The 72,089-nt window shown below is 44.2% G+C and overlaps 1 protein-coding gene across 1 annotated transcript; it reads left to right on the plus strand.

Annotated features, from left to right (window-relative positions):
• Positions 1-11,258: 11,258 nt before the first annotated feature.
• Positions 11,259-48,154, plus strand: lancl1 (LanC antibiotic synthetase component C-like 1 (bacterial)). Its single transcript, XM_080198495.1, has 9 exons — positions 11,259-11,433; positions 17,744-17,861; positions 21,137-21,344; positions 24,053-24,200; positions 29,544-29,687; positions 31,086-31,268; positions 35,441-35,617; positions 38,020-38,092; positions 46,932-48,154. The coding sequence occupies exons 1-9, from the start codon at positions 11,353-11,355 to the stop codon at positions 47,006-47,008; spliced, it is 1,209 nt and encodes a 402-aa protein (XP_080054621.1). The 5' UTR covers positions 11,259-11,352; the 3' UTR covers positions 47,009-48,154.
• Positions 48,155-72,089: the final 23,935 nt, after the last annotated feature.

Raw genomic sequence — 72,089 nt, forward strand, 5'->3', positions numbered from 1 at the left:
GGTATCCTGATTTAATATGGGATATAAAACTCCTGGAACACAGTCTTGGGCATGAACAGATACCCCAAAACAGGCCAGAGATTGAAGCTGGGCGTGAATGAATTAGATCGCAAACCAACCCAGCAGTGAATCTTTCTAAGAAATATTTACAAGGCAAATCCAATTTCCACCTATTTATAGAGGGATCCTCCTGACTCACGATAAAAACATTTGCTTGCCTTCTATTAATAGTTGTAACCTAATAAAGCTTTTTACATTTTGAGGTGTTATGACACCAGACCAGAATCCTGATGAAGTTACCTCTGGGCCTCATTCCAATCAGTTTTCCAATAATTAAATTCGGGAACATTCCCAATAAAATGCACCTTCCCCCCACTTCACATCTCCAACATGTGCATGAGGTTCAGAGTGTAACCCAGGCTGACACTCCAAAGCAGAGTGAAGGTCTTTCTTGTCAGCTCATTAAAGCACTTTGTCACTATTTCTCGGAAGACCTGGGAGTCCTCTAAACATCCTGAACAATATTTAGCCCTCAGTGAACATCACTAGCAACAAATTGTCCGCTTATTTTACTCATAGCTATTGGTGAGATCTTGTTGTGGGTAAATTGGGCACCATGGTCCCTACAACAAGGGTCATATCTCAAACATACTAGCCAGACAGAGGCATCAGTGCCACAATCATAGAATCCCCACAGTGCAGAAGGAGGCCATTAGGCCCATTGAGCCTGCACCAACAACAATCCCACCCGGGCATTATCTCCACAGCCCAAGTATTTGCTAATCCTCCTGACACTAAGTCAATTCAGCATAGCCAATCAACCTAACTTTTGGGACGTCCCTCAATAAAGGTCACCACAACACAGAAACACTGCGGTACTGACAGGAAAATAACAACTTGCATTTAACGCAAGAAAACATCCTCAGGTGCTTGAAGGAGTTTTATTTTTGCCCACCCCTAATTGCCATTAGGGGCAGTTAGGTATTAACCACATTGCTGACAATCATGTAGGCCAGACCAGGTAAGGGTGGCAGATTTCCTTCCCCGAAGGGAGGTTAGTGAACTAGATGGGTTTTTACAACAACCGATAATGGCTTCATGATCATTAGTAGATTTCTTAATTTCAGATTTTATTGAATTCAAATTTCACCATCTGCCATGGTGGGATTCGAATCCAGGTCCCTTGAACATTACCCTGGGTCTCTGGATTACTAGTCCAGTGACAATACTGCTATGCAACCACCTCCCCTCATAAGACTGGGTTTAACACTGAGACACATCATGGGATAATATCAGAGTTTGGTCAAGGGGTTAAGCTTTACGGATCATTTTGAATCAGTTCAATTTTCTGGAAGGTTTAGACTGAGAAGACAACAGACATTCGAATAATCGAATATGGAGATGAGAAAATTACGTCTCAGCAACGGGGGAGCTGAGGCAGGGTAAGAAGTGGAGGCAGAATCCAGTGAGTCACACTGGGGGACAGGCAATGGGGCCAAAAGGTCAGATCAGAGTCTAACCATCTGCTTCAGCCTCATAGTGACCAGGGTGAAGGACGGAGTTGGCCTCGAGGGAACAAAGGGGTCAGGGCCAGAGACGCCTCAGCACTCCCACACCAAGCGTAAAATTCAGGCCCATGTGTTTGGTCTGAATGTCAGCAAGCTATTGCACCGAGGACACGTCAGAGGCAAGAGTGAGCCTGTCCTCATCCCATGCATCCACTTCCCACCAGGATTCCCTGGATAGCCATCAGATGTGGGAGCCCTGGCTGACAGTTTGCCTCCCTAACCAAGCCCGAGCCTAATCTGGGGCCTAGCTGTTGGATTGTATTCCTCCGTCCAGTTCACCAGCGAAACCGCTGAGGATCTAACTATTTGCTTTCCTTCTATCACTTACGTATGTAGAGATAAAACCGGCAAGAGGTTATCTGATGCTGATAGCTGTTATTGGTTTGCTAGCTTTGGGCTGAATCCGAGGACAGGCCTGATGTTGAAACTGTGTGCGTAAAACGTAATGGGGAGAATTGGGAAACCTTCCAGGTTGGACAGGGAATGTTGGCTGTGAGAGACCCGAAACTCCAGGTTCACAGAGAACGGAATTGTGCAGAATTATAATAACTTCTAACTGCAATCAGGTTAAATTGAATACAATCTTTAGATTCATACAGGAGCTTAAACATATCAAAGTGTTTCACATCATGAGCTATTGTGGTTATACAGAGGCCAGTATGACGGGGGTTTTTCCAGTCTACATTTCTGATGTGACCCTTGCACACTGTCAATTATCCATTGGAGGGAGTGCAGAGGAGGCTTACTAGGCTGATTCCGGAGTTGAGGGGGTTGAGCTATGAGGAGAGGCTGAATAAACTAGGCTTGTACTCGTTAGAGTTTAGAAGAATGAGGGGAGATCTCATTGAGACATATAAGATGATGAATGGGATGGATAGGATAGAGGTGGAGAGACTCTTCCCGCTCAGAAAGGATAGCAGGACTAGGGGGCACAGCCTCAAGATAAAGGGGGGGGGGCGGTTTAGAATGGAGTTGAGGAGGAACTTCTTCACTCAAAGGGTGGTGAATCTCTGGAATTCTCTGCGCGTTGAAGTAGTGGAGGCTGCCTCGCTAAATATATTTAAGAAGCGGGTTGATGGGTTTTTGATAAGCGAGGGGATTAAGGGTTATGGGGAGAGGACGGGAATGTGGAACTGAGCCACGACAGATCAGCCATGATCTTATTGAATGGCAGGGCAGGCTCAAAGGGCTAGATGGCCTACTCCTGCTCCTATTTCTTATGTTCTTACTCCCCGAGCCAGTTTGTTCTGTCACAGATTACTGCAATGAGGGTGTTTGAGGTGCTTTTCCACCTCCACTCTTAAACTAGACAGTCATGAGACCGGGACAAGCATGAGCCACGTTCTCTGTCGGGGCAGCCACCACAACAATGGCCAAGAGGGCCATCAGAGCATGGCTGGCAGCCGGCATCCCGGCACCCACCGGAGCTTCTCAAACTTAAACATCCCACTGCGGAAATCTCCATCACCATCGGGCAATTGAGCCAAGAACTTTGTGTGGCATTCCCGAGCCTCCTGTACGGACTGGGGGTGACCGATACCACCAGACACACTGGGGAAACTTAGTGAGTGGGTGACGCAGTGGTTAGCACAGCTGTCTCACAGCGTCAGGGACTCGGATTCGATTCCTGGCTTGGGTCACTGTCTGTGTGGAGATTGCACCTTCTCCCCGTGTCTGCATGGGTTTCCTCCGGGCGCTCCAGTTTCCTCCCACTCTCCAAAGATGTGCCGGGTAGATGGATTGGCCATGCCAAATTGTCCCTTAGTGTCAGGGGATTAGCAAGGAAATGTGAGGGATTGAAAGAATGGGGCCTGGGTCAGATTGCAGTCAGTACAGACACAATGGGCTGAATGGCCTTCTTACGTACAGGAGGTGCTCTATGATTCAATGAGAATGTGTAAAGGGATCCTGTTGTATCGATGCAGGGTTCCCCGAGTATACCAGGATTTGCCTGTAGGTACCAGGATGTAGCAGTAATTGTGGCTGGTTCTCAGATATGAAGCAATATGTGCCACTGTCCCCAGGGAGTGTGGTAATATACAGGGTTACGGGGATAGGGCCTGGGTGGGATTGGTGTCAGTGCAGGCTCAATGGGCCAAATGGCCTCCTCCTGCACTGTAGGGGGTCTATCAATATTCCTGGGCAGTTCCTGGGGGAGTATCATTATTCATGGTGCTCCCGGGGAGAGTGTCGATATTCCCAAGCAGTTCCTGGGAGTGTCGTTATTCCGGGTTTCCCTGGGAGTGTGTCAATATTCCCAGGCACTTCCTGGGGGAATGATGTTACTCCAGGTTTCCCCAGGAGTATGTCTATATTCCAAGGCAGTTCCTGGGGGAGTATCATTATTCATGGTGTTCCCGGGGAGAGTGTCGATATTCCCAAGCAGTTCCCGGGAGTGTCGTTGTTCCCCGGGAATGTACCAATCATCACAAGGCCTCCTAAAGAAAATAATGGAAAGGGATTCTGAGTGACAAAACTCACAGACGATTTCTCTGAACAAATGTTCACAAGGATTTCCTTGGACTGTGTGAATATTAGAGGCAAGTGTACCATTGTGGGAGTGTGCGAATATTCACAGGGTTCCATGAACGTCTGCCAATCGGTACATGGGAGTGCGTCACTCTTCACAGCCTGTGGGAGTCACATCTGGTCTGTCTCTGACAGCTTGTGGGTACTCATGGGAACATTCGTGTTAACCATAGCTGAGGGTCCCTGGGAATGTGTGTTAAGAATCCCATAGCTTCCCTGGGAATGTATGATTATTCATAGCAGCATATGTATCAATTGTCGCAGGGATCTAAGTGTCTCAGTATTTTAAGAGGGTCCAACACATATAATACTTTCAAAACCAGAGCTGTGGAATCGGGGGATAGGAAACTTAGCGTCTGGCAGTGTGGCTAAAATAGGTTTCTTTTAAAAAGTTTTGAAAACATTGTAAATGACTTAGGAGCCCAGGAAATGTTCTCTCACTCCCTTTTCAGTTGGATTGCACAAAAGGACAGGACTGAGCTCAGCTGTGACGGCCTACAAAGTCAAATAGTCCGCTTGTGCTATGACACTTGTCCCTATATTGTGAGGAACAGCCAGTGGTGATACACTGCAGCTGCCTGTGTCACCACAGGTCAACAAGAGTCATGTCTTCAGCAGCAAGGCCAAAGGGAAGGCAGGGATAAAGGGAAACAAATCTCAGGAAATGTAATAAATGTTACAGGAGTTACCAGTAAATGTCTAGATAGATATCCTTTGAACATTTGGTATCGTGAAAAATATAAAGATGAAGTTGTTTCTTTCAATCTAAAAAGAATATCAAAGCGAACAGATTAATATGTTCATATGAAATTCATGCTATTTTACCAGTGCCATTAACCTGTGTAACCTGTTAAAAGTAAACTGGATAATCTGTTAAAATAATAACGTTAAAGCTTATTTATTAGTGTCACAAGTAGACTTACATTAACACTGCAAATCCCCTAGTCACCACACTCCAGTGCCTGCTCGGGTACACTGAGGGAGAATTTATCATGGCAAATGCACCTAACCAGCACGTCTTTCAGATTGTGGGAGGAAATCAGAGCACCCGGAGGAAACCCACACAGACATGGGGAGAACATGCAGACTCCGCACAGACAATGAGCTGAGCCAGGAATTGAACACGGGTCCCTGGCGCGGAGGCAGCAGTACCAACCACTGTGCCACCTGTGGGCACAAGATTATGATATGATGATGATAACATTTATTTTTATTACATTGCAACTTTTATTACTAATGGGATGCGGGCATCATTAGCTGGGCCAAATTTATTGCCCATCCCTAACTGCCCTCCACTTCATATGACATTGCTGTGGGTCTGGAGTCACATGTAGGCCAGACCAGGTAAGGACAGCAGATTTCCTTCCCTAAAGGACAGTAGGGAACGAGATAGGTTTTTACAACAATTGATACTGTCCGTCATTTATTTCAGATTTTTATTGAGTTCAAATTTCACCATCGGCTGTGGTGGGATTCAAACCCAGGTCCCCAGTGTATTACCCTGAGTCTCTGGATTATTAATCCAGTGATAATACCACGATGGCACCGCCTCCCTATTTGTTTTGCATGACGCTCCTTGTGTTCCTGCATTCTCCCTCTTGGTCGATGCAGAGTTCTCTCAACCACCGCTCCTTCCTTGGTGTTTCAAATACCCTTCTGGCCTTTATGTCCCTGGAGTCACCCTTGCCACCTCCTCCATGTGGCAACAGGGAAGGCAAGGTTGGCAACACTAGCCATTGTTGTAGCAATCTATTCCACACACATGCCATTTTCCTCTGACCAGCTGAACTCCCTGCAAAAGGCAGAGGAATAGGGGAGGATTTTTCAAAACGGCTTCACAACAAATATTGACAAATTGTGTTAGTTTACCATGAAAGAGATTATGTATTGTTGATTTGTTCTATAGTGTATACACGCTGTTAGATATTACAAACACGCTCAAGTTAAACTTTATTCATCTCAAAGCTCTGGAATTTAATGGATATTTGTTGACAGTCACAAAATGAAATGAATACATTCAGTTTTGTTCAGTATGTTATCAGAGCCACAGCAAGACATTGGAACCTCCAATATCTGCGCTGCGATCATTATCCTTCCAATTATCTGTCAGATTTTCATCGAACAAAGTCTGACACAAAACATCTTCAACAACAATCTCCAATCTGAAACCAACCTCAGAGTGTAAGAGAAATCAAATTCTATCCAGAATATTGGTGCAGTTCTCATAGTTATTCCCAATCTTTGGGTACATTGGTGTACTGTGTAAGACCAAGATTTGGGAAACATTTTTTAATCCATGGGTGGCACGGTGGCACAATGGTTAGCACTACTACCTCACAACGTGAGGAACCTGGGTTCAATTCCAGCCTCGGGTGTCTGCCTGTATGGAGTTTCTACGTTCTTCTTCTTCTTCTTGTATGTTCTTCCCGTGTCTGCGTGAGTTTCCTCCCACAGTCCACAGATGGTTCGGTGGATTAGCCATACTAAATTAGTGTCCCAAGATGTGTAGGTTAGATGAATTAGCTATGGTAAATGTGTGGGGTTATGGGGATAAGGTGGGGGAGAGGGCTTAAGTAAGTTACTCTGCCAGCGAGTTGGTGCAGACTTGATGGGCTGAATGGCCTTTTCTGCACTGTATGGATTCTATAATTCTATTATTCCCCCAGGATTCCCTTCATCATTACAATTATTAGAATTACTAACATTGGCATCTTTAACAGGTAAATGTAACCAGAAATACCTATTAAAGTAGTAAATCAACAAATTGAAGAATTTCTATTTATAATATAAAAATATAAATTTATTTTGTCTAATATTTTATTGGCATTAACTTTGTTTGGAATAATGCTTTTGTTAAAATAGCAAACACTAGTTTCAGGCACACACATGTTAAGCATTTGCTTATTGATGCTCCATGGTTTCAGCACAGAGGAGGCCATTGAGCCTAACATGCTCATACTATCCCTGTAAAAGAGCAGCCATACTATGTTCCACATTATTGTCCTTTATTCATAGCCTTAATTTATGCTCAAGTAACTATCCAAATTATCTTCTAGTTTATTCACAAAGTTAAAAATTACAAATGTATAATCTCAAACTCTTACAACCTAATGATCAGAGTCAACTAGGGAAAGCAACGGTGTAGTAGCATTATCACTGGACTAGTAATCCAAACACTCAGGGTAATGCTCTGGGGGCCTGGGTTCAAATCTCACCATGGCAGATGATGACATTTGAATTCAATAGAAAATCTGGAATTAAAAGTCTAATGATGACCATGAAATCATTGTCAATTGTTGTAAAAACCCATCTGGTTCAATAATGTCCTTTGGGGAAGGATATCTGCCGTCCTTACCTGGTCTGGACTACATGTGAGTCCAGATTCACATCAATGTGGTCGACTCTTAAATGCCCCCAGGGATGGGCAATAAATGCTGGCCCTGCCAGCGATGCCTACATCCCATAAACGAATATAAAAAAATCAGGCTGTCTTTATATGTGTTCAAGTCGCTATCAAATGAATGCCCCTATATCTATAAATGTTAATTTAAACAATTAACAGATTTGTATTTTTTCTTTTTAAGTAACACTTTGCAAATAATATTCACAAACAACATTTCAAAACAAATCAAGGAAAACAAATTATTTGCCATATTATCTATAAAACATTATATGACAAGATACCCCTCTTCTAGGACTCACCTAGGCTTTTAGCGTAAACACTTTAGAGAAACAATCAGATAATTTTTGACTTGCATCAACCCATCTGATCTTAGAGATTTACTTTTCTTTCTAACATTTGTTTCGTACTAGCAAGGTCAATCCTTAATCTGTTTACATACACTTTTTCTAGAATGTATGTTATCCCAAAAGGAATGATTAACTATTTAACATTCAATAGGAAAGCTGTTTTCAATACAGCCCATATATAAAATTTCCCCTAACCCATTCGGTAAATGGAATCCCATATCTACTGCTCCCACAGGAGCCAGTGTTTCCGCAGCTAAAGTACTTTCATTTTATCATCTGCCTGGACAAGGGAGTAACTTACCTGAGATTCACCCCCCCAAAAATATAATGCAAGCAGCCGTACTCGAGAACCCAAGGGAAGATAAGCACCATTAAAAATAACTAATTTCAAGTTCTTTGATTAGCCCAGGGATGGGAACTTGAGCACACATTTATCCACCTTTAATATTTTTAGTGTTTCATTCGCATTGAAAATATCCTTGACTTGGGTGGCACAGTAGCACAGTGGTTAGCACTGCTGCTTCACAGCTCTAGGGTCCTGCGTTCGATTCCCGGCTCGGGTCACTGTCTGTGTGGAGTTTGCACATCCTCCTCGTGTCTGCGTGGGTTTCCTCCGGGTGCTCCAGTCTCCTGCCACAGTCCAAAGGAACACTGCTGCGGAGGGGCACAACTGGCAGATCTGTCAGGCTGAATTATATTATGGCCACCTAGGAGTGTCCAAAATGTTTGGCGGTCCAGAATGAGCACAGACGTAGTGGGTCAGCTTCCCTACACCCGTGGGAGTGATAGGGTAAACCATGGACTTGGCTGCACGTGGATTATGCAGGTCCATTCATGGGCTGGTTATTCTTGGTCATGGTGGATGCCCATTTAAAGTAGGGTGAACGTGACGATAACTGGAGAGAAGCTTTGCACCTCATTTGCGACACAGGACATCCAAGAGGTGCTAGTCTCTGACAATGGTCTGAGTTTCACCAGCTAGGAGTTTACCCGGCTCATGAAGTTGAATAGGGTTCAACATGTCAGGATGGCACTGTACCATCAGGCATTGTACGGGCTCATGGCAAGAGCAGTCCAGACTTTAAAGGCTGGATTAAAAAAAAACAGCCAGCAGCATCAAAACTCACCAAACGTCTACAGGACAACCCTATATGCCACTACGGGAATAGCACACCCTCAGAGTTATTCATAGGCAAGAGGATCCACAGAGGCAATTGGAGACTGCATGATAAAGTAGAATTAGTCTCATGGTACCAGGAATAGTAGTGCCCAGGACATGTGAAAAAGCACCTAGATCTGGTGTGGGCCTTGAAATCAATCTAAGTGGGCCGAGAATCTGAGTCCTCCCAGACCCAGTAAAAAGTCTGACAACACCAGGCTTTAGTCCAACCTATTTATTTGATAATATGTGAGTATATTATCAAATAAATAGGTTGGACTAAAACCTGGTGTTGTCAGACTTTTTACTGTGTTTACGCCAGTCCAACGCCGGCATACCCACATCCTCCCAGACCAGCCAGCTCTGCCTCTCTTGCTGCACGCAGTTAAAACTTCAGAGTATGAAATGGATATTGCTGACGAAGCTATTCCTCTGCCGCCCAAGGCAGCGGGCAAACTAGAACTCCGGCGCTTATTATGAAAGAGATAGTCTATCAGGTACACCCTTTCAATATCGGGTGCTGAGCTGGAAGACTTGGGCCTAGCACTGAAACATCAGAAGAGACCCAGGAGGCATGTGAACCGCCAAGGTTCCTCGTATCTATGGGGGGAGGAGTATAATGTCTTCAGTGATACCATTGAGGTTGGCCTCTTGGAATGTGAACTCCCCGATTGAGCTCATTACTGCGCGCTCAATCAGGGAGTCTTTGTTGTATAACTGGAAGTGTCAGGTCTCCTGGCTCTGCGGATGCCAACACAGAACCTGTAGAGCACCCTATGAACTATAACAAAGAGTAAATAAAAGGGAATTTGGTGAAGAGATTCTGGCTTTTGCTGACTTATTTCAAGGAGCAGATCTTTTGGCGATTGATGGTTTTATGTGGGGGGTGGGGGAGAGCTGGGGGTGGGTCTATCTGACAATGGGGGCGGGTCTATCTGACAATGGGGGCGGGTCTATCTGAAAATGGGGGCGGGTCTATCTGACAATGGGGCGGGTCTATCTGACAATGGGGGCGGGTCTATCTGAAAATGGGGGCGGGTCTATCTGACAATGGGGGCGGGTCTATCTGACAATGGGGGCGGGTCTATCTGACAATGGGGCGGGTCTATCTGACAATGGGGCGGGTCTATCTGATAATGGGGGCGGGTCTATCTGACAATGGGGGAGGGTCTATCTGACAATGGGGGCGGGTCTATCTGACAATGGGGTGGGTCTATCTGACAATGGGGGCAGGTCTATCTGACAATGGGGGTGGGTCTATCTGACAATGGGGGCGGGTCTATCTGACAATGGGGGCGGGTCTATCTGATAATGGGGGCGGGTCAATCTGACAATGGGGCGGGTCTATCTGACAATGGGGGCGGGTCTATCTGACAATGGGGTGGGTCTATCTGACAATGGGGGCGGGTCTATCTGACAATGGGGGTGGGTCTATTTGACAATGGGGGTGGGTCTATCTGACAATGGGGCGGGTCTATCTGACAATGGGGGCGGGTCTATCTGACAATGGGGGCGGGTCTATCTGACAATGGGGTGGGTCTATCTGACAATGGGGGCGGGTTTACCTGACAATGGGGGCGGGTCTATCTGACAATGTGGGGGTGGGTCAATCTGACTGTGGGGGCGGGTCTATATGACAACGGGGGTGGGTCTATCTGGCAATGTGTAGGCGGGTCTATCTGACAATGTGGGGGTGGATGATCTGACAATAGGGGTGGGTCTATCTGAAAATGGGGGGGTAGGTCAGTCTGACAATGATAGCTGTTCTCCCTGACAATGGGGGTGGGTCTATCTGACAATGGGGCGGGTTTATTTGACAATGTGGGGGCGGGTCTATCTAACAATGGGGGAGGATGCATTGGACAATGGGGGGTTGGGTCTATCTGAAAATGGAGGCAGTTCTCCCTGACAATGGGGGCGGGTCTATCTGACAATGGGGGCGGGTCTATCTGAATGTGGGGGCGGGTCTATCTGACAATGGGGGCGGGTCTATCTGAATGTGGGGGCGGGGCTATCTGACAATGGGGGCGGGTCTATCTGAAAATGGAGGCAGTTCTCCCTGACAATGGGGGCGGGTCTATCTGAAAATGGAGGCAGTTCTCCCTGACAATGGGGGCGGGTCTATCTGACAATGGGGGCGGGTCTATCTGACAATGGGGGCGGGACTATCTGAATGTGGGGGCGGGTCTATCTGACAATGGGGCGTGTCTATCTGGGATAGACAATGGGGCGGGGCTCGCTGTGACTGACAGCTCGGCTGACGGTTGCCCCGGTGACCGCGCTTTGAGGCCTAGCTGCGGCGGCGATCGCGGGTTGTTGTGAAGACAGCGAGCTGCTGGTGGGAGGATGGAGGCCCGAGCCTTCAAAAACACTTACCCCGATTTCGATGCAGCCTCCGCGGAGCGACTGTTTGATTCAAGCGGGCTTGTGAGTGCGGGAACGCGGGGGGGGGGCACACTAACCTGCCCGGAGGAAAGAGGTGTAAGGGGCGTGGAGAGGGTGGGGGGAGCGTAGGTGGATGGGGGGGGGGACGTAGGTGGGTGGGGCGTAGGTGGGTAGGGGGGGCAGGTAGGTGGGTGGGGGGCGTAGGTAGGTGGGTGGGGGGGCGTAGGTGGGTGGGCTGAGGGAGGGGGTAGTCGCAGTGGGTAGGGGGGACTGAGGGAGGGGGTAGTGGAGGTGGGTGGGTGGAACCGGGGGAGTGGTGGGGGAAGAGGGTGGCAGAGGGGCAGGGGAGGAGAAAGGGTGGGGGATATGAGAAGTGGTGGGGAGGGAGGAAGCGAGGGAGGAGTGGCGGAAGGAAGGAGAGGGGGCTCGGGTGAGTGTCAGGGACACGATAGGGGAAGGGGTTCGGAGGAGAGGAGAGGGTGTGTTGGGGAGGGGGTGGGGAGGGAATGTGGTGCCTCGGGAAAGGAGAGTGAGGGAAAGCGCGAGGGGTGAGGGAGGGGCAGGGCAGTGAGGAGGAGGGGAGGGGGAGGGGAGGGGGAGGGGTGGGGGAATGGTGAGGGGGAGTGGTGAGGAGTGTCGGGGGGCTGTGGGGGGAGGGAAGGCTGAGTGTCGGGGCGGGGGGTGTCGGAAGAGGAGGAGGAGTGGAGGTGGGGCTGGAATTGAGGCGGGGGAGTGGAGGTGGTAGGAATGGCACGGGGGCATGGGCAGATGGGGCGGGGGTGTGGTGGGGGATGGGAGGGCGAGCGTCGGGGAGGGGGAAGAAGTGTGGTGGCGGAGGGGAGGGTGAGTGTCAGGGAGGAAGGGAGTGACGGAGTGGAGATGAGAGGCAAGTGGGGGTGGAAGGGGGAGTGGAGGCGGAGGGGGCTAGAGGAGGGAGCGGTGGAGTATTGTGGGGAGGGGCACCCGGGTAGGGGCGGATGGAGCGGTGGTGGAGTGTCGGGGGGCTGTGGGGGGAGGGGAGGGGTGGGGTGTCGGGGGGCTGACAGAGGGTGTTTCGGGGTGGAGTGTCGGGGGGGCTGACTGAGGGTGTTTCGGGGAGGGGTGGAGTGTCGGGGGGGCTGACTGAGGGTGTTTCGGGGTGGAGTGTCAGAGGGGCTGTGGGAGGAGGGCTGGAGTGTCGGGGGGGCTGACTGAGGGTGTTTCGGGGAGGGGTGGAGTGTCGGGGGGGCTGACTGAGGGTGTTTCGGGGAGGGGTGGAGTGTCGGGGGGGCTGACTGAGGGTGTTTCGGGGAGGGGTGGAGTGTCGGGGGGGCTGACTGAGGGTGTTTCGGGGAGGGGTGGAGTGTCGGGGGGGCTGACTGAGGGTGTTTCGGGGAGGGGTGGAGTGTCGGGGGGGCTGACTGAGGGTGTTTCGGGGTGGGGTGTCAGGGGGCTGTGGGAGGAGGGGTGGAGTGTCGGGGAGCTGACAGAGGGTGTGTCGGGGGGCTGACAGAGGGTGTTTTGGGGAGGGCTGGAGTGTCGGGGGGCTGTGGGGGGAGGGGTGGGGTGTCGGGGGGCTGACAGAGGGTGTTTCGGGGTGGGGTGTCGGGGGGGCTGTTGGGGGAGGGGTGGAGTGTCGGGGGGCTGACAGAGGGTGTTTCAGGAAGGGGTGGAGTGTCGGGGGGGCTGACTGAGGGTGTTTCGGGGTGGAGTGTCGGGGGTGCTGACAGAGGGTGTTTCGGGAAGGGGTGGAGTGTCGGGGGTGCTGACAGAGGGTGTTTCGGGGAGGGGTGGAGTGTCGGGGGGGCTGACTGAGGGTGTTTCGGGGAGGGGTGGAGTGTCGGGGGGGCTGACTGAGGGTGTTTCGGGGAGGGGTGGAGTGTCGGGGGGGCTGACTGAGGGTGTTTCGGGAAGGGGTGGAGTGTCGGGGGGCTGACTGAGGGTGTTTCGGGAAGGGGTGGGGTGTCGGGGTGCTGACAGAGGGTGTTTCGGGGTGGAGTGTCGGGGGGGCTGACAGAGGGTGTTTCGGGAAGGGGTGGGGTGTCGGGGTGCTGACAGAGGGTGTTTCGGGGTGGAGTGTCGGGGGGGCTGACAGAGGGTGTTTCGGGAAGGGGTGGGGTGTCGGGGTGCTGACAGAGGGTGTTTCGGGGTGGAGTGTCGGGGGGGCTGACAGAGGGTGTTTCGGGAAGGGGTGGAGTGTCGGGGGGCTGACTGAGGGTGTTTCGGGGTGGAGTGTCGGGGGGGCTGACAGAGGGTGTTTCGGGAAGGGGTGGAGTGTCGGGGGGCTGACTGAGGGTGTTTCGGGGTGGAGTGTCGGGGGGCTGACTGAGGGTGTTTCGGGGTGGAGTGTCGGGGGGCTGACAGAGGGTGTTTCGGGAAGGGGTGGAGTGTCGGGGGGGCTGACTGAGGGTGTTTCGGGAAGGGGTGGAGTGTCGGGGGTGCTGACAGAGGGTGTTTCGGGGAGGGGTTCTGTCGGTGGAGGGCGGGGAGAAGTGTGTGTCGGGGCTAGGGTGTGGGAGTGTTGTGGGAGTGGAGGTGGAGGGAGCAAGAGGAGGGAGCGGGAGAGTAGTGTGGGAGGAAGGGCACGCGGGTAGGGGTGGATGGAACGGGGTTGGAGTGGCGGGGGGGGCTATTTCTATTGTTTTCTATTTCCCTCCCTGTTACTCTTGCTGCTCTGTAACTCCTGTAGTTTCTTTATTTCTACCATCAGCCTCTTCTAATTTTTGAGTGGCAAACAATAGACAACAACGCCAATGCCTTTACCTTATCACTTTTGAACAGAGCAAAAGGTAATTCCCTGGCAGATGAAGGGGCTGTCCTTGAAACAGCTGAAGATAGTTAGGGGACTCTGCAACATTGTCCGTGGCTGAGGTGATTGACTTTAAACAACAACTTTTCCTTTGTGTCAGATAGATAAACGTAGAATCTAAAGCAGGAGTAGGCCACTTGACCCTTCAAGCCTGTTCTGCCATTCATTTTGAAAATTCTTAATAATCAAATATCCTGTCCCCCCCCCTTCCTCCCTCCCCAGCCCCCCCCTTCCTCCCTCCCCTGATCCCTTTATCCCCTATATGAGTCCAGGGACTGGACTTTCCCTCTGATCTCCAACTTTACTCAGCCTTTTTGGTGTCACATTGAATTGAATGCTGCCTTAGATGTCAAGGACAGTGGATCCCAATTCTGGAATTCAGCTCTTGTGAACATGTTTGAACCGAGGCTGTCAGATCTGAAACTGAATGGACCAGGCAGAACTCAAACTGAGCTGGTTTGGTCTGGTCGACAGAGCGTACCCAGACAGTTTCCATATCAGTGGGTAATATGGGTGCAGCTTAATTAGTAGCGATCGTTCTGGAATACTCAGATATTGTCTGGGCTATTAGCCTTTGCATTCAATCAATTCTTGTTACCATTTGGAATGGATCTGATATTGCTGAATGCTAACATCTTTGATGGTTATGACCTTGGAAAGAAGCCAAGGAGGGATCAATTACTTGGCCCTTCAGGCTGAAGATTGTTGCAGATTTGTCTGCCATTTCTTTGTACTCTCCTGCAGTGGCCTCCGCCATTGTTGATATCAGGGCTGTTGATGGCACCCGCTTTCCTCTCTTTAGTTGCCTAACTGTCCTCCACAGTGCACAACTGGATCAGGCAAGCCTGCAGATCTTCAATCCAATCCATTGGTTATGGAACAATTTAACTCTGTCTATAATTTACTCTTCTTCTGTTTAGCATGCCACTTGTAGTTTCACCAAGTTGCTATCCCATTCCTGGTGAATGGGCCAGGAACTGGCAAATGGAATTTAATGTTGGCAAGTGCGAGGTGGTCCACTTTGGTAGGAATAATGGTAGGAAGGATTATTACTTACGTGGAGAAAAACTGCAGCAGGCAACGGTGCAGAGGGACCTCGGGGTCCTTGTGCATGAGTCGCAAAAACCCAGCTTGCAGGTGCAGCAGGTGGTCAGGAAGGCGAATGGGATGCTGGCCTTCATAGCGAGGGGGATTGAATATAAAAGTAGGGAGGTCTTGCTGCAGCTGTACAGGGCATTGGTGAGGCCGCAGCTGGAGTACTGTGTGCAGTTTTGGGCGCCGTACTTACGCAAGGATATTTTGGCCTTGGAGGGAGTGCAGAGGAGGTTTACTAGGCTGATGCCGGAGTTGAGGGAGTTGAGCTATGAGAGGCTGAATAAACTAGGCTTGTACTCGTTAGAGTTTAGAAGAATGAGGGGAGATCTCATTGAGACGTGTAAGATGATGAATGGGATGGATAGGATAGAGGTGGAGAGACTCTTCCCGCTCAGAAAGGACAGTAGGACTAGGGGGCACAGCCTCAAGATAAAGGGGGGGCGGTTTAGAACGGAGTTGAGGAGGAACTTCTTCACTCAAAGGGTGGTGAATCTCTGGAATTCTCTGTCCGTTGAAGTGGTGGAGGCTGCCTCGCTAAATATTTTTAAGATGCGGGTTGATGGGCTTTTGATAAGCGAGGGGATTAAGGGTTATGGGGAGAGGGCGGGAATGTGGAACTGAGCCACGACAGATCAGCCATGATCTTATTGAATGGCGGGGCAGGCTCGAAGGGCTAGATGGCCTACTCCTGCTCCCATTTCTTATGTTCTTATCTCGTTTACAAGTGTGCCTGGTGCTGCTTCAGACATGTTTTTTGCACTTATTGAAGCAGGTTTGTGGTGAGGGATTGACAAAGCCTGTGATGGAATACAGTTCTCCAGCAGCTGATGGCCTACAGTGCATCCCATTCCCAATCAGCATGGCAATAGTGCTGCATAACACAGTGGAGCTTGTCCTTGGTGTGAAGATAATACTCAATTTCCAGCATGGTGGAATGGTGGTTAGCACTGTTGCCTCACAATGCCAGGAACCCAGGTTCAATTCCAGCCTTAGGTCACTGTCTGTGTGGAGTTTGCACACTCTCCCAGTGTCTGTGTGGGTTTCCTCCGGGTGCTCCGGTTTCCTCCCACAGTCCAAAGATATGCCAGTTAGGTTGCTTGGCCATGCTAAATTGCCCCTTAGTGTCAGGGGAATTAGTAGGGTAAATATGTGGGGTTAAGGGGATAAGGCCTGAGTGGGATTGTTGCTGGTGAAGACTTGATGGGCCGAATGACCTTTTGTTAGAATTCTGATTCTATGATTCTATTACACACTTCCAGTACTATAATGAACAAACTGATCTGTGGTAGGTAAATATGAGGGATATTCCCTGATATTGCTTCTCTCTCCACCTGCTGCAAACCAGTCACTTCCACGATGGTTTTGGCCAGCCTGACGAAGAGGGAAACCTCGAAAGCTTGTGCGTTTACTATCAAATAAATCGGTTGGACTAAAATCTGGTGTTGTCAGACTTTTTACTGTGTTGGCCAGCCAGCCAGCCTTGGTTTTGGAGGTTGAAGATCCAGAGTACATTCTTTTCCTTTGCTACTCTTGGTGCTGATTCACGAGCTGAGGGAGAATTGTAGTTGGTAATTGGGAGCAATTAAGTACCCTTACCCGGGTTTCATTTGAAGCCAGAAGTCTTCATTGTGTCTGGAGTAAATGTTGAGGGCTCCTAGGGAGAGGAATTAACTGCTCCCTGATTTTCAGAAAGTTAAAAGTGTGTAGTACTTAAAGCTGCCTTTAAAATGATGGGACTGGTTTGAGACTGTTCTAGCAGATCTTTCTGTTTCTGTTTTAGCAGATGAGCTTCACCCCCATGCAGCTTGATACTTCTAAAGTGCCAAAGACATAGATAACACTCTCGAGTGTATATGACACTCCAGAGGTCATTATCCAATCACCCGTTTTACAACAACTTAAATAAACTTACGTTGTTCAGCCAACAGCCTTCATGTGCTGCAGATATTAGTTAACTGAATTGGCCTTTGAAAAGCTTTGTTATAAGCGAGTTTGTTCTTGTTCTTCTACAAAGTTGATGGTGCAGGAATTGGAAGGGCTAGAAATGTGTTCATGAAAGTTGAAGTTAGCTTGCAATTATTTCTCCACAAATTCTGAACTTAACTTTTTTTAAGGGTATGCAATCTTAAGTTATCAGTAACGTCCATGAAAACTTCTTCAATAAGCCGGCAAAAATGTCAAGTAATGTCATCAGCAAAGTATGGAGCACTGGCATGCGATCAAGTGAATGTTGCGTTCTTTCTGAGCAATTTGTTCAATTATTCAGGGCTGTCTTAGCATTAAAGCTTTGTACTTTCATTGCAAATATTCACGTAAGTTGTGAACTTGTTATAAACACAGGAGGAGGTGAAAATAGTCTGAAGAGGTTCAACATGTAGGCCTAGACTAGGGGCCTAGAATGGACTTTCTTCATTTCTAATGATCTTAGCCATGGAAGCAGAAAAATCTTACTTTCTTAATCCTTTACAGTTAACCAGTGAGTTCATTCATCAGCTGCAGAGCAAGATCAAAGAATTACTGAAACAACTGAAAAATGGATTACTGAAAGCTAATGAAACAGATTGCACCAGTTACACTGGATGGGCAGGTACTATTAATGCTGCAAAAGTTTCTGGACGTACCTAGAAACAACGTCATGATTGAAGTTTGTACACTTAAATTCTGAAAATTGTTTGTTAGGTCATTACTTCATGATTTAAATATGACAAAAGTTGCACGTGTTCTGATTGAAAAGAAAACTTTAAGGTGACCTACTTGAACTTTCTCAATGGTCAAAACTAGTCGAAATAAGTTATTCATACATTCAGAGGATTCACAAATTGGGGTGAAAAACAATTAGGAATTCAGGCAAAACCACAATGCACAACATGCAGCTGGTTTACATGCTCTTCCACCTCTGTTGAAGACTTACTGTCATGTCATTTGGAAGGTGGTGCAGTCTGGTCTGATGTTGATAACTATTTAGCATTTTTATTTACAAAAAGTTTCAGATAACCACAAAACTTGTAAAAACCTTTCACTCCTTCTCCACCTGAAGTTAACTGAATGACCGGGCACACTACATGTAGGGCAGATGACATGAAATGCAAATATAGTTATCAGTGGAGGGGATAGTATCACATCAGGACATAGACTGGTGAAATAGGCAGAGAAACTGCAGATTAAATTTCATGTAGAGAAATGTGATACATTTTGGAAGAAAGAGAGGCAATCTAAACTAAATAGGGCATTTCCCAAGAGAGTAGAGGAACAAATCAATAAAACTGTCAAAAAAGAATATGGGATCCTTGGCTTTACATATTTATATCTATAGGAATTAGAGGACAAAATCAAGGAAGTTTTCATAAAATTCCTACAGTGCAGAAGGTGCCCATTCGGCCCATTGAGCCTGCACCGACGACAATCCCACCCAGGCCCTATCCCCATAGTCTGTGAGTTCCCTTGACACTAAGGGGCAATTTAGAATGACCAAGCAGCCTAACCCTTACGTTGCAATGTGGAAGGAAGCCACTGGAGCACCTGGAGGACACCCATGCAGAATGGGGAGAACATGCAAACTCTACACAGACAATCAGCCAAGGCTAGAATTGAACCTGGATCCCTGGCATTGTGAGCCAGCTGTGCTAACCACTGTGCCCACATTATGATAACCTCAATAAGTAAAATCTCAGCTGGAATATAATATCCAATTGTGGACATCACGCTTTTGATAGGATGGCAAGGCCTACAAGAGGATGCAGTAAAGAATGGTAGCAAGGATGAGGGACTGAGGTTATCAAGCACAGAGAGCTAAAACCCAAATAAACACACTTAGAAGCTGAAATGAAGAATTGTGCCACAAAATAATCTGCTTTTATAAATGCTTTTTCTTTATAGTTTGAGTTATTGTATGAAAATATGTTCTGTGAAATCATAGGTTGTAAGTGAAGGAAACACCAGCTAACCTAATTGCTTCAGTATTTCTGCTTATTCATTGAAACCAAACAGTTCTGCTGATAAACAATTAATTTAGAATACTGGAATTAAATTGGTACTATAAATTACTTCAACAATCTGTATACTCAAAGTCATCTCTTGAAGGTGATAAATCGAGTGCATAACCAGTTTAGTCAATGGCTACTGATTAAGATCACAAACCAATTCCAAGGTTATCAGAAATGCAGACTATGCAATAAGGACAGATCAACTGTCATTCTGCCACAAGCATTGAGGATAGCCAAAACCTATTTAAATAAAAATGACAAAACCACTTATAAACACCAGACCAAACTGCATTTCCTTCTAACGTGTTTCCTCAAGTCTAATCAAATCTCGGTGCTGTCCTCCCCAGTATCATTGCCCCTACTGGTATTTTTCCATAAAAACATAACCAATAAATCTCAAAACCAGCAACTCCTGTGAAACATCCACACAAACAGCAACTAACTCAAACAAATTATTGTGTTCCTAAATGAACACATTGCACCTGAAAATCAATGCTGGAAGGTTTCCAGTATCAAGTTGAACTCTGCACAACATGCTGGCGGCGTGCATTGACATCTGTTTGCTGTGCACTCTATCCAAGTAGTTAGTCAGTCAGCAACTAACCTTCATTTTCTTTCCTTTTTGTTGGGGTAGAATTGCATTGTATAACCATTCACTCTGAGAATTGACAGACTTCATGGTGGAGGCCATGAGTATTTAATGTTGGGTGACCTATTGGCACAGTGGTTAACAGCGCCAGGGATCTGGGTTCCATTCTGGCCTTGGGTCACTGAGTGGAATTTGCATGTTTTCCCTGTGTATGTGTGTGGGTTTCCTCTAGTTGCTCTGGTATCTTCTCACAGTCCAAAGATGTGCAAGTTGGGTGGATTGGCCATGCTAAATTGACGCTTAGTGTCCAAAGATGTGTAGGTTATGGGGATTAGCAAGGCAAGGAGGTTTACTAGGCTGATACCGGAGTTGAGGGGATTGAGCTATGAGGAGAGGCTGAATAAACTAGGCTTATACTCGTTAGAGTTTAGAAGAATGAGGGGAGATCTCATTGAGACGTATAAGATGATGAATGGGATGGATAGGATAGAGGTGGAGAGACTCTTCCCGCTCAAAAAAGACAGTAGGACTAGGGGGCACAGCCTCAAGATAAAGGGGAGGCGGTTTAGAACGGAGTTGAGGAGGAACTTCTTCACTCAAAGGGTGGTGAATCTCTGGAATTCTCTGCCCGTTGAAGTGGTGGAGGCTGCCTCGCTAAATATTTTTAAGAAGCGGGTTGATGGGTTCTTGATAAGAGAGGGGATTAAGGGTTATGGGGAAAGGGCGGGAAAGTGGAACTGAGCCACAACAGATCAGCCATGATCTTATTGAATGGCGGGGCAGGCTCGAAGGGCTAGATGGCCTACTCCTGCTCCTATTTCTTATGTTCTTATGTTCTTATTAAATATATGCGGTTATGAGGATAGGGCCTGGGTAAGATGCTGTATCAGAGAGTTCATGCAAACTCGAGGGTAGAATGGTTTCCTTCTGCATTGTAGGGATTCAATGATCAGTCCCCGCCAAATCCCTGTTTTAGTCATTTTCTCAAATTCTGTGGTGTAACTCGTCTTTAGTCAGAAGCATAACCAGATGCTTCATGGGGCTATTTACACTACCGTTTGGTTAAATGCTTTTTTTCTGTGGTATATTTCTAGAGCTAGAAACCATATTCCACAACATTATCAGAGATAAAACAAGGACAATTAGGTGCATATAGCAGATAACCTAAAGCTTGGGGTTTAAAAGACAGAAGGAGGCAGGAAGAAAAACTGGAAGGTGGCAAGAGTTTTTAAACGTTTTCTTTTTATGATATAATATCATGTCTGTAACAACGTGTTTGTATTCCTCCAGGGATTGCTTTATTATATCTTCATCTGTACAATGTTTATGATGATCACACCTACCTGCAGAAAGCTCTACAGTATGTAAATAAAAGTCTGCAATGCCTCACCGGGAATGTAGTGACTTTCCTGTGTGGAGATTCAGGCCCGCTGGCTATTGCTGCTGTTGTGCATCATAAGTTGCAACAAACTCAAGAATCGGACAATTATATCAATCAGTAAGTGACAGTAACTTAACCAAACTACATTTGGATTTCTGTCCTTTTCTTCTAGCGCAGCCTCTATCCTAACCTGCACCATCACTTCTTGTCTAATATTGATTTGCAGTCTTCCAACACTTCAAATTTAAAACACTCACCCATGGGTTTAAATTCCTTCATGGCCTTGTCTCCCCTGATCTCTGAAACCTCCTCCAGTCGTACAGCCACACCCTCCCAAACTCTTCTGCGCTTATACTTTGGCCTCTTGCATCTCACTTCCCTTTGCTCTGTCACTGGCAAATATGCCTTCGTAAATAAGAGCATAAGAACATAAGAAATAGGAGCAGGAGTAGGCCATCTGGCCCTTCGAGCCTGCCCCGCCATTCAATAAGATCATGCAAACTCCTCCATTTCCCTCTTTTTGTTTTAAAAATAGCTGTCCTAATAGTTTTTTTGGCAAAACTCCCATATTGTCTGATTAAATATCTGATTTGCAAAGGGAATCCTCCTGTATGTGAATAGTGCTATATAGATACATGACTTGTTGAATTGCCTCTCACGGCGACTCTCCATGCAATAAAGGAACCTTGGTTTTAAAATTCACATTCTTGTTTTCAAATCCCACCATGACCTTGCTTATATACTTATCTCTATCACCTCCTACAGCCTACCAAGATATCAGTGCTACTGGAGGTCCAATAGCTCCTCCCAAACTCTGCTGCCTGAATCCTAATTCACAACAAATCCCTTTTACCATTTTCCTGAGGTTCAGCTTGGCTCCTGGTCTGGAAATGCCTTGATTTTTAAAAAATTCTCATCCTCTTCAAATCTATCCACAGTCTTCCCCCCCGTCCTGATCTTCAACTTGTAAATCCTGCCAACGTATACCAATGGCTGGTGGTAAGAGCCAGAGAGATTTCTGGCAAGTTATGAAATGGAAAGAAATTGGAGCTTCTACCATCACTATGCATAGTTCCAGACTGAAATGTGCACGTAACAGTATATGTTGTCACAGCAACTCAGACTCATTATGGTTGGTTTGGTTGGCTGGGCGACCGGTATGCGTCAGATTAATGCCAACAGCACGTGGTTCGATTCCTGTTCCAGCTGGGGTGGATTTGAGACCTGCCTGTGATGGAGGCTGTGTCAGACCACCCTTTAGGCAGGGAACTTGAGAAGAGGAAGAAACCTCCTGCCTTGAATAGTTGACTATATTATAGACGTGCTGGCTATGTGCACTGGCCATGCTAAATTAACCCTCCGTGTATACTAACAGGCGCCAGAGTAGGGTGACTAGGAGATTTGCACAGTAACTTCATTGCAGTGTTAATACAAGTTAATGACACTAATAAATAAATTTGAACAATATAAATGGAAGTTATTGTTTCTCCACTAGAAGGGAAATTTTATTTCAGATGTATCTCTTTGGAATCTTGCCTTAACTGACAGGGCAAATAGGGGGCTTGCTCCCAATCATTCACCCATGTTGCTTCATAAATAGCCCCCTGAGCAGGGCAAGGTCTGGCTGCTATTGAGAACTTTCTTTAGTATTGGAAAAAATGGGTTATTTATAGCTAAAGCTCCATCATTTTGTAATACTTCATAATATATTGCAAATTATTCAACATTTGCTTCTTCTAAAACATATTTTGTAAAGGCTATTCTTTAGTAGGCTTGCACTGAAAGTTCCTATACCATCCTGAAAATGAAAAGTTTACTTTTTTTGGTGGAGGTCATGATGGACTATTCTCTTCCTCAACTTGATACTATCTGTTTGTTTTTGTACCTTCATGTATGTTGGAAGCTGCTTGTTTACAACGTGGTATACACACTAAATTGCTTTTGATGAATTAAAGGCTAGAGTTTAAAAAAAAATCGGGTTCATATTTAATCTATTCACGTGTTGACTGTTCAGTTATAACTATTGCGTCGTTGTATATTCTTTGGTTAATCTTTTATAGCAGTGATGCAATGTGAATGGTTCAAAGTTTTCGCATTTAATAAAGGGTCAGAGCTGCCTTTAGTTTCTGAGAAACATCAATTTGATATCATTACCTTCGGTCTCCTACACACTACCTGTTCGGTCATTGCACTTTTGTTCATTTGAAATTTGGAACTCAATTAGCACCGTTGAATGAGAGAGTAAGGGGTTATTTCTGGTCTGAAGTACTCCCTTCCCATTCTCCCAAACCAACAATACATTATGCCCACCAGTAAATAAAAAAATCTCCTTTGTCAGTTAAAGTTTACTCTTCTCCGAGACCAGCAGCAGGTTGCTGTGAATTGGAAGGTTCATTGTACAGATTGAACAGAAACTCAGATTTGATTCCCAACATTTGCTGAGTTTGTGGATTTCAGCTGAAACAGCTAATGGGTTGCCTTTTCTAACCTCAGAGCTCAGAAGAACAAGGATCCCATTCTTAATCACTATTCAGTGGAGGGGAAAAACAAATTATTGCCACGTTTACAAATTTCTAATGAAGTAGCATGATTTTACTTTGCTATTGTCAGAACACTATATTCTTCTGATCTGTTCATTTGAATAATGCAATGGTTCACTCAGCAGCAATTTTAAAAAGTATGTATTTAAGGAAGGTGCCATACTTACTGTGGTGCAAAATGAGGAGGTTTAGCTTTGATTTGAGGTTTCTCAAGGTCCAAAAATCAGTCCTGTTTTCAAATCCAAATTTGCGAATGTTTCAGCTTTTGAAATGAATTTCTTACAGGCTCCTCCGACTACATCCATCTGTGGTGAAGCCGAATTCAAGACTGCCAGATGAGATGCTGTATGGTCGGATGGGATATCTATATGCATTAACATTTGTTAATGAGCAAATTGGTAATGAGAAGATACCATTGCTGTATATGAAACAGGTATCCTCTTTCTCTGTGTCTCTTTCTTTCTCTTTTTCAATTTGAATAGTTAATTTTGCAATATTTTATTTTTCTCAGCATGCTTTCTGAAAATTAAATCATTACAAACTTTCATTGTGTTGGAATGTACCAGTTACTTTTAGTGTTATAATGTCTGTGAATAAATGTTCTCTGTGCTGTTCAATTGTGGCCTCTCGCTGCTTTAATGAATGCTGGTAACCTTCACTCAAAGCATTCCTTAATAGTTCTACAAAGCACTGGATCATCATCGAAATGTATTGCGTGGTAGAAAATCTGTTAAATATGTTTAAAAAATATAAATTACTGCAGGTGCTGGAATCTGAAACCAAAGAAGCGGTTTTGACAAAGGGTCATTTGGACTCGAAACGTCAGCTCTTTTCTCTCCTTCCAGATGATGCCAAGATTTTCCAGCATTTTCTCTTTTGGCTATTGAATATGTTTGTTAGCACTGTAACCTTTGGGTGTTGAAAATCCATTAGTATATACAATAACTGAAAGTTTGTTGATAGAAACCAAACCACTGGGCAATATTTTCCAGCCACGCTTGCACCCAAACCAGAAAATCCGATTCCTGTGGCAGATGAGACAGGAAAATCCCACCAAGGTGTTTGTTACTGCCCCAGATGTTTAAAGACATCGTTTATACTCTGCCAAATACAGATTTCAGCAAAATAAACTTAATTAAGATTTTTGTCCTTTTTTCCTCCTCTCCTGAACATAACTTACTATTTCCCTTTGGACTTTATTCTTCTTGCATTATCCCTGTGGTCCCGGACATGCATTGACAATCCAGTGCACCAGCTGGGAGTTTTTAAACTTAATCTTGTGCTCAGTTTCTCAATGGCTTCTCCCCTCTCTGTCTGTGTAACCACTTTTTAAAATTCATTCGCACAATGTGAATACTTCTGGCAAGGTCAGACCATAATCTATTGCCCACTCCGAATTGGCCTCGAGAAGGTGATGGTGAGCTACCAGCTTGAATTGATGCCATTCATGTGGTGTATGTACATCCATAGTGCTGTTAGTGAGGGAGTCCCAGAACTTTGACCCAGTGACAGTTCAGGAAGAGTGACATAGCTCCCAAGTCAGAACTGTGTGCCTGACTTGGAGGGGAACTTATAGGTGGCAATATCCCTATGCATCTGCTGCCCTTGTCCTCCTAGATAGTAGAGGTACAGTTTTGGAAGGTATTGTAGTAGTCTTGGAGAATTGCCACAATTGGTGGCACATACTGCTGCCACTGTGCAACAGTGGAGAAGAGAACAGATGTTTAAGACAATGGATGGAGTGCTGATCAAGCGAGTTCCTTTCCCTGGTGTTGAGCTTCTCAAGTGTTGTTGAAGCTGCTCTCGTCCAGGCTGGTGGAGAGTATTCCATCATATTCCTGGCTTGTATCTTAGTCAGTGGACAGGATTTGGTGAGTCCAAAGATGAAATACTCGCCACAGGATTCTCAGCCTCTGGCCTGCTCTTGTAACCAGAGTATTTATATGCTGTCTTCAGTTTCTGCTTAATCAGAACTCCCAGGATATTGATATGGGTGCCCCAGCAACGATAACGCTATTGAGTGTCATTGGTGGAGGGAGGTGGCTAGATCCCTCTTGGGGTGCATCGTTGCCTGGCAATAGAATATGAATGTTACTTGCCACTTCAGTCCAAACCTGAAGTTTCTGCATAGACTGCTTCAGTACCTAAGGAATTGTAAATTATCAATCAAAGTCCCCACTTCTAACCTTATGTCGGAGGGAGGGTCATCAATAAAGCAACTGAGGGTGGTTGGTCCTGAGAAACTCCTGCAGTGAAGTCCTGGGCAAAGGGCCTCCAACAACCACAATCATCTTTCTTTGTACTGGAAAAGACTCCAATCAGTGGAAAGCTATTCCCCAGATTCAATTGACTTCAATTTTGCTGGGGCTTTTTGATGCCACTGTCAGCCAAGTGCTGCTTTGATGTCAAGGATAGTCACTGGCATCTGGAATTTGGCTCTTTTATCCACGTTTGGACCAAGGCTGTGATGAGATCAGGAGCCAAATGGCCCTGGCTGAACCCACACTGAGCATCAATATTTGAGCAATTTTCCACATTGTTGCCTGTTTTGTAGCTGGTCAGGGACAGCTTGGCCAGAGGCATGGCTGGTTCTGGAACACAAATCTTCAGTACTACTGCCAGGATGTTGACAGGGCCCATAGCCTTTGTTCTATCCAGTGCCTTTATCACATGGAATGAATCAAATTGGCTGAAGAGTAGCACCTATGATGCTGGAGATCTCGAGAGGAGGCCATGATGATTAACCTTCTCAACATTTCTGGCTAAAGATGATTGCAAATACTTAAGTATTTCCTTTATACTGTCATCCTGGACTCCACCATCATTGAAGATATTTGAGGAGCAGCCTTCTCTGGTTAGTTTATTTGCCCAGCATCATTCATGACTGGATGCTGGAAGACTGCAGAGCTGTCGTCTGATCTGCTAGTTGTGGGATATTTAGATCAGGCATCCTATGTTGTAGCTTCTCCAGATTAGCATCTCTGTTTTAGGTATGCCTGCTGCTGCTCCTACATGCTCTTCCACCCTCCTTATTCAACCAGTGTTGGTCCACTGGTTTGATGGTAGTGGTAGAGGTTGGATATGTCTGGCCGTTGGGTTATACATTGTGGTTGAGTGCAATTTTGCTGCTGCTGAGATCGCATAGTGCTGAATGGATGCTCAGTTTTGAATTGCTTGGCACAGTGACAGTGCCAGACAAATTGATGGAGAATTTTGAAACCATTGATTGCTTTCACTTTTACCACCATTGTGTGCAGAATCCAGGTAATTAACGCTCATTGCATAATATCCTGCATCTCTTTCCCAAAATCTTTGATCTGTGCATTTCCTAGGTCTTGTACAATGGGAATCTATGCACTCCTTTTCTCTTGTGCTAATGGGAACAGTTCTCCCTTCTTTATCTTGTCCAAATCTGCCGTAATCTTGTACACTTCTGTCAAACCTTCCCTCAATCTTCTCTGCCCCAAGAACAACCCCGATTTTTCTAACCTAACCTTGAACTAAAATCCCCCATTCCTAGAACCATTCTGGCAAATTTCCTTCGCAACTTTTATAATAAAATTCTTCAGAGGGTATAAGATAAATATAAATGGCTTCCAAGAAGGCCATATGGCCCATCATGTCTGAATAACCCAGACCCTTACATCCTTCCTGAAGCGCGGCAATTAAAATTGGACGTAGTACTCCAGCTGGGGCCTAATCAGAGTTTTGCAAAGGCTCAGCATAACTTTCCATTATTCTCGATATCCATATTTATGAAGGCCAAGATCCCCGCCCACCCCCGGCTGTGCTAACCGCTCTCTCAATATGTCTTTTCACCTTCAAAGGTCAATGCATGTGCACCCCCACATCGTTCCGTTCCTGCACACTCTTTATGATTGTCCCATTGAGTCTATGCTGCTTCCCCCTATGCCTTCTGGACATTGATGTCCCCTATCCAGAGTATGTTCTGTGCTACCTTCTTCATCCTTCCAAGTGTTGTTCAACATGCGGGATGAGAAATGCTGATTCACCTGCTGAGGGAGGGCAGTAGGTAATCATTAGCAAGCTTCCTTGCCCATGTTCGACCTGATGCCGTGGGGGTCAGGGTATTGTTGAGAATTCCCAGGGCCTCTCTTTTTGTACTGCACATCACTGTACCATCAACTGTGCTGGATCTGTCCTCATGGTGGCACTGGACATACGCAGGAATGATGATGGATGAGTCTGGGGCATTAGCTGTGATGCATGATTTGGTGAGAATGACTGTCAGGCTGTTGCTTCACTAATCTGTAGCTCTCCCAATTTTGGGACAAGTACCCAGATGTTAAAGGAGAGGACTTTGAGCAGGGGGTATATTTTTCTTTTCTGATGCCTTGTGTTGATCACCTGATTCGTATTTTCTGAGTGACAGACTTGCAGAAGATATTTAAAACTCAACCACACTGCAGGCCTCAGACCTTCTGAGAATACTGTTCTTTCAGTACTCGCCTCTTGTGTATCTCACTTCCTTCGCTCAAGCATTTGCGGTTGTGTCTTCAGTCAGCCCTGAGTTTTGGAATTCTTTCCCTAACCTCTCCATCTCTCCATCCTCCCTTTTAAGATGCTACTTAAAAATAATCTCCTTGACCAAAGTGGTGCTCATTCACTTGGTTCAGTATCAATTTTTGTCTGATTATGGTTCTGTGAAGCTGTTTGCAATGTTTTACTGCATTGCATATTATTGTAACACTCAGTGAGGTATTTAACTCATTTTGTATTTAAATCATTTTATTTCCACAGTTTTCACTCAGCATCTCCCCCAAACTCAGGAAGCCATGGCCATTAGTATTAGCCTGGCGCAGACCAAGTTTGGACCTTCTTTGGTAGTCCATAAGATAATAAGAAATGGAAACAGGAGTAGGCTATTCAGGCCTGCTCATTTACTAAGATCATGGCTGGTTTAACACTCACTAACTCCGCTTTCCTGTCTTATCTTCATAACCCTTAATTCCTCGACTGATTAAAAAAACTTATCGATCTCAGTCTTGGAAATGTTCAAGGACTTGGCCTCCACGGTTTCCTGGGGTAAAGATTTTCACAGATTCGTAGAATCCCCACAGTGCAGAAGGAAGCCATTCGACCCATTGAGTCTGCACCAACTCGCCAAAAGAGCATCCCATCCAGGTCCCTGCCCTATCCCTCTGACCTCATGCATCCACCATGGCTAAACCAGCTAAGGCACTCTTCCTCACTCACCACTCTTTCTCAAATCCGTGATGTTATCCACCCGTACTCAGGATGGGAGAGGAATCTCCCAGCCAGTGAGTATGGGAAGCATTCAGGGAGTGGTTCTGCCATATATATTATGCACCACCTACGGAAAGCTGTTTCATAGAATCTCAGATCATCAGAGTGCAGAAGAAGGCTATTTGGCCTGTCATGCCTGCATTTAGTCCTCCAAACAAGCATCATGACTTGGTGCCGTTCCCCTCCCTTTTCCCCATATCCTTGCACATTTACTATTCAAATAATCATCTAATTCCCTTTTGAATGCCTCGATTGAACCTGCTTCCACCACGCTTCCAGGCAGAGCATTCCAGGCCCAAATCACTTGTTGTCCAAATTTCACCAGCATCGTCTTCCAGATCACCATTAGAAGATGAGCAATAATCCCTGTCTGATCTGTTTCAGCATTACGTATCTCAGCAAAAGTTTTACTTCAACGGTTGTATTCTTGTCACTAAACTGTTTGCTTGTACTAACAGATTAATTCCAATTTGAAATTGCAATGTAAAACTTTCTTTTACATTTCAAGATTTGCGATACTGTCATAAATTCTGGAGAAAAGCTAGGCAGCCGAAAACGGATCCCCAAAAGTCCGTTAATGTACGAGTGGTATCAGGAGAATTACATTGGAGCAGCTCATGGTTTAGCTGGAATCTATTATTTCCTGATGCAGGTACGCAGTTAATTTCGATCTTCAAGTGACTCTGAAAATGTGGAATTTTTACTTTATATTGTCGTTTTCAATCAACTCAAATGTGACAACAACAGTGGAAGCCATCTCTAACACGTAAATCTCAACATCCTATCCAACATCAAACTGCAATAGTAAACCCAGAATCCTGCCAGCTATCACCTTCTATGGGTTGTCCACCAGTTGTTTGCATTTGATTTATCTTTATTTCTGATTTAGTAGACTTCTATGTTGAATTTGGATTACAAATTCGGTCCAGAGAAAGTAATTAAGTGCGCTATTTCATTAGTGCCAGAGAAACCAAATAGTACAAGTTTAGTCAAGTTGTGACTAATTTATACAGTGAAATTCTCCCATGCCCCTGTTGGTGGTATCAACGGTGGGTAGCAGGGAGAGAATTCAACAGGAGGTACAAGAATCAGCTTCTCGCAGGCATAAATTTACAGAGAGACCTTCTGCTGATGCCCACCATGGTGGATCGGGAAACCCACTGTAGGTCAGCATGAAACTGGTTTGCAGCTTGTTAATGGATTGCAAATGAGGACCCAACCGGGATGGGGCCTGATTGGAGAGTATTGAGCCTATGGAATTTGCGACCACAGAAAACAGCTGGGGGGATCATTGTGGGCAGGACCAGTGGAAAATCCCACCCGAGGTCAGTGGACCTTTACATGGCTCCATTCCCCCCGCCCACCCACCCATTACAATTCCCATGACGGACAGGAGGGGAAAATTTACACCCCCCCCCCCCCCCCCCCCCCCCCCCGTATGTTTTTAAGAAGTAGTTAGATATTGCACTTGGAATGAACGGGATTGAAGGATTGAATCAGGCTATTGAGTTGGATGATCAGCCATGACCATAATGAGTGGTGGGGCAAGCTCAAAGGGCCGAATGGCCTCCTTCTCCTATTTCCTATGTTTAAGCTTCACCCCATGCCCTATCCTCCACTATGGTAGTGGGAAAATACACTGCTCCAGAACACATCTGGAGCAACATGGTATGCAAAAGTCAGGCTTTATCTTTAGGGCATTTCTGAGTCATGGACATCTGAGGAGAAGCTGATTTTGGAGACCTACAGCAATTGGCTTCCGGAGAAACCCATGGTGAATGTACCTTCATGCACATGGCGCCTCTGCAAAGCAGCCCTCGAAAGGTGGGAGGTCTTTATTTACTCAAAACTTTAGATGATTGGGATCTTCCTTTTCTAAAGCTATGCTGGCAGCCAATTACTTGCTTATTAAACAAGTAAAGGTTCAGCTATCTAATTTTTTTGGCAAAGTCCAAAATTGTACCTAGATTGCGATTCACTCTTGAGTTTATTTTGTTCTTTTATTTGAGCAACAAAATTCTTATTCTCTCTTTTTATCTTTTATCTTTAGCCACAGTTTGGGATTGAACAAGATGTAATGCTCAGGCTTGTGAAACCCAGTGTGGACTATGTTTGTCAGCTGAAGTTTTCATCAGGAAATTATCCTCCGTGTATAGGCGAAGCCAGAGATAACCTAGTTCATTGGTGTCATGGGTCACCTGGTGTTATTTACATGCTCATTCAAGCTTATAAGGTACACTTACTGATGTGTGTATGTTATGTGTGTGTGTGTGTGTGGCAAGTATTATAATCTAGAGAAGAGATAGCAGAGGCACAATTACACATTGAGGCAATGCACAGCACAAATTCACTTGGATTCTGCCTGATCTGCAGCAATAGAAATGAGCAGAAAACCTTGAAAAACGAGGACTGTTTTTATTGGGAAAAGGATTAAGGGGTGAGCTGATAAGTTTCAAAAGGATTGAAAGAGTAGATGAACTATTTGTAATAATTGGGGAGGAGGCAGAGAGCTGACAGCGTGGCGGCACAGTGGTTAGCACTGCTGCCACACAGTACCAGGGACTCGGGTTCGATTCTGATCTTGGGTGACTGTGTGGAGTTTGCACATACTCCCTGTGTCTGCGTGGGTTTCCTCCGGGTGCTCCAGTTTCTTCCCACATCCAAAGATGTGTGGGTTAGATTGCTTGGCCATGCTAAGTTGCCCCTTGATGTCAGGGGGACCAGCAGGGTAAATACGGGCTACGAGGATAGGGCTTGGGTGGGATTGTTGTCAGTCCAGGCTCAATGGGCCGAATGGCCTCTTGCGTAGGGATTCAATGAGGAAGTTCGGGGAAGGTTGGGGAGGGAGGGAGGCAACAAACAGGAGGGTTTATAGGCCGCATTTGCTTTTAGTATACTCACTAATGACGCTATTGAAGAACTATATACCAACCTCTCTAAAATGAAAATGTGCTATTAGAATGCAGTTTAAATGGGGGACACCTGTACTGGACCTATGCACTGCTAGTAATAAGCTGAAATCTGCTATTCACTCATTAACAAGTAAAGATGCCATTGCACTGGAACTATTCAGCTTTCTGTGAAGTACAATCAGGTGTTTGTGAAGTTTTCATATTATATCCATGGCCTAGTGATAAATCACTTTCAGTGCCCTACTTTGACTGTTGAAATGTACAGACCATAAGACAAAATAAGAGGTACTTGAAATAGCAAGAGCGGAAGTGACATCCAGAATAGACAGGTATCAGTATTTCAGACACTCTATCAGAGCTGAAAAGCTACAGAGATCTCTTTTAGAGAGCAAAGAGCAGCAGCAGCGAGCAGAAAGACAGGTCAATCTAGGTGTAGTTGAAAGACGAATGTCACAAAATGGTTGCCGGTGAGATACAGTGGATGTGTTAGGATGGCACCTGTATTTACCCTGTTAATCCCGCTGACATTAAGGGGCAACTCAGCATGGCCAATCAATCTAACCCACGCATCTTTGGATGCGGGAAGAAATTGGAGCACCCGGAGGAAACCCACGCAGACACAGGGATATGTGCAAACTTCATACCATCACCCCAAAGCAGAATCAAACCCAGGTCCCTGGTGTTGTGTGGCGGCAGTGTTAATCACTGTGCCACCATGCTGTCAGCTCTCTGCGCCCTCCCCAATTATTACAACAAGTCAAACTATGTCACATTCCATAACAAAAGATCTCCTTTAGGAGCAGCTACAAGCAGCATTATTTGATTTTAACCTTCCGTAGAATCCTACAGTGTGGTCAGCTCATTGGGTCTGCACCAACCACAATCCCACCTAGGCCTTGTCCCCATAACCCCATGTATTTATCCTAGCTAGTCCCCCGGAGACTAAAGGACAATTTAGCACAGCCAATCCACCTAACCCACGCATCTTTGGATTGTGGGAGGAAACCGGAGCACCCAGAATAAACCCATGCAGACATGGGGAGAATGTGCAAACTCCACACCCGAGCTGGGAATTGAGCCCGGGTCCCTGGTGCTGTGAGGCAGCAGTGCTAACTGTTGTGCCACCCTAAAATTTGTGCTATCAGTACATGGTTTTTTTTCAGCCTGCGTGATTAATTAGTAGGAACAAATGAAGTGCATATTGTAACACGTTGCTGTATATTGTAGACAATTTTCCTACTGTTGGCACCAACATTTGCTTAAAAAAAAAGCCTCCTGACTTTTAAATTCAGTCACAGGATGTGTGAGTCACTTGCGAGGGCAAACTTTATTGCCCATCTCAAATTATCTTTGATAAAGTAGTGGTTAGCCACAATTTTGAATGCAACTGAATGGCTTGCTAGAGTCACTAAACCATATCAGTAATAGGTTTACAGTCATACACATTGATGTTGACCTGGGGACACCTATAGGGCAGACCTGGTACGGCCAGCAGATTTCAGTGAACCAGATGTTATTTTGGCGATCCAGTAGCTTCATGGTCACGATTACTGATGATAGTTTTTAATTCCAGATTGCACTGAATTTAAATTCTGCAGCTCCAGTGATGGGATTTGAACTCAGGAATCTGGATCATTAGTCCAGGCTTCTGGATTGCCAATTCAGAGAAATAAATTTGCTCATGGAATCTGCCAGAAGCAACCAGGATCTGAGCTGCCGGCTGGAGAGCTGGCACGACCTGGACGTCACCTCTTTTTGGCAAGGCGTGCCACGTTTTGTGCCACTCAGCCACTTAACAGCTTGTTGGCCTGTCCCCTGAGGTCAAGACTGAATTGGAAATCCCACCAGTTGAGAGCTGTTGGCCAATCAATGGCCAGCATTAGGGAGACAGAGACTGCTGCCAGTGCCACAGCTGCCCAAGGCCTTGAATCAAGGGGGGACCCAGATACAGGGGAGTGATGGCAGAAGGGGAGGGACATTGAGCTACGTCAGGGAAGCGGGGCAGGGGGAGTTGACAGCAAGGCTTTCAGCAGGCCTCCCCTAGTCGATACCAGATTCCGTCAATCAGGCACCAGTTGTTTCCTCCTCCTCCTCCTTTCTCCCCCCCCCCCCAAAACTGGGACCTGTAAGCATATACACACCAGGGTTGTTTGCCATGCTTACAGCACAGCGAGCAATCCACCTATCACTGGGTTAATGGCAGCAATGATGGGATGAGGCTCTTAAATGAGCATAAAGGCCTTTAGTTGGTAGTACGGTTGAAGGCCATTAATAGACTTCATCTTTGTAGAGGCAGGAAGGTAGTGCCCCCTACCTTAATACATATCTCACTACAGCTTTAAAAAGTTTGAGATATTGACAAAACCCTCATTGCAGCACTAATGATGACAATATTGAATCACACTACATCATTCAAGCAACAGTTCCGTGAAGAAAATTCTTCTGATAATGATCCAATTCTCTTTTGAAGGCCTTGATTGAATGCTCCTCCACCACACTCAGACCAAGCATTCCAGGTCCTAATTATTCGCTGTATCGAAAATTGTTTCCTCATCTTGCCGATGTTTCTTTTGCCAGTCACCTTAAATTGGTGTCCTTTGGTTCGTAACCTTCTTCCAACAGGAACTGTTTCTCTCCATTTATTCTGTCCAGCCCCTCATAATTAAAGAAACAAATGATCAAAGTCAACAATATCTCGCAGCACTGCCTTAAAAATGAATGTCGAAACAAGACAAAGACCCATTCTGACCCATCATTCTGAGCACTTGTGACATGTCCAATAGTCTCTTCAAAATTAAGCATCAAGATGGCAAACCAATAATAAAATAAATTGGACTTTAACAATTTAAGCAAGATAATTACAATAATTCATGTTTGGAGTTGACTGGGCTTTTTGATGAGGTTGGGGGGTGTATTTCTTTTATTAATTTGCGGGACATGGACGTCACTGGCTGGCCAGCGTTTATTGCCCATCCCTCATTGCCCAAGGCTCTGGAGTCGCATGCAGGCCAGACCAGGTAAGAATGGCAGATTTCCTTCCCTAAAGGACATTAGTTAACCAGATGTGTTTTTCTGACAATCGCCAATGTTTTCATGGTCAACTGTAGATTCTTAATTCCAAATTTTTTTTATTGAATTCAAATTTCACAATCTGCCGTGGTGGGATTTGAATCCAGGTCCTCAGAACAGCTGAGTTTCTGGATTAATAACCTAGTGATAATACCAATAAGCCATCACCTCCCTTGATATTGTGATACATAAGACCCTCCGGATGGACCAGAGGATCATTTCCTGTTCATCATGGTTGTATGTTTTCACAATAATCAGGACAGTTGGAAAGGTACTATTATAGATAGAGCTGTCCGAATATCTGAAGGAAATCCTCGGGACTATTAAAAGAACTGAGATGCTTAATTTCCCACACTGTAATTGTCACCAGCCTTCGATCAAGTCCATGTGCCATTCTTTAATCTGTCCTTTATGTTGGCAATAGATTTTCAGGGAGGAAAAATATCTAAAAGATGCATCGGATTGTACAGATGTGATTTGGCACAGAGGGCTGTTAAAGAAAGGATACGGACTGTGCCATGGGCCTGCTGGGAATGCTTATGGATTTCTAGCCATGTACAATCTTACTCAAGACAAGAAGTATCTGTACAGAGCTTGCAAGGTACGTGATACTGTCAATGTATTTGGTGAGAAAACCTTATTAGCAAACCACATTTTATTGTTAAAGAAAATGTATTTTCAATAATAATATATTGATGCTCAGCCCAGTGTGAACCATATTGGAATTGGACATGGGTTAAATCTTTTGTCATTGCTTTTACCGTCCAATCTATGTAGTCCTGAGCTTTGAGCTGACACACTTTAGGCTGCATTCCAGATGCAAAACTTGACAGTGAAAACTGGGAATAAAAGGCTGACATTTTTCTGCAAGAGGAAAAGAGCCACTCAAACCCATGACCCTCCAGGTGCCGATGATAGAGGATGGGGATCGAGTTACCTGGTGTTTCTACCAGTCATAGAGCACTTCTGATATAGGGAGGTATAAATTAGGAAGAGATCCTCTGGCATAGAAAGGTTAGAAGTCTCACAACACCAGGTTAAAGTCCAACAGCAACTTGGTGTTGTGAGACTTCTTACTGTGTTTACCCCAGTCCAACGCCAGCATCTCCACATCATAAAAAGATTAACCAGTGAAAGGCGTGTGGTCTGTTCTAATAGCATTTAAATGGCTCTACTTTTAATTGAGTCTGGACTGTTTGCCTGCACACTTTAATAAAAGTGCTGAAGTCTGAATAATGTGCTACAATCCAAATGATTTGGCACAGCACATCCTCCACACATCTTGTGTAACTCTGCATTGTGTGAATTGCAGAGTTACTACAGTTTTCCTAATTAATTTTCCACTCCTCTCTGGCCACAGGAGAGGTGCTGGAGGACTGGAGGATAGCCAATGTGGTACCATTATTCAAGAAGAGAGCAAGGGATAAACCAGGAATCTCCAGGCCAGTCTATCTAACCTCAATGGTGGGGAAATTATTGGAACAAATTCTGAGCAACAGAATGACTCTGCATTTGGAGAGGGTCAGGGATTAATCAGGAACGGTCAGCACGGTTTTATTAAGGGGAGGTCATGTCGAACTTGATTGAATTTTTTAGAGGTGACCAGGTGTGTAGATGAGGGCAATGCATTTGACATGGTGTACTTGGATTTCAGCAAGGTGAGGTCCTGATGGGAGACTGATAGTGAAGGAAAGAGCCCACGGGATCCAAGGAAATTTGGCAAATTGGATCCAGAATTGGCCGAGTGGCAGGTAGCAGAAGGTGATGGTCAAAGGGTGTTTTTCAGACTAGAACACTGTGTCCAGTGGGGTCCCATGGGGATCATTGTTAGGGCCCTTGCTGTTTGTGGTTTATATAAATGATTTAGATTTAAATGTTGCGGGGTTGATCAGTAAGGTCACAGATGATAAAATTTGTGGGGTGGTAAATAATGAGGAGGGTACCCTTAGATTACAGGAGGATGTAGACGGACTGGTCAGATAGGCTGATCAGTGGAAAATGGAATTCAGTCTGGATAAGAATGACGTGATGTACTTGGGCAGGACAAACTAAACAAGGGAACACATGATGAACAGCAGAACCCTTGGAAGTACGAGGATCATGGGGACCTTGGTGTGCATGTACAGGTGGATATAGTGGTTAAGACAGCATATGGTATATTTGCCTTTATTAGCCGAGGCGCAGAGTTTAAGAGCAGAGAGGTTATGCTGGAACAATGTAAAACATTGGTTAGGCCACAGCTAGAATATAGTGTGCAGTTCTGGAATCCACATTACAGGAGGGATGTGATTGTACTGGAAAGGGTGTAGCTGAGATTTATCAGGATGGTGCCTGGGCTGGAGATCTTTAGATAAGAAGAGAGATTGGATAAATGGGTTGTTTTCCTTGGAGTAGAGGAGACTGAGGGGGGACGTGATTGAGATGTATAAAATTAAGGGACATATATAGACAAGAAGAAACTTTTCCCCTTGGACAGATCAGTGACTAGGGGGCATAGGTTTAAGGTAAAGAGCAGACGGTTTAGAGGGGTTGTGAGAAAAAGCGTTTTCCACCCAGAGGGTGGTGGGAGTCTGGAACTCACTGCCTAAAAGGGCGGTGGAGGCAGAGACTCACAACATTTAGACGTATTTAGATGTGTACTTGAAATGCCAAGGCATACAAGGCTATGGACCAAGTGCAAGAAAATGAGCTTAGAATAGTTGGGTTGTTTGTCTTTGCTGCAGGGGCATTGGGCCGAAGGGCCTTTTTTATGCTGTATACATTTGTGACTCTATTGCTGAAGGGGTGAGAAAGCTGGTACCTGAGTGATAACAGATGAGTTCCAGAACTGTCACTGATCCTAATGTTAAATGAGATGGTATCTAACTCAAGGGTAAGTATTGTGAATGGTACAAGTTTCCCTCTGATTCCTTTAGTTCTTACTTAAATCTCTTGGGCTTTTTAAGATTAATATGCCCCTTGGAGCTCTGAAGCATATTTTTACTGATGATATTTGTCTTTAAGTTTGCAGAGTGGTGCTTTGACTATGGGAAGCATGGCTGTAGAACACCAGACACTCCTTTCTCTCTCTTTGAAGGTAATTAACATTTAAAATCACTTAAAATAGAATTAAGATAAAAGCAAAATATTGCAGATGCTGGAATCTGAAACAAAAATAGAAATGCTGGAAAATCTCAGCAGGTCTGACAGCATCTGAGACCGCAAGGATCTACAAAAGGTCGTGAATGAAGCCCAATCCATCACACAAACCAGCCTCCCATCCATTGACTCCGAATACACCTCCCGCTGCCTCAACAAAGCAGCCAGCATAATTAAGGCCCCCACGCACCCTGGACATTCTCTCTCTTTCACCTTCTTCCTTCAGGAAAGAGGTACAAAAGTCTGTGGTCACGTACCAACCAACTCAAGAACAGCTTCTTTCCTGCTGCTGTCAAATTTTTGAATGGACTTACCTTGCATTAAGTTGATCTTTCTCTACATCCTAGATATGACTGTAACACTACATCCTGCACTCTCTCGTTTCCTTCTCTATGAACAATATATTTTGTCTGTTTGGCCCGCATTTCAGATCTGACTTTTGGTCCCGTTCTCAGGCACCCCCATACACACTCTGCCTCCAAAAATATCAGCGATTCCAAATCGCGCTGCAGAAGCCCGTGGGCGGGGCTTAATGTCCCAAAATCCTGCAGCTCCGATCGGCGCCTCCAACTGCACATGTGCAGAAAAGATAGAATGCGGCTCCCCTGCTGCATCACTCCCAGGCTGGATAATGCCTTCCCCCAGCCCCTCACAGATATTGTCCCACTCCAATAACATTACTGACCCCCTTATCTCCCACCTCTTCCCACTACCCAGACCAATCATGGGCCCCTCCCACTGATCTCAGGCAGAGTGGCAGTGGATCCTCCCTTCCCCCTCAATGATCTCAGGCAGAGTGGTAGCAGACCCAAATTGGACTTTTGTGGAGCAGGTCTGTTTCACATCGATTCTGTATCGATGAATGCGGTGATAAAGGGGGAAGTGTCGGTAAGGTTGGGCGTGCAGCCCATTAAGTCAATTTGAATACTTGCAAATGCACTTAAATGACCGTTGCGCCCTTTTCGGACACTGTCCCAATCATGGCCATTTTCAGACCTTGGTAAAGGGGGAAACGGCGCAGGCGCGGATCACACTACTCACCTCACGCCCAACTTTACCAAGTTTTCGTGCCTGAAAATGGCACAATGCAATGATAAAATCGGGGCCAAAGAGTACAATGACAATAAATATATGTACAGAAAATGCTGGAAATACTGAGAAGGCCTGGCTACGTCTGTGTATAGGAATGGAGTTACCAGCTCCGATTTCACAGTCCCAATAGCCTGCAGATGCTGAACACAGCACAGCAACTTCCAACATATACACTAGTGGTGTAAACTGGAAGCTGCAAGTGGATCTTATTGGGCTCCAGAGCAGCCTCAGTGATGATCCTACCAGGCTTCTTTGTAAACATAGAAATATAGACACTAGGAACTGGAGTAAGCTATTCGGTCCTTTGAACCTGCTCCACCGTTCAATACAATCATGGCTGATGCTCTATCTCAACAACACATCCGGAGCTCTCGCTGTACCCCTTTACACTTTGAGTCTATCTTTTCCCTTCTTAAATAATTTGTGATTTGCCTCTTCAGCCTTCTGTGGTAAAGAATTCCAAAGGTTCACCACTCTCTGAGTGATGAAATTTCTCCTTGCCTCAGTCCTAAATGGCCTACCCTGAGACTGTGACCCCCTTGTTCCAGACCCGCTCAGCCAGAGGAAGCAATATCCCTGCATCTGGTCTGTCCAGCCCTATCAGAATTTTATATGTTTCAATGAAATCCCCCCTCATTCACCTAAATTCCAGTGAATACAAGCCCAGTCGACCCTATCTCACTTCGTATAACAATTCTACCATCTTAGGAATCAGCTTGGTGAACCTTTGGTGCGCTCCCTCTATAGCAAGTATGCCCTTTCTTTGAGAAACGTAAAAACATAGAAGTTAGGAGCAGAAGGAGGCCATTCGGTCCTTCGACCCTGCTCTGCCATTCATCACAATCATGGCTGATCATCCAACTCAATAGCCTAATCCTGCTTTCTTCCCGTAACCTTTGATCCCATTTACCCCAAGTGCTATATCTAGCAACCTCTTGAATACATTTTAGTGTTTTGGCATCAACGACTTCCTTTGATAATGAATTCCACAGGCTCACCACTCTTTAGGCAAAGAAATTACTCCTCATCTCCATCCTGAATAGTCTCCCCCAAATCCTCAGACTATGACCCCGGTTCTGTACACTCCCATCATCGGAGACATCCTTCTTGCATCTATCCTGTCTAGTCCTGTTAAAATTTTCCTCAGAAAAGGAATCCAAAACTGTACACAATACTGTACTCTAGATGTGACCTCACCAAGGCCCTATATAATTGCAACAACATGCCCCTACTCCTATACTCGAAATCTCTCGCAATGAAGGCTAACATACCTTTTGCCTTTTTTAACTGCCTGCTGCATCTGCATGCTTACCTTAAGCGACTGGTGCACAAGGACCCCCAGGTCCTGCTTCATACTCGCCTTTCCCAATCTACAGCCATTCAGGTAATAATCTGCCCCTTGTTTTTGCTTCCAAAGTGAATAACTTCACATTTATCCAAATTACACTGCATCTACCAATTGCTTTGCCCACTCACCCAACCTGTCCAGATCATGCTGAAGAATCTCTGCATCCTTGTCATAGTTCACCTTCCCACCCAACTTGGTATCGCCTGCAAACTTTGAATGTTACATTTTGTTCCCTCATCCAAATCATTTATATATATTGTGAATAACTGGGTTCCCAGCACCGATTCCTGTGGCACCCCGTAGTTACCCCACAGTCCAAAACTGCCTAATACACCAGGTGTGGTTTCATCAAGGCCCTGTACAACTGCAGTAAGACATTCTTACTCCTGCACTCAAATCCTTTTGCAGTGAAGGCCAATGTACCATTTGCCTTTCTTACAGCTTGCTGTACCTGCATGCTTGCTTTCAGTGACTGGTGTATTAGGACACCCGGGTCTCTTTATACGTCAACACTTCCCAATCTGCTACTATTTAAGTAAAGTTTATTTATTAGTTAGAAGTAAGGCTTACATTAACACTGTAATGAAGTTTCTGTGGAATTCCCCTAGCCGCCACACTCTGGTGCCTGTTCGGGTCAGTGCACCTGACCAGCATATCTTTCAGAATGTGAAAGGAAACCAGAGCACCTGGAGGAAACCCACGCAGAGATGGGGAGAATGTGCAAACTACACACAGACAGTGACCTACGCCTGGTGCTGGGCAGCAGCAGTGCTAACCACTGTGCTACTGTGCCATGTATTATTAAATAATACTCTGCCATTCTGGCTGTTCATCCAAAGTGGATAACTTCACATTTATCCACATTATACTGCATCTGCCATGTATTCTCCCATTCACTCAACTTGTATAAATCACCTTGAAGCACCTTAACATCCTCCCCACCACTCACCTTCCCAACAAGTTTTATATTGTAAGCAAACTTGGAAATAATTGTTTTGGTTTCCTGATCCAAATCATTGATGCATATTGTGGACAGGTGGGGCCCAAGCACTGATCCCTGTGCGAACCCGCTAATAACTAACTGCCTGTCACTTTGAGAAAGTGGCAGCCACCCATAATTGAGCAATTTGAGCTGATGTCCTGAGGCTATATTCATTTTCATAGGTATTCTTTAGAGCTGATGTGAGCAGGCACAGAACCTACCTAAGCATGCATCCATCAATAGCAAAGTATTGAGTGAAGCAGCAAAGCTTATGATTTAGTGGTTGTGTTGGATTTAATTATACATTTTTGCTACAATTTGCAGTAAAAATATCACAAGTTAAAATCTTGAGATTCTATGTTGCAAATTGGGTTGAAAAGATTTTTATTCCATCTTTACTTCATAGATATCATAGAAATAACATCAAAAGAACAAATTTGGTGGAAACCATTTTTTACTCATTTACATTCCACAAAAATGGCGCAATTAGCCATTTTTTGCACATGTACAGAAAAACAATCACCCACGAGCTATTATAAACTGAAGAAAATACTTAGGAAGCTCTTACAGACACAAACAAATTGTCCCAAGAACCCCACAGTGGAATAAGGCCAGTAAAGAAGCTTGAAAGGAAATATTACTCCTCAATTTGTTAGTGGGCCAACCCCTTGAAAAAAATCATCCTCCAAGGAGCAGAGCTTGAAGTAGTTTAATGTTTGTTAGCGTCGCTAGTTGGCATACATTAACACTGCAATGAAGTTACTGTGAAAATCCTGTGGTTGCCACACTCTGGCACCTGTTTGGGTACACTGAGAAAGAATTTAGCATGGCCAGTGCACCTAACCAGCACCTGTTTGTTTGTTCAGAGAGTGATCCAGGCAAGTGTAATGAGGCGGGTAGAATCAGGGACCTTGCGGTGAAGGATCCTCTCGGGGAGAGTGATCATTGTATGGTGGAGTTTCTGGTGCAGATGGAGGACGACAAAGTGGGTTCCTGGACACGCGTCCTTTGTTTGAACAGAGGGGAGTACGGTAGGATGAGAGAGGAATTGGCGAATGTGGACTGGGGGAGCGCGTTGGAAGTTAGGTCTGCTGAGGAGCAGTGGAGGATCTTTAAGGAGATCTTTCTTGGTGCTCAGCAGAAATTTATTCCGATGGTCAAAAAGGACCGTAGGAGGAGAGGTAATCAGCCGTGGATAACGAAGGAGGTGAAGGAAAGTGTTAAATTAAAAGCGGAGGCGTTTAGAGTAGCTAAGAGTAGTGGGCGAGAAGAGGATTGGGAGAGGTTTAAATGTCAACAAAGATTGACAAAGAAATTGATAAAGAAGGGTAGGATAAACTATGAAGCTGGGCTAGCACTTAATATAAAAAAGGATAGCAAGAGTTTTTATAAGTATATAGAAAGGAAGAGGCTGGCTAGGGTGAACGTTGGACCCTTAGAGGATGAGAAGGGGGACTTAGTGGTAGGGGATGGGGAAATGGCTGAGGTCTTGAATAACTTTTTTGTTTCGGTCTTCACGGAGGAGGACGTGAATAATTTGCCGGGTGTTAGCGATGGAAAGATGGTAGGAGTGGAGGGCCTGAATGACAATATTGTTACTAGAGAGGCGGTCCTCGACAGACTGGAGGGGCTGATTGTGGACAAGTCCCCAGGACCGGATGGAATGCATCCGAGGGTTCTGAAAGAAATGGCGGAGGTGATAGTGGATGCCTTGGTGGTTATTTTCCAGATGTCGCTGGATTCCGGGGAAGTGCCGGAAGATTGGAAAGAGGCTAATGTTACGCCGTTGTTTAAGAAGGCTGCCAGGCAAAAGGCGGGGAATTATAGGCCAGTTAGTTTAACGTCTGTTGTAGGTAAAATGTTAGAATTCGTCATCAAGGAGGAAATAGCGAGGCATCTTGAGGGGAATTGCTTGATAGAGCAGACGCAGCATGGTTTCGTTAAGGAGAAGTCGTGTCTGACAAATTTACTTGAGTTCTATGAGGATGTGTCTAGGGCAGTGGATAGAGGAGAGCCGGTGGATGTGGTCTCTCTGGATTTTCAGAAGGCGTTTGACAAGGTACCTCACAAGAGATTATTGCAGAAGGTCAGGGGACATGGAGTTGGGGGTAGGGTGTTAGCGTGGATTGAGGACTGGTTGTCAAATAGGAGGTGGAGAGTGGGGGTCAATGGGTGCTATTCGGATTGGCGGTTGGTGACTAGTGGAGTGCCTCAGGGGTCGGTGCTGGGGCCTCAGCTATTTACCATTTATATAGATGATCTGGAGGAGGGAACTGAGTGTATGGTGTCGAAATTTGCTGATGACACCAAGATTGGTGGAACGGCAAATTGTGCGGAGGATGTGGAGAGTCTACAGAAGGATCTAGATAGGCTGGGCGAATGGGCCAGGAACCGGCAAATGGAATTTAATGTTAGCAAGTGCGAGGTGGTCCACTTTGGTAGGAATAATGGTAGGAAGGATTATTACTTACGTGGAGAAAAACTGCAGCAGGCGACGGTGCAGAGGGACCTCGGGATCCTTGTGCATGAGTCGCAAAAACCCAGCTTACAGGTGCAGCAGGTGGTCAGGAAGGTGAATGGGATGCTGGCCTTCATAGCGAGGGGGATTGAATATAAGAGTAGGGAGGTCTTGCTGCGGCTATATAGGGCATTGGTGAGGCCGCAGCTGGAGTACTGTGTGCAGTTTTGGGCGCCGCACCTGCGCAAAGATATTTTGGCCTTGGAGGGAGTGCAGAGGAGGTTTACTAGGCTGATGCCGGAGTTGAGGGGCTTGAGCTATGAGGAGAGGCTGAATAAACTAGGCTTGTACTCGTTAGAGTTTAGAAGAATGAGGGGAGATCTCATTGAGACATATAAGATGATGAATGGGATGGATAGGATAGAGGTGGAGAGACTCTTCCCGCTCAGAAAGGACAGTAGGACTAGGGGGCACAGCCTCAAAATAAAGGGGGGGCGGTTTAGAACGGAGTTGAGGAAGAACTTCTTCACTCAAAGGGTGGTGAATCTCTGGAATTCTCTGCCCGTTGAAGTGGTGGAGGCTGCCTCGCTAAATATTTTTAAGATGCGGGTTGATGGGTTTTTGATAAGCGAGGGGATTAAGGGTTATGGGGAGAGGGCGGGAAAGTGGAACTGAGCCACGACAGATCAACCATGATCTTGTTGAATGGCGGGGCAGGCTCGAAGGGCCAGATGGCCTACTCCTGCTCCTATTTCTTATGTTCTTATGTTTATGCTTTGCAAATTAGTGAATGCAAAATTAGACAGCTTAAAATGCACATGTTAAATTGTTTGATTTTAATCTAGCACATTAACATTGAATGACACAAGATGATCCAACTGCCTCCATACAATTTGACTTCAGTGACATTTCCTGTTCTTTTGCCTCGGCTGAAGTTTTATTCACTTCTGCATCATTCATTAAAATCTAGCTTTCTGATAGATATAAATACAAAGAAGGCAAAAAAAAGCCAAGAATTATGAGTTTAAATTGTATCTTTATGTCTTGATGACATAGGGTAAACAGAAGGGGATGTTTGAAATATATGGGCTTGTGATACTGCCAGTTAGGCAATTTGATCTTCAGAGTAGTTCGAATGAGTGAAATAGAATGCACTCACCACTAAGCACCTGTTAAGCCCATAAAAATATATGCAAGGCTGTCAGTGGAAAAGATGGCAAGAGGAGATGGCTGTTTACTGCAGACTTAAATGATATTGAAACAAAAATAAACAAAGCACTTGTAATTTTCCACTGCTGCATTTTCCAAAAGTGCTTGTGTTAGTGGTGTGCAGTATGGGTTAAAATCCTAGGTTAGACATCCATTCTCTACACATGTTTAAGGAATGTGGAGAAGAAGCATAGTTTGAATCATTCTGGATAATTTTAATGCAGTTCCAGAGTGGACAAGAAAGAAAGGAAGATCTTTGTGCTCAAACAGTGAGCTAGGGTCTGAATTTATTTTGTCATGATGATTTGCAACTCCTATTGGAAAAACTAAGTAGTTTGCCCAAGGCATTCCCCAGGGCATGGGTGTTCAAAGTTTGTTAAAGTATTCATTGTTTAAAAGTATTTAAAATTATCATAAAACACTCAGCTCACTTTGAGCTCAGATACTGAAGCAGTCCATGTTCAAATGCAACAAGATCTGGACGGTATCCAAGCTTGGGCTGACAAGTGGCAAGTAACATTTGTGCCATACAATACAAATGCCAGGCAATGACCATCACCAATAACAGACACTCTAACCATCTCCCTGGACATTCAGTGGTGTAACCATCACTGAATCCCCTGTTGTCAACATCCTTGGGATTACCATTGACCAGAAACTCAGCTGAACTCACCACATAAACTCAAGAGCAGGTCAGAGGCTAGGAATACTGTGGCACGTAACTCACCTCCTGACTCCCCAAAGCCTGCCCACCATCTACAAGGCACATGTCAGAAGTGTGATGGCATACTCCCGCTTGCCTGAAAGGGTGCAGCTCCAACAATACTCAAGAAACTTGACACCATCCAGGACAAAGCAAGCCACTTGATTGCCATCCCATCTACAATCGTCCATTCCCTCCACCACCGACATGCAGTTGCAGTAGTGTGTACTGTCTACGAGATGCACTACAGCAATACACCAAAGATCTTTAGACAGCACCTTCCAAACCCATGACGACTTCCATTTAGAAGGACAAGGTCAACAGATACAAAGAAACGCCGCCACCTGCAGGTTCCCCTCCAAGCCACTCACCGTGCTGACTTGGAAGTCTGTCGCTGTTCCTTCGTAGTTGCTGGGCCAAAATCCTGAAATTCCTTCCATAATGGCATTGTTGATCAACCCTTAGCAGAGGGACTGCAGCATTTCAGGAAGGCAGCTCACCACCACCTCCTCGAGGGCAAATAGGGGTGGGCAATAAATGCTAGCCAGCCAACAACACCAATGTCCCAGAAATGAATAAAATAAAAGAACTGCAGACTCCCCTCAAGGGGTGTTTTATCAGCTCATGATAACATTAGACAACTTGCTTTCACTATGACTGCATCTCATTGTAATGCTTCCCTAATCATTTTGTAGCCAGGAGATAAAATTCTCATGGCAGCCAATGAATGGTGCAAATTCACATTTGTCAGCTTGTTAAGCGGCAAACACAGCCACTTTATTCCTGACCACAAAATCCAGGCTGTTTTTTCAGGTGTGCTACATTTCTGTTTCTCTGTCCACCAATGCTGCCAGACCTGCTATGTATTTCCAGCGATTTTTTTTTTTGTTTCAGATTTCTAGTATCTACAGTATTTTGCTTGAGTAGTTTTATTTCTGATTATTGGTGACTAGACTTAAATAATCTCTTTATTTATTCTTTTAAGGAATGGCAGGAACAATTTACTTTCTTTGTGACATGCTGCAGCCCACAAAGGCAAAATTCCCTGCGTTTCAGATGTAATTTAAACATGGTACCCATGCAGACCTTTAGATACGATGTATTGCTTTCTCCGGTAAATGCATGTTTCTGCTTTGAACCGTGAGTACAGAAGAAGATGCTAATGGAGTAATTGTTTGTGACGAATAGCTTCATTTACCTGTGGCACTCCTCCTCCGCTTAGTGCTACATTCCAGTATTTGAGGTTTTTCTGTGACTTAAACATTACAATATTGTAAAAAAAAATTTCCATAGGAGCACTCAGTGTCTTAGATGTGTTATTGCATCATAAACCCAGTGCCAGGCTTTTATTCTGAAACCAAATAACTGGTTCAGCTACCATTGCCGTGAGCATTTGAAGTTCATTGCACAGTGCGACGGTGAATAGTTGCTAATTTAACAACCCTTTTAGGATTCCCATGAAATGCATTTTCCTAAAGCCATAGCATTAATTAACTGGTTTATCTGGAAGAAAATAGTATTTGAAAGAAAACCTACCAGTGGCTATGCTTAGAACTTTTTTTAAGCATTTTCATCAGCATTTGTTTCTACAGTTTTCTAATGGGCAGCATTCGAAAGCGTTTTTGCTCAGAATTGGTTTATAGGACAGATCTCTTTGGTGGAACACATAGTTTAGAACACACGTGCGTTTACTTCCCAAAATGTTTGTTGTAAATGATGTGTCAAAGTATAATATAAGGAACGCTCACTGTTACAATTAATTCAGTTTGCCATGTACAATTTTTAAAGAGTTCTCTGGGGTTGTGGTAAGTTTTCATTTGATCTTAAAAGTTGGCATTGAAAATACAGCAGGTGACATGAATGTTTTTGACATGTGGTTTTCTCGTAATTACTGCCCTTGTTCGTCCTGTTCATTTCATGTTAATGATAGGAAATGCCCCATTCTATAAATATACTTGTTCAATTTTGATTCCTGTTAGCAGTTGAATGCATGCTTTGCAAAGCAATTAAAAGACTAATAAAGCTCTCAGTTTTTTGGCCTTCAACGCTAAAAGCTGAGTGCCTGACTATCATATAGGAATTTTGTTTTCTGGTCTGCAACCTGTGCAAAAATGTATTACCAGTGCAAAGAAAATTGATTCACAAAATGATCTGTTAATGGAAGCAAATTAAAATAAAAGCATATTCTTCTTGTGCAATGGTTTAATATTTTGACTGTAACTTTGGCATTGTTGCTGTGTCAGTTCCCTATTTCATTGCTTGGATATTATTTATCCTGATGGAAAATGCGGCAGGACTACTTTAATATTTTTTGCTTTGCCAAGGTGTAGGTAGTGAGAAATATCGAGCATGCCTACTCCCAGCACCTCAGGCAATAACCAATTTGTTTTAAAATGGGATGATTCACAGTTAATAAGAGACCCTCAGTGCAAATATTCTTCCATTCCCAAATAAATAAACTGGCACATAATAAAGATGGTAGAGCAGGTATTGTGTTGTGGCTGTAATATGTGGGTGCTGAAGGACACCAATATGATCCAAGGCAACCACATCAGAATAATTGAAATGGAGGCTGAGCTACAGCCAGATGTATCCTCGGGAGGGAGAAAGCTATCTGGACACTTAATTCCAGAAGATGGTCACGCCCCTTAAGACAGGGCCATTTGATATGGTCCCTGGTGAGGGACAGGAGGATGCAACTGTGAGTGAGGCAGAAAAGATGAACCAGAAGAAAATGGAAGAGCTCCAGCCCTTGGTTGTCCAACAGGTTTGAGGTTCTGGCAGCTTGTATGAATGAGAGTGGGGTTGCAGGATGCATGAGCGAACTGATCATGGCACAATGGTAGAGAAACCATTCAAGTAGGGACAGACATGGTCTCTGAAACTGAGAGCAAAAATCCAGAAAGCTGTAATACCTTTGTAACAAAATGGATGAATTGTTAGCACAGATAGAAATAAATATGTGACACCCTGCTCCCACCCGCACACACCCCACACCACCACCACCACCACCCCCCCCACCCCAACAACAACAATAGTTACTTTAGGACAGAATAAATAAATGTGGCATGAAAGAAAGGTATTGAAATAATCGTAGGTGATGTTAATCTACATCTAGTTTGGGTGAATCAGAATGGCACAGGTAACCAGGAAAATGAGTTCATCAGGTGTACTCAGGAACATTTCTGGAGCCAACAGGATTAACCAAACCTGTGGTAAAGGAGCCTGTAAGTGACTGTGAACATAGAATCACTACAGTGTAGTAGGCACCAGCTCTGACATTATGTCTTACCCAGGCTCTTGTCTCCGCCCCATCCCTGTAGCCTTGTGCATTTATCCCACTAATCCATCTGACATACACATCTTGGAACACTAAGGAGAAATTTACCATGGCTAGTGCACCTAACCCGCATATCTTTATACTGTGGGAGGAAACCAGAATACCTGGAGGAAACCCATGCAGATTTGGGGAGGACATGCAAACTCCACACACAGTCATCCAAGGCTGGAATTGAATCCAGGTCCCTGGAGCTGTGAGGCAGCAATGCTAACCACTGTGTCTCTGATAGAATGTCACCTTCAGTTTGAAAGAGAGGTTTATGTCTGAGACTATTGTTATGAACCTAAATAAAAGTATATGGGCAGAGCTGGCTAATGTGAACTGGGGAACTAGGTTAAAAGGTAGGACTTTTGACAAAGGGTCATCTGGACTCAAAATATCAGCTCTTTTCTCTCCTTACAGATGCTGCCAGACTACTGAGTATTTCCAGCATTTCCTCTTCTGGTTTCAGATTCCAGCATCTGCAGTAATTTGGGTAGGACAGTGGAGTTGCATATTTAATAATTCTCAGCAAAGATTTATCCCACTGAGGAAGTGTCATGACCACATAATAGGCACTTCCTCAGTGTTTTTTTTGTAAACGTGTGGGGCATTGGAAAGGTTAATTATCGTCAGATATCTGAAAACACCAGTATGAGGTAGAAGGTAGGAGCTGACATTGTTGTGCATCGATTTTTATACTGCTGTAGGCAAAATGTTTCTGCTTGGAGATCTATTTAACAGCCCTCAATCTAGGTTGACAGCTCAATGTGGTGATGAGGGACTAGTGCTGTCTTTAAGATGAGGTATATAATTAATCCCCCATTTCCCCTTTATACTGTTTTTAAAAATTACTTTTCTGCTAAACAGAGTTATATAATTCAGGTCAGAGTGTTTTATGAGACCCGCCTGGATCATAAGTTTTGCACTTTGAATTTGGCTAGGATAAGCATGATTTGTTTCACTTCAGGTATGAGTCAAATGACCCACTAGGGAGCTTTTATCAAACAAACTCTCTTTAAGTATATAATTAACATGTATAATAAGAAAATTAGCAATAACTTTTATCAATTACAGACAAGAACAAACAACTGTGATAATGTATAACCCTTAACAAATATACCCAAGTTGTTCCAAATGAACAAAAACTTCCCATGGACAAAAGAACTCTTTCCACAGACTAATCCTCATGTCATACTGGAATTGAGTCCTTTATTGGAGAATTGAAAATCCTGACTTCCCAGCTTTGTAACTTCTAGCAGTCCTCTGGACACGCTCAGAATTGTTTGAAGTCAAAACAGCTTCCTAGAACACCAGTGAGAGACTCTGGTCAAGCCACCAACAGCAGATTTTCTACGCCAGGAAGGCAAGAAACCTTGCTTTCAGCTAACCAGCAAAACTTCCAATACCACAAAACTGTAGCTGGCCAAAACAGAAAATGAAACGAATTCAGGAGGAAGGAAAAGAGTTATCCAAAACACATGACCTTCCTCCCAACAATGCAGGGTCATAAAAAATCCCAGAGTAAAAATAAACCCTATTTAAACCACTGAAGGAGCAATAAAAAGACTTGTAGCAGATGGCCCAGCAGCAGTGAAATTAAAACAGCTTATAGCTGCAGAGAATGTTTTTTTTTAATTCTTAAAGATACACTAATGTCATGAGAAAAGATGGCTGCTACCAGTCATTTGACTGCATGGTTGATTCTTTGCCTGGGATTAAACTTCAGGAGTTGCAAGAACAAAATCTCAGCTTCAGGAATTTCACACTTTAATGTATGAATCGCAATGTAATCAGCAAAAATAGCGGAAGTGCAGAAGAACTAGTTCCCACGTCCTGAACTATCATAGAGAGATTGGAACTCATTATACAGGAAGAGATGCTAATAACTATCTTGTGTCTCTCCCAAGGGGAAACAATGGAATTCTCATCAGAAGATCAGAAATTGATTAAGAGACAATTAATCGATAATAGGTTATGTCACATGACCCAAGACTTTGGCCTTTTGGACAATTTTAAAATTACATCTTTGGGTTTCACAGGCAGCCTACTGTTTTAACATTCAACTGACAGCTACAAAGCAGCAGATTCCTCCAGCAGAACAACACGCTCATTTAGCCTGACTCTGTTTGAAGAGTTCGTAGAGTCATAGAGGTATACAGCACAGAAAAAGGCCCTTTGGCACATTGCTTCTCTGCCAGTCAAAGAGAGTGTTCTGTATCATCTCCTACAGAACTGATACAATCTTTGCATACTTATTGCATCTTGCTGTATCAGTCAAAACTGAGAGCATGAATCCTATAACTCCAGTCTTCAACCAGCTCAGCTTGAGTACCTGCATGAAAGAATTCTTCATTGGACTCTGACTTGGAACTCTGGCGCTCACGTGAACTAATATTCACTTTCTCTATTCCAACTTCCTTTCCTGTGTGTGTGGGATATGGCGAACGCTCCTTCCTTGGGTTTTGAATGTGGAAAATAACCTTCTGAGTTAATTCTAACCCAAGTTTGTTGCAGAATATTAGTAAAATTGAGTTTAGAAAAACACACCACAGCCTATTTTAGAGGAACTAATTGAAAATACCTCCTGCTTAGGGACGGGTGGTTAAGAAAGTCCATGCAGTTTGATGTCTCTCTGCTGCTCTCTCCTGTCTGTAACAGAATTCAAACCTAGAATTCCCACCTTGTCTGTATTTCCTTTTGTCACCTCTATTCTGAATCTTTATTTCACATTCCTACTTTGCTCACTCACTTTACTCCCTCCATTTCCCACTAGACTGTTGAGACAAGAACAAGCAGGGGAAAATGGGAATGGGGTGGGAATGACAGGTCAGTGAAGGGGAAGTTCAATGGAGTGTAGAATGACATCCAACTTTGGTAGTAGGGAAGAGGATGCATGATGGCAGGCCTAAAACTAACCCTTCCGTGTGGCAAATAGCTCAGTAAGAAGTCTCACAACACCAGGTTAAAGTCCAACAAGTTTATTTGGCAGCACAAGCCACAAGCTTTCGGAGCGCTCACTGTTCCTTCGTCAGGTGAGTGGAAGTTCTGTTCACACACAGGGCATATAAAGACACAAACTCAATTTAGCTCAAAATAACCTGACATGATCACATGTTACACTTACCAGTATGATATAGACTGTACGAAAAATGCTTGGGTCAAAACTTTCTACACACTGCTCCCTGATATTGATCAGAACACATTAGAAATCGAATCACCCTGGGGTAAATACCATCGCTTCAATTTGGTTTTATAGCAGTCCTTACAATTTAATAAAATTAATGATAAGCGTTGGTATATTCCTTGTGTATTGTGTTATATAGAAATATCAGAATTCTTAATATCAAGAAAAGGCCATACAGGGCAATAAAAGGACCCATTTTAACCTCAAATTCTGCCAATGCTGATCTTGGTCTAAATCCCTCCTCTCTGGAAATAGTTTGGTCTCAACCAGTTCAACTGTACACTTCAATGATGTCGCTTCACATGTGAATGTGTTTTAATTCTGGTAAAATATAAGACAGGATTTTTGATCAGCACTGGGATCAATAGATATCTGATGCAACAAATTTCAGATCAATGTACATTTAAAAATTGTGAATAACACAGCAAAACTTTTCATCGCAGGCATAGAAAACTAGATTCAGCGTGGAAAATATAGGCATGGCATCAACAGGTAAGAGCAGATAATCTGACAAAATCGTTAGCTGTTGGCTGTGTTTTGCTGTTGAACAAGTTCAGTCAGTTTGGGCAATTGAGTAGCACGCGTGCATTACTCACCCGAGGTATGTTGTTAGACATAGAACATGTTGCAAGTCAGCCATACTCTGTTTGTCCTGCCCATTTTTATCTGTGGTTGTACAGTGATGTTGATTCAAACACGCTAGCCCGTTGGCGAATTGATGTGGACATTGCCAATATTGGATTGGGGTAGCCACTGTAGGAAGTCTCTCAACACCAGATTAAAGTCCAGCAGGTTTATTTGGTATCATGAGCTTTCGGAGCACTGCTCCTTCATCAGGTGAGTGGGATGCATGATAGCAGGCTTAAAACCCACTCACCTGATGAAAGGGGCAGCACTCAGAAAGCACGCGATACCAAATAACCCTGCTGAACTTTAACCTGGTGTTGTGAGTCTTCCTTGGCAAATTGTGCATTTATTGAGATTTGTCTGAATCATGTTCGCCAAAAGGCGGCAATATTTGTGTAGGAATGTTCCCAGCCCTCAAGAACGAAAGCGTGTGAATCGTCAATCCTGATGCTGTTCTTCTCAGTGTGTCGATTATTACTTCATTAACTCCTGCAGCGTACCATAATTAAAATGAGAGACTTATTTAGTGTTATATTAAAGATTAATGCTGGAAAGTTTTATTAAACTGGCAATGCATTTCCAATTCCAAATGAACCAAGTAACCCAGAATGTGTAATCCTAGGGTTCTGAGTGTAATTAATGCTACGAGTTGGCCAAGGCCGAGGTGAATAACAGCTGAGGCTATTCAGGCACTGCATCTAGATCTCAAATTCAGCAGAGTCCGAACTGTCCACAAGATGGCAGTTAAGTAAAAAGGATGACACTGGACCTGCCTTCTTCAAGGCAGGCGGTAGATTTATATGAAGCTTAGAAATTGCTATGGGTGAGATTAGCAGACAGACACTGAACAGGTGAAATGTTCTTGTGAGCCAGTTTAGCAGAACTACTTTCTCAGTTGCTGCCAAATCATTCGCCACCCTATTAAGGGTAGCAGTTGGACTCCCAATGCTGCCAGTTTGAGGAGCCAGCAACTCTGGAGTCTCAGCTGACCCAGAGGTGGGCATTACTGAGGCAAGTAAGGAAGACGCAGGGCACCTGAAAAGAGAGTCACCCATAGTGGCACAAAAATTATTTCCGAGGAGGAAAAAGCAGCAAGACCCCTCTGGTTGGAGATGAAAGCATTCCAGCTGCATCATTGAGGCCTCAGAGGATACTTTCCCTGCCCATCAACTTCAGGAAAAGGAGTGGAAGACAGCCCTGTCTACACCAATGGGGATGAAGTGGAAATGGTTGCGAGCTTCAGATTTCTACATGTCCAGATGACCAAGAACCTGTCCTGATCCCTTCACACCAACACTATAATGACCAACGTCTTTGTTTTCTCAGGAAGCTAAGGAAATTCAGCATGTCCACTACGACTCTCACCAATTTTTACAGATGCACCATAGATGTATCACAGCTTGGTATGGCTCCTATGTTCATAACTACCAAGGGTTGTGAATGTAGCCCTGTCCATCACACACATCAGCCTCCCGTCCATTGACTCTGTCTCAGCATAATCAAGGACCCCACGCCCCCTGGGCAAACCTCCTTCCGTCGGGAAAAAGATATCAACCGATTCAAGAACAGCTTCTTTCCTGTTGCCCCCGGACTTTTAAATGGACTTATTTTGTATTAGGTTGATATTTCTCTACACCGTAGCTATGACTGTAACACTGCACCCTGTATTCTGCACCCTCTCCTTTCCTTCTCCCTATGTAACCTATGAACGTTATGGTCTGTATAGCGTACAAGAAACAATACTTTTCACTGTATCCCAATACATGTGACAATAAATCCAATCAAGTCTCAAGGGTTAGAACCACTGATGTCAATGGCCCCCTGGACTACCATAGGAAGGTTGTTTTCATGGAGTTGGCAGCTTCCCCAGGCATCAGGGGATTGGGGGGTGTTGGGGGTGGAGTGGGAAGACACCACTACCAGGAAAATGGTCTCTAATTGGAATCTTAACTGTTTAAATAGCCTGCTCTTCCCCTGGACTATAACGTATCATGATGCTGACTTTATAACTCCCACCATTTTCTCAGCCCCCCACCACATCATTTCCACTTACATCACAGGACCTAGAGAATTCAACCCAATGTATCTTTGTGATATTTGCTATTTTAATTCAGGTTATCCACTTATTTTAAATGGATTAAGCCTTCACTAAAATACTGGATGGAGAAGTACTATACAAGTTAGGAATGTGCTGATATCGTCAACAGCAACTTCTAGATGTTAAATAGCTAGTGCAGCAGGTGAAGTATTGATTGTCTTGCATACTTGTGTATTGTTACCGACATGTGACCCTCTGGTGTTTAATGTGACATATGTTGGAGTTTCACCTGCTTATTAATTGTCTCTGTATTTCTGGAAGCTTGAAAGCTCATCAGGCAAGAGATTACAGTTAAGATTTCAATTAGAGACCATTTTGTTGGCAGTGGTGTCCTTCCACTCCACCTCCAACCTGAGTTGGATGATCCTCCACGATCATAAGGATCGTACAGCAGGCTCAAAAGGCCAAATGGCCTCCTCCTGCTGCCAGTTTCTATGTTTCTATAAGCATAACTGATGTCAAGTTTCGTATAAATCAACCCTGGTCTGCCAGGTGTTCTCTTTCCGAAGTTTCCATGACCAGTGCGTTGTTCAGGTACACTGTCACTTGGGATAATCCATGGAGTATATTCTCTATGACCCCTTGGAAAATGCTACATGCTGACGGGATCTCAAAGGGCAGGCGAGTACACTGGTATCGATCTTTATGTGTATTAGTTGTCACGTACTTTCGGGAAGGCTCATCCAACTCAATTTGGAGATATGCGTGGCTCATATCCAGCTTAGAGAATGCTTGGTCACCTGGTGTACAGGTCTTCAACTCTATATTCTGCACCCTCTCCTTTCCTTCCCCCTATGTACTCTATGAATAGTATGCTTTACCTGTATAGCGCAAGAAACAATACTTTTCATTGCATCCCAATACATGTGACAATAATAAATCAAATCAATTTGGGGCTTGGGATATCTATCGCGTTTAGAAACCCAATTTAACCGTGAGCTTATAGTCTCTGCAAAGCCAATTTATCGGGTTTAAGAATAGGGATGACAGGTATGGCCTACTCCGCTAGTTTACATGCTTTATTATGGCCAGATTTTCCAGACGTTCAAGTTCTGTCTCCACTTAACTCCAACGAAGGGTATGGAACTGGTCTCCCTCTCAAATACCTCTGTGTAACATAGGGGCCAACGTAGATCTTGACCTTGGCTCCCCTTATTAATCCAAGTCCTTCTTGGAAAATTTCCAGGTCCCTGTTAATTTTGTACAGTCCCCCACGCCCAGCCTGAAGGTCTTTAGCCAGTTCAGTCTGATGTGTTGAAGCCAATCTCTCCCTATAAAGCTAGGTCCTTGTCCCTGTAAAATGATGAATAGAAGCTGAACTAATTGCTGCCTGTAAGTCACTAGGATCACCATGGTGCCTCTTATCTGTAATAGTTCTTCTGTTAGTTGACTAGTCCAGCCTTTGTGTCTTCTAAATTCAGGAACTAAATATCAGTTAAGAGGCAATCATAGGTCTGTTCGCCGAAAGCGGAGACCACAGCCCCCATGTCTGCTTCCATTTATAATGGGTGGCTATTTATTAATAGCTCCACCAAAATGGGGATGACCTTCATTGAGGAGATGCAGTTTAATTGTATCATCCCTGTTTCTGGTATTGGCCATGCCTTCAAGGTATCGTGTGGTACTGGTCTCAGCCTTTTTCCTAAACAGCACATGTTTTGCCTGTTCCTATGACTTTGCCTAAGTGGTGGTCTTTTGCAGTTCCTGCAATTGTTCATTTTCTGGGATCTACAGCCTTCTAGAATATGTCCCCTAGTATCTACCATCACTGCCATTCTTTAACTAGTGATGCAACTTGGCCTCCAATATTGCAATGGATTCTCTGATACTTTACAGACACAAATGCTCTCAATTAAGGAACGAATGTTGCACAAGTTCTCTCTCCGTAATCAGAGGGCAGTGCAGTCTGACACCCCCTGTAGCTCCCGAGCTCCTTTCTCTGTGTTCTCCAGTGATAGAGCTACCTCAGTGGCCTTTTTTAGATCCAGGTTGGGTTCTAGAATCCCTATAGTACATTCAGCCCATTGAGTTTGCACCAACAACAATCCCACAGATTTACTCTGCTAATCTCTCTGACATTCAAGGGGGGATTTAGAGTGGCCAATCCATCTAACCCACACATGTTTGAAATGTGGGAGGAAACCCACATAGACACGGGAAGAATGCGCAAACTCCACAAGACCAGAATTGAACCCAGGTTCCTGGTGCTGAGGGGCAGCAATGCTAACCACTGTGCCACAGTGCTGCTAATATTTTTTTAAAATTGTCATATTGTTAATTCCACAGACCAAACTGTCTCGTAACATGTCATTCAGCAGTGGCACAAACTTATAATTCTCAATTTTCACAACCCGGTCAAAAATTCAGTGACTGAATCCCAGGGATTCATACTTCTTTGTTAAAGGGGTATCGCTGGAGTATCAGAGTAGCCTTTTACCAAGTCTACTAACTCGTTAAAGGTTTTCGAGCCAGAGGCATCTGTATAGGTCAGACTTTTTATAACTTTGAATGTTGGCACCCCGCATGTCATCAGCAGGATTACTTTCTGCCTTTCATCTTCCTTAATATTTTTAGCCTGGAATAAGTAGTGCATGCGCTCTGGTTATTGAGACTGATATTCTCTGTTTGCATCATAGGTTTCAAGTTTAATAAAGAGAGGCATTTTTTCTTACTGGAGGAGAATTACTTGTCTTGATGATGAAGGGAAGACAAAATTTGTTTTCCTCCTCATCACCAATGTAGTAATTTCACCGAGGCCAGTTTTACATCACCAATAGCCTTTATTTATACAAGGCATAAAGCACCGGTTTTTACTGCTACAGTACACAGGTCACGGCCCGGAGATCATCTTTACCCGATCTGGGTTAGTTTTAAATTCCTACTGTTCTTTTCCTATTAGGTGAGCCTTCGTTCACTCAACAGGGAAATTCATACTCTACGAGGCCAACAGGGAGATTTATTGATGATCCCCTGTAACTTCCGTAGCCATCATAACATTAGAAAGTGCATCTGAGGAATTTATAATGGAAAACAGGGCTATGACAAATGTATTTTGAACAGATATTTTGCCTCTGTCTTCACTATAGAGGACACAAGTAATATCCAAGTAATAGCTGTAAAGGGAAACTTATGGATATGTGGTAACTACATTACGAGAATGCGTTTGATATAGTGCCACATCAAAGGTTATTGTATAAGTCACGGTGTAGGAATGAATTGAAGATTGGTGGCTAGCTAAGAGGAAACAGAGTCGGCATAAATAGGTCTTTTTTCTGGTTGGCAGGATGTGACAATGGTGTGCCACAGGAATCAGTGTTGGGGCCTCAACCTTTTATATAAATGACTTGGATGAAGGGAATGAAGGTATAGTTGCTAAATTTGCTGACAACACAAAGATAGGGAAGAAAGTAAATTGTGAAGTGTACATAAGGATTCTGCAAAGAGACAAAGATAGGTTAAATGAATGGGCAAAACTCTGACAAACAGAATATAATGTGGGCAACTGTGAAATAGTTCATTTTGGCAGGAAGAATAAAAGAAAAACTTATTATCTAAATGGTGAGAGATTGCAGAGCCCTGAAGTGCAGAGTGATCTGGGTGTCCTATTGCATGGATCACAAGGCCAGTATACAAGTATAGCAAGTAATTAGAAAAGCTATGTTATCATTTATTGTGAGGGGAATTGATTACAAAAGAGTTTATGCTTTAGTTGTATAGACATTTGGGAGACCACATCTGGAGTATTGTAAACAGGATTGGTCTCCTTATTTACAATAGAGTTTACAATGGGGTTATTAATACAACATTGGATCACACTAAAACTGAGGGTTCATCCACGACTAAGGGTCATCCAGACTCAAAACATTGGCTCTATTCTCTCTCTGCAGATGCTGTCAGGTCTGCTGAGATTTTCCAGCATTTTCTGTTTTTGTTTTATTTCAAGAAGTTTGGTTTACTCTATCAACACTTCTAAGGGAACTAAGTGGTATAGTTCATTAGACACAAGCTTTGTAACCCCTGGACTGACTCAAGTTGGTGGGATGAAAGTCCTTAGTGGCATTAACAGTCCATAAATGAAGACTAATCAAGCAATGGGTGCTTTGTGCACAGGGCTTGGGAAATCCAAATGTAAATCTGGTGGTTTTGACATACGACTTTCCTAATTGTCATTCTCACTTAGAAGAGCCACAGGAAAACTACTAAAGATAATAGAAGCAATGGACGTTGAACCATGTTGTTGGAGCAAAGAGAACTTAATTGTGATTGGGAGATTCCATGCCTTGCTGCTAAAGGAAAGAATTCCTTCAGCACCAACATCGTTCAGCTTAATTCATTCACCATGCATTGACACATCATAGAACCCCCTCAGCGTGGATAGAGGCCACTCGACCCATTGAGTCTGGACCTGATCTTTCTTTCGCACTTCTGAATTGATTGTAACAGGGTTTTTTGTTAAGGTTGAAGGCATTAATTCAAAGATACTTTAAAAAAAGGTAAACCGACATCCTGACTTTCGCGTGCACATGCACAGATATGCAAAATTACTGTTCTGCAGTAGGAGGTTATCCTTGGGCCCAGTTGGAATTCATTAATAAAAACATCAAGAGTTCACTGTTTGAGTCCAGGTGTGTATCCGTGGCTGAGGCAGAATCCTTTCCCACAGTGGTCTTGAAATTCCAGTAGAGTTGAAGCTAATGTAAACTGCAATTTCTGGAGACAGTCTCCAGTAATCCATCTTTTCCAGTGTGATTCTTTACCAGTATAATTGTCCCTGATGTTATTTTTGATGAAATTTTTCCATCTCTGTGGTGGCTTCCAAAATTTATCAGTGATAGGGCTTTGAATTCGAGAAAAACAGGAGGGACACCCTGTTACTGCTCCATTTCTTCCAGACTCCTGTTTTTAGCCAGTTGGGTGTTGTACCAAAAGATATTTAAAAATGATTACTCTGGTCGTATGAACTGTCTCCCCATAGTGATTTCATATCAGGACAGGCCTTGATTACAGTTATGGCTTATGTGATTAACGTCCAAGCTATTAACCCCTGAATAATCTGTTCTCCACCTTGATGAGATAGGAAGAACATCTATATGGCCATTATCCCAGTAGACTTTCTATCCCTGCTAGAAGTGTAGCTTTATAGGAAATGCAAATTGTGAGGTCCTGTACAGTTTGTTGATCTTTTGAAGTAGTTCTTGACATCAACGGGTTTAAAATTTGATTTGGCATTTCCTAATTGTAATTCACATTGGAACCTTCCAGAAACTAGCCATCTAGACATCAGGTGACCTGGTAGCTATCTTAAGTCAGTGTCTGTGCTTGGAATGCAAAAGTCCTTTTAAAGCCATTCTACATATATTTGGTCAGCTGATGAAATTAAAGATTTATACCATCCATGCCCACATCATGATAAGTTATCCCTTTATGTGGAAAAGCTAACTATGTACTCTCATAGAATAATGTATAATAACACATACTACTAACGAGTAAGAAACTTAACTTAAGTAAGAAACTTAACAAGATTGGGGGAAAGGCAAATTGTGCGGAGGGTGTGGAGAGTCTGCAGAAGGATCTAGATAGACTGGGCGAATGGGCCAGGAAATGGCAAATGGAATTTAATGTTGGCAAGTGTGAGGTGGTCCACTTTGGTAGGAAGAATGGTAGGAAGGACTATTACTTACGTGGCGAAAAACTGCAGCAGGCGACGGTGCAGAGGGACCTCGGGATCCTTGTGCATGAGTCGCAAAAACCCAGCCTGCAGGTGCAGCAGGTGGTCAGGAAGGCGAATGGGATGCTGGCCTTCATAGCGAGGGGGATTGAATATAAAAGTAGGGAGGTCTTGCTGCAGCTGTATAGGGCATTGGTGAGGCCGCAGCTGGAGTACTGTGTGCAGTTTTGGGCGCCGCACCTGCGCAAGGATATTTTGGCCTTGGAGGGAGTGCAGAGGAGGTTTACTAGGCTGATACCGGAGTTGAGGGGGTTGAGCTATGAGGAGAGGCTGAATAAACTAGGCTTGTACTCGTTAGAGTTTAGAAGAATGAGGGGAGATCTCATTGAGACGTATAAGATGATGAATGGGATGGATAGGATAGAGGTGGAAAGACTCTTCCCGCTCAAAAAAGACAGTAGGACTAGGGGGCACAGCCTCAAGATAAAGGGGGGGCGGTTCAGAACGGAGTTGAGGAGGAACTTCTTCACTCAAAGGGTGGTGAATCTCTGGAATTCTCTGCCCGTTGAAGTGGTGGAGGCTGCCTCGCTAAATATTTTTAAGAAGCGGGTTGATGGGTTTTTGATAAGAGAGGGGATTAAGGGTTATGGGGAGAGGGCGGGAAAGTGGAACTGAGCCACGACAGATCAGCCATGATCTTATTGAATGGCGGGGCAGGCTCGAAGGGCCAGATGGCCTACTCCTGCTCCTATTTCTTATGTTCTTATGTTCTTATGTTAACACAGCAACTGGAACAGCCAGTGGACGGCAATCTGGTGACAGGGCTATTAAAAGCTGGGTTTACTGATGTTACTGTCTAAGGAGAGATAATGTATAGCCTGAATGGATTGCAGTTAAAATCTACAAACATTGATCCTGCCTCTGGATTTAAGACAAAATCCAAGAAACCTCAATCACTGATGATCCAAAAAAAGGGAACATTTCTACAGGAGAATAAGGCACCTTGTGCAGTGGAAATACTGAGGATACTCGAGAATGTATGGAATTATGTGTAACTCTGCCTCGACTTGCCTTCCCTTTAAAATGTGTAATAAGATAACAACTTTCTCCTCCGCTATGTCCTTGGTTACATGGCAGCTGTGGCTGTTCTTTATACAGACACATGTGTCACACAAGTCTATGTTTCAGCCGGGCTGAGGAAATTCCTTTCGTTATCAGTTACCATTGCTGCTCTTCACTAATATTCATAGTCTGAAGTCACATACCAACCGACTCAAGAACAGCTTTTTCCCTGCTGCCATCAGACTTTTGAATGGACCTACCATATATTAAGTTGATCTTTCTCTACACCGTAGCTATGACTATAACACTCCATTCTGCACCTCCTTTCCTTCTTCCCCATTTACATTATGGACAATATGTTTTGTCTATACAGCATGCAAGAAACAATACTTTTCACTATATCCCAATATGTGGCACTAATAAATCAAATCAAAAACTTGTATTGTCTTTACCCTGACTCCTGCAGCTTGATGTTTTGCTCTCAACTCACATTTTATTATGTTGTACTGATATCAGTGCACTTTATTGAGAAAAATCACATATAAGAAAAAAATTGCTTCATTTTTGTGTAAATATTTTTCTTTTCAGATACCCTTATTACCTGTAATTGTTGCCATCACTGACTCAGAGCAACAACATGAAAGCAAAGTACTGCAGACACTGGAAATCTGAAATAAAAACAGAAAATTCTCAGCACGGCAGGCACTATCTGTAGCCAGAGAACCAGAATTAAGGGTTTCAGGCCAACAATCTCCCATCAGAACAGCAGTTAAAATAGAACCAGTTACAAAATCAAGTTCCCTCTGCTCCGTATCAGCAGTAGCCTTAGATGAATGATCCACGTTACCAAGATGGCATTTTTCCATTTCCATCACCAAGCACACTAGTGCTGGAAGAATAACAGTGGAACACGAGACTGCAAAGTAGGGGAGTCTTCACAACAGGGGTTTCTCCCCACCTGTGAAATGCTTCACTATGATCATCAAACTACAAAAAACAAATGGAATAGGTGCCCAGCAAAACAATGAGGCCCAGGTCAGTATGTCTACTCAGTGGAGAACAGTGTTCTACCAGGATGGCTCTGGATGGCTAGACTGTTCAAAATTGGATCAGCAGCAATGCCTTCCAGCTAAATATTGGGAATACTGAAGCCATAGTCTTTATTCTCCGCTGCAAATGCTGTTTCCCAGTGACCAATTCCATCCCTTTCTGTGACAACTGACTGAGGCTAAATCCGATGAGCTTCCAACCAAATGTCCACACCATCACTAAGGTTGGCTGTTTGTATCTTTGGAACACCATTCAATTCTGCCCTGCCTCAACTCATCTACTGCTAAAACCTTCATGCATGCCTTTGTTTCCTTTAGACTTGACTAATGCAATTAATTCCTGATTGGCTTTTACTTTCTAAACTTCATAAATTTGAGATTGTCTAAACTCTACTACCTGTGTCCTAACTCAAACCAAGTCCTGTTCACCTATCACCTCTGTGGTTGCAGATCTACTCCCTGTTAAGCAGCAGCTTGATTTGAAAATTCTCATCCTTGTTTTTGAATCCCTCTATGGCCTCACCCCATGTATCTCTGTGAGCTCTCCCAGCCGTACAGTAATGGGCGGCCTGACCTGCAAGTAGGCCATCCCCAGAAAACTTTCATGCAGGTGAGAATGTGCCAGGAGCCATCACAACATGGCTCTTCACTATTTTCCTTGGCCCTTGCATCTATCCTCACTCCCACTACCTCACCAAAGATGTAGGATCAGAAATAGACCATTTGGCTCATCGGGTTTTCTCCGCCATTCAATGAGATTATAATATAATCATCAGCTCCACTTTCCTGCCTTACCCCCATAACTCTTGATTCTCTTACTGATTAAAAATATGTCTCACTCTTGAACGTACTTAATGACCCAGCCTCTACAGCCCCCTGCAGTAATGAATTCAACAGATTCACAATCCTCTGAGCGAAGAAATTCCTCCTCATCTTTGTCTTAAATGGCTGATCTTAAATGAGCGACCCCTTACTGAGAACCCACGATGGGGAAGAATATGCCCAGAAAAGTTAATATGGGATTTAAAGTAAAGTTTGTTTATTAATCACAAGTAGGCTTATATTAACACTGCAATGAAGTTACTGTGAAAATCCCCTATCACTCCACTCCAGTGCCTGTTTGGGTACAACGAGGGAGAATTAGACTTGGAAGCATGGCCATTGCATCTAACCAGCATGTCTTTCGGACAGTGGGAGGAAACCAGAGCACCTGGAGGAAACCCATGCAGACACAAGGAGAACATGCAGATTCCATACAAACTGTGACTCAAGATGGGAATTGAACCTGGGTCCCTGGCGCTGTGAGGCAGCAGTGCTAATCACTGTGCTACCGTGTCGCCCATAGAGGTTGAAGATTATGATGGACAAGTGAGGGGAAATCGTTTCCACTGGCAGAAGAGTGGGTATGATGTAGAGATGCCGGCGTTGGACTGGGGTAAACACAGTAAGAAGTCTCACAAGTTAGAGTCCAACCAGTTTATTTGATAGTAATCTCTGGGTGGGTAACCAGTGGGCATAGATTTAAGATGATTGGCAGAAGAACCAGAAGTGGCAAGAGGAAAATATATTTTATGCAGTGGGTTGTTACAATCTGGAATACACTGATGGAAGGGAATTGGATAAATATTGGAAGGGGAGAAAATTGCAGACTTGTGAGGAAAGATTTGTATTTCAACTGGCTTGTGCCTTTAAGGTCACTGCTCAGGTACTCTGTGTGGGAAAGTTATAAAAATAGGCACATCTTAGATCACTAAGAGGCTAATTGCTGAAGGACATTTCTGTAGATTGGCAGCTACTTATAAATCCCTGGCTCTAGGCCAAATTATCAAAATCAGGAAACGCCTGGTATTCTTTCCCTAGTTTTGATGGTGAGGTATAATGTCCAAAATGGTGCCAATGCTGACTTGATCAGAACGTTCACATATCAAGAATATAAGTAACTTTGCAAGCTTCAGAGACGCATTTTTCACTTGGTAACATTTTGAAGAGCAGGATTAAGGCAACTCTTTATTTTTAAATGAAGGTAGAAGATTACCATAAGCAGAAAATTAACTTGCGTAATATTTATAGAATGTATCTGCAGGCTAAGAGTTTAAATTACAGTCAAGAGTCTGACATTGATAAATATCCATTTAATATCTCTGCCCATGTTCATGGTTTTAATCTTTTGTTGTGTTTCAGTCATTTATTATTCCAAGCTGATTGTTATTTCCATCATACCCTTTGTAGAGTAATTAACTCAGTAGTTTTAGGACAAGTCATTTGGCAATTTCTTATTGATGCTCTATGGCAATACTGCAGCATATGATGTCAGGCGCTATATTCTGACACTGATCAGCTTACTTGATTAATGAGATGACAACTCCCAGCTATCTCGATAGAGAATATTTAAGAACAGAGGATAGAAAAGCACGTCAATTTCTGCACAAATATATGACGCAAATTCAGGGCCATCTTAAATATGACTCAAAATAAAACTGGCAATCTTAAACTCTCAAGACAGCGATACTCCAGATTGGCTCCAGGACCATACAGTAACATAATGTCATGAGTTATTAATGCAATACAATGCAAGACAAAAAAGTGTTCTGTAATGAATAGTGAGAACAGTTGGATGGCTCTAAAACTAGCAACTTGCCCTCACAACTAACATAGTTCTCTGACTTGGAAACCTACAGCCTTCAGTTGGAACTTTTCTATTTTCCAACTTTGTTCAGCTCCCACTTTGCACTGGAAGCTCCAATTTCATTTCCATCCTTGGTGTTTAAACTGGACAAACAGACATGTAACTTATGTGCCCTGTCTCTTAATGATCTGAATTTCAAATCTATACCCAGTACCCAGAACTCTTGTTTCCTCTGATTTTCTGCTAAAACTCTAATCTTCTAAATGTTGAGCAACCTAAAGCTTGACTTTGTTGAGGAAATTAGCGTTATTTCTACTTAAGACAGGCAGCACATAGCTCATGGATATTTGAAGGGCCTAGACTGTATATCCTGGACACGGTGGAGTAATGGTGTTATCACTAAACTATTCATCCAGAAGCTCAGCTAATGTTTTGGGGACCTGGGTTCGAATCCCGCCATGGCAGATGGTGGAATTTGAATCCAATAAAAACTATCTGGAATTAAGGATCTAGTGATAACAATGCAACCATTGTGGGAAAACCCATCTGGTTCTCTAATGCCCTTTAGGGAAGGAAATCTGCTGCCCTTACCTGGTCTGGCCTACATGTGACTCCAGAGCCACAGTAATGTGGTTGACTCTCAACTGCCCTTGGGCAATTAGGGATGGGCAATAAATGTTGGCCAGCCAGTGAAGCCCATGTCCCACAAATGAATAATTAATCACATTCTGGGAATGAAATGTGTGCAGAGTTATAAAGTTGTACAGATGAAAAAAAGAGTGGTCATACCTTTGGGTTTATTGTAGATGGCTGGTCATAATTAGGAATCTAAAAACATTAGAAATAGGAGCAGGTGTAGGTCTATCAGCCTGATCTGCTCTTGGTTCAACTCCAAATTCCTGCCTGATCCCCATAATCCTCGACTTCCTTATATCTGAATATGTTCAATAACTTAACCTCCATGGCTGTCTGGAACAGGGAGTTCTAATGATTAATAAGCCTCTGAGAAAATAAATTCTTCCTCAATTCCATCTTAAGTGGTGGATCTTTATTCTGAATCAATGTTCCCTAGCTCGAAGTCCATAGATGTGTAAGTTAGATGGATTGGCTCTGGTAAATTGCACCTTAGTCAGGGGGATTAGTAAGGTAAATACGTGAGGTTATGGGGATAGGGCCTTTGTGGGATTCTTGTTGTTACAGGCTTGATGGGCCAAACAGCCTCCTTCTGCAATATAGGGTTGTATGATTCCCTGGTGACCTTTTGCTCCATGTTTGATCTTGGTACAGCCAAAGCTGACACCAGAAAAGTGGAAAATATGCAATCTTCCCTATTCCAAAGCCTTAATTTTAAGCTCCAAAAATTGTCAAATTTTGACAAAGAAAATTGAAGTTAATTGAAAGCATGATACACTTACCCTCCAAAATTCGACTCACACCTCAACGTGGTGAAGGCGTTGAGTGACTAGAAGTAGAGGCTTGCTTGTTGAGACGATGCCATCAGTGATGAATGTCTTTACTGAAGTATCAGCTAGGATGTTACTCAAGATGGATAGGTTCAGCAACTATGAAAATAATTGGCTGACACTGACCATGAAGACTTGGCCAACAGCAGATCAACCCTGGCTGACAGGATCACCATGGTCAAAATAGCAACAGCCAACATGTGGCAAAAGCAAATTAGAAATCCAGCGCAACGGAAGATTGATTTGCTCACTGCGAGATGAAAGACAACTATCTTATTTTCCCAAACTGCACTACTGACAATAAAGGCAAAGCTGATGTCATACTGGCTCAGATTGGCTCGTATGTCACCCAGCGAACCAAGATCTGTGTCCCCTGTTGAATAACTAGGACAGGGTCAGAAAATAAGGCATCTGAAGAAAAGGAGATCAGTCTTAAATGTGAGATAAATTCCCAGAAACTGTGAAGAAGGCAGTGAGATTAGGATGCTTTGTTAGAAACTATTTTTAGCTCACTTCCTCACTCTAACACCCTTCCCTTTCAGGTATACCAGTGTACCAATGTCATTACCATTAAACCTTAATGATTTTTTTTTATTAACTCATGAGACATGGGTATTGCTGGATGGCCAGCATTTATTGCCCATCCCAAGTTGCCCTTGAGAAGGTCGTGGTGAGCAATTAATGCAACTGAGTGGTTTGCCAGGCCATTTCAGAGGGCAGTTAAAAGTCAGCCACATTGCTGTGGCTGTGGAGTCATATATAGGCCAGACCAGGTAAGGACGGCAGATTTCCTTCCCTAAAGGACATAAGTGAACCAGATGGGTTTTTCTGACAATCAACAATGACTTCATGGTCATCAGTAGATTCTCTGCTGTGACGCCATTAGTTATGAAGAAATAACACAGCCTTTCAATATATTGTCTCCAGTTTTCAACTTCTGGGTCAAATAGCCCAGTTCTCCCAGTTAAGACATTTTAAGCCATTTGTACTTGTCTCTTCATGGCTGCAGCACTTTTCTCCTCCGACTGCACACTGCTGTCTCTGACAACTGACATAGTGTTTCCTTGTCACCAAAGTAGTAAAACCAAAGGCAACTCATTGTGGTTTCAACAAAGCACAATTTATGTATGTATGTATGTATGCAAGAGTCTGACAGAACTAATACACAAGTCTACTGTCTCCTCCCTGGCTCCAACTGTAGTTTCTCCCCCATCCCGAGACACACATCCTTGCTCAGCTCCATAGGGTCTGGACTGATCACATGGCTCTCAAAGCATCAGTCCTTTTAAAGGGGCAATGTTACCACACAAAGAAAATGGTGGCAAGGTTTAAAGGATGGATATTAGATGAGATTCTTTCCCTGATTGAAGCCAAGATAGAGGCAGAGAGGAAAAAGGGTATGGACCGTCACAAAGATTGAAAAACAGAAATTCAAAGAAAACTGAGCAGATGAAAAGGAACAGCTGAATGATGTGTATGATGAATTCGAAGCAGAGGATCAGAAAGCCACAATAGGGAAACATCTCCAAACAGTTCCATTAATACATTAATTACTTGAAGGCTTTAGCCTTGTCTTCAGTCAGCTTCAATGAGCCAGATAGTCTCCTCGTGCTCCTATCCTCTAAGTTCCTCAGTTCTCACACATATGGAATGGAAATGAATACAACTGCTGTGGAAGAGGTGATTACTGTGAGTACCTTTACAAGGATGACGGTGAGTCTGAATTAAATGACCAAGTGGAGCCCCCTCCATTTCAAGCTGAGGCACAGTGAGCCATTCGTCAGACAGACCGTCATAAGGCCAGGAGCCCAGATATACTGGCACTATTACTTGAAAGAGGAGAATCTATAGTGGAGAGGATGTATAGAACATGTGTGGCACTATGGGAGACTGGAAGACTGGACTGATTCTACCTTTAGCCCTCTTTGAAAGAAAGGTGACCCGAAAAAGTAAACAAATGATAGAACAATTGCTTTGACCTGTCAGTCTAGTGAAATCTTCCTCAGGGTCATCATGGAACAGATCCAGAGAAAGACAAAGGGCAGAATTTTCCCATCCCACCCACCACGGAAATAGTAGCAGAGACACAGACCATGCAAAGGTCCGTTGACCTCGGATGGGATTTTCTGGTCTTAAGGCAAGTATAGCCAGAACATCCCGCCCAAGAGATAGCTGATGAGTAAACTGGATTTTGACATGGAAGTGAAACCAGACACCAAGTCTCCATTTTTACAATCTTGATGTGCAAAGTTCAAGAGCGTAAGCAGCTGTTATAAATGTGCTGCATTGATTTTCTGAGGCTGTTTGATTCAGTCTCAGATGTTAGATATGCGATATCCCCCACATTTAATCAAGCTGCTAGTACAGCTTCATCATAAACAATGAGCTATGGTCAGAGTTGCTGACACCCTCCCAGAACAGTTCAGTGTCAGAAAGGGAGTTAGGTAGGTAGCTGTGTCCTCTCACCATATTTATTCAACATCCTGGCCACAATGGTTATACAAGAGACGAGTGAAGGATACAAAGGTGGGATATTGACTCTTTGATATGACAATGAGATTATTCTGCTCACTAGCTCAGTGACAGAACGATCCAGCTAATCAGAAATACAAGGGCAGAATTTTCCAAAAAAAATGAGTGTCCGGTTCGGAATGAAAACCAGTGTGTTTCTCCCCAGGAAGTCAGGATTTCACTCCAGATCTTCTGACACATTTTCAAAAAAAAGCAAGCCCAGCTCCATAGAGCTCAAGACGCTATTTTTAAAGGATTGGCCAATCTCAAAATAAAGTTTCAGACCTCTCCCTCCTTACCATCGACATCAGGACAGCCCCACCCCACCCCTATCCTTTCTCACCCCCCCCCCCAACCCCATCATCATCTCCCACATAATAGGAACATTCCCAATGGTGTTCTCTAAATGCCATGTCTCCAGGCTCCTGCAGTACCACCCTGGCAGTGTCAACCTGGTTATACAATCTGGCATGGTCATCTTGACTGCTGGAGGGCAGTACTGATTCCCACCAGAATGATTGGCGGGAAGGGGAGGGAACATCAGATGACCCCAGAAGCAATGGTGTAAAGCTGTTTAAGAATATTTAAATCTATGCAAATTGATGGTAATCAGATCCACACCTTTGCTGAGCCACCAATTTGATCATGTTGCTGGCAGGGAGTGGGGAAGATCTTAAACTGAGATCTCCCTGGCATTGAGCCATGATGACCCTCTCATGAGAGTTTGCTGGCCATAATGGGATTTGTGCCCATGGCGAATGGGCTGGGAAAGTCCCTCCCGCAGTTCCCTGATCAACGTTAACAAGACAAGTGTGATAGTTTGGGTGGGAAAGACCTGCATGATTTCTCATGGAAGATGCAAAACCAAATACATTTTGGACTGGACTTAAAAAGGGTCATGGTGTTGTGAACTCGCTGTATAGAATATGGAATAGCTACAACATCTCAATTACAACAAAAAAATTGTCTTCTGAAAGCCCCTTGTGTGGCTGGTCACAATTGTAGGTAAAATGTTAGAATCCGTCATCAAGGAGGAAATAGCAAGGCATCTTGAGGGGAACTGCTTGATAGAGCAGACGCAGCACGGTTTCGTTAAAGGGAAGTCGTGTCTGACAAATTTACTTGAGTTCTATGAGGATGTGTCTAGGGCGGTGGATAGAGGAGAGCCGGTGGATGTGGTCTTTCTTGATTTTCAGAAGGCGTTTGACAAGGTACCTCACAAGAGGTTATTGCAGAAGGTCAGGGGGCATGGAGTTGGGGGTAGGGTGTTAGCATGGATAGAGGACTGGTTGTCAAATAGGAGGCAGAGAGTGGGGGTCAATGGGTGCTATTCGGATTGGCGGATGGTGACTAGTGGAGTGCCCCAGGGGTCGGTGCTGGGGCCTATGCTATTTACCATTTATATAGATGATCTGGAGGAGGGAACCGAGTGTAGGGTGTCGAAATTTGCTGATGACACCAAAATTGGTGGAAAGGCAAATTGTGCGGAGGGTGGGGAGAGTCTACAGAAGGATCTAGATAGGCTGGGCGAATGGGCCAGGAAATGGCAAATGGAATTTAATGTTGGCAAGTGCGAGGTGGTCCACTTTGGTAGGAATAATGGTAGGAAGGATTATTACTTACGTGGAGAAAAACTGCAGCAGGCGACGGTGCAGAGGGACCTCGGGATCCTTGTGCATGAGTCGCAAAAACCCAGCTTACAGGTGCAGCAGGTGGTCAGGAAGGTGAATGGGATGCTGGCCTTCATAGCGAGGGGGATTGAATATAAGAGTAGGGAGGTCTTGCTGCGGCTATATAGGGCATTGGTGAGGCCGCAGCTGGAGTACTGTGTGCAGTTTTGGGCGCCGCACCTGCGCAAAGATATTTTGGCCTTGGAGGGAGTGCAGAGGAGGTTTACTAGGCTGATGCCGGAGTTGAGGGGGTTGAACTATGAGGAGAGGCTTAATAAATTAGGCTTGTACTCACGTTGAGACGTATAAGATGATGAATGGGATGGATAGGATAGAGGTGGAGAGACTCTTCCCACTCAGAAAGGATAACAGGACTAGGGGGCACAGCCTCAAGATAAAGGGGGGGCAGTTTAGAACAGAGTTGAGGAGGAACTTCTTCACTCAAAGGGTGGTGAATCTCTGGAATTCTCTGCCCGTTGAAGTGGTGGAGGCTACCTCGCTAAATATTTTTAAGACGCGGGTTGATGGGTTTTTGATAAGAGAGGGGATTAAAGGTTATGGGGAGAGGGCGGGAATGTGGAACTGAGCCACGACAGATCAGCCATGATCTTATTGAATGGTGGGGCAGGCTCGAAGGGCTAGTTGGCCTACTCCTTCTCCTATTTCTCATGTTCTTATGTTCTTATATCAGGAAGAGTGATGAGATTTCATTTGAAATGAAAGGACTGGGATGGATATTATGTGTGTCACGAGTGGCCAAGTTGACAAATGAGTGAGTACCTGAGAAAGGTGGTGCTCAGGTGAACTTGGCTGAGGCAGTGACATCAGGGAAGCTCGCGTATTTTGGATATGTGATGTGAATG

Source organism: Carcharhinus amblyrhynchos, chromosome 11 (genome assembly GCF_965287045.1).
Source record: "Carcharhinus amblyrhynchos chromosome 11, sCarAmb.v2.hapA, whole genome shotgun sequence".
NCBI lineage: Eukaryota > Metazoa > Chordata > Chondrichthyes > Carcharhiniformes > Carcharhinidae > Carcharhinus > Carcharhinus amblyrhynchos.

Excerpts from the sequence above, each read along its gene's own strand:
- lancl1 (XM_080198495.1), top strand. The coding sequence starts at position 11,353 with ATGGAGGCCCGAGCCTTCAAAAACACTTACCCCGATTTCGATGCAGCC. Across the intron at positions 21,345-24,052 it reads TCGGACAATTATATCAATCA|GCTCCTCCGACTACATCCAT; the intron begins GTAAGTGACAGT and ends AATTTCTTACAG. Across the intron at positions 29,688-31,085 it reads TCTATTATTTCCTGATGCAG|CCACAGTTTGGGATTGAACA; the intron begins GTACGCAGTTAA and ends TTTTATCTTTAG.